Source organism: Pezoporus flaviventris, unplaced genomic scaffold (genome assembly GCF_033815535.1).
Source record: "Pezoporus flaviventris isolate CSIRO_AGI_PZ_B2104156 unplaced genomic scaffold, CSIRO_AGI_Pfla_v1 ptg000079l, whole genome shotgun sequence".
Classification (NCBI taxonomy): Eukaryota; Metazoa; Chordata; class Aves; order Psittaciformes; family Psittacidae; genus Pezoporus; species Pezoporus flaviventris.
Genome location: NW_026892627.1, coordinates 1 through 60,776, shown reverse-complemented (window position 1 = coordinate 60,776; position 60,776 = coordinate 1). Strand labels below are relative to the sequence as shown.

Sequence of the window (60,776 nt, the reverse complement as noted above, 5' to 3'; positions counted from 1 at the left end):
CCAAAGCGCTGGTGGCCCTGAAGGACTTCACCTGGAGCCCACAGCAGCAGGAAGGAACACCAGCCCCAGTGCTGGTCCTGGACCTCGGCCACAAGGTGATTCTGGCAGAGGAAGGACCCTGGAGCAGCCAGGATGCTACTGATAAGGGTCCCCAGACCCCAAACCAAGCCACAAAGCACCAGATTTGCCACCAGCCCCATGTTTTCCCTGTTAGGATCTGTTTTTTGGGATGCTGAAGTCCAGAGTGCTTTGGCAAGCAGCTCGGCCAGCAGCCATAAACTAAACTGCTGCAAGACGAGAGGACCAATCAGCCGTGGGGTCAAAGAACTGGGGCCAGCCCATGATGGAGCGCAGGCTGCACGCCAGCCCAGGGCAGAGCAGCCCCAGTGCTTCGCAGGACAGAGGAGGCAGGAGCGTGCTGTGAGAAAGCTTTTATTTTAAATAACCTCAAAAAATAGAATTGCAAGGACCTGAAACGCAGCTGGAGCAGAGCGAGAGGGAACAGGGGTGGCGAGGCTCTGGTTGTGACCTGTGTCCTGGTGTCCCCTTGGCCCTGGTGGGTGGCAAAGCTGCGCGCTGCATCCCTTTGGATGCACCCCAAAGACGTGCACGGTGCTGCACCGAGCTGGGCACTGGTGACACCCCACCCCGTGTTTTCAAGGAAGGTCTTTGTCCAGTGGCTGGAGCCGTGCACAGGGAGACACCGGTCTCCCTCCGGCAGCAGGCAAAGCCCTTTTCCCCTTTTGGATCAGGACATCTTTTGAGCATTTGGTTCCTGTTTCTGCCCTGACCACGCAGCTCCATGGCTCTGCCACACTGAGGGGGAAGCGGAGATGCCCGATGAGCCCCGGTGAGGAAACCTGTACTCCTGCATCCCCCCAACTGCTAGCAGGGAAAGGGGCAGACACCGCCACCAGTGCCAACAGCTACAACAGCTCCAGCAAGACCACAGCCGCTGCAGCTCCACTGGTGTGTCAATGTTACCTGTTCAGGAGTGAAGTGAGTACCAGAAAGAGGCGCAAGGCAGAACGATTACCCACAGAGCAAGCAGAGAAGCATAAGCACCCACCACCCCCCTTTCCCACCCCCCGTCTTCCCCCATGCCCCTCCGACCTCAGAGGAGAAGCTTCTCCAGGTCCCTTTCAGAAACAGAGGTGAGCTGAGATGCTTCAAGGCCATTTTCCCAGCTTTTCCCATTTTCCTGGCTCCTCCTGCCACCCCTGGGGTAGCCCCAGGCTCGACTGTGCTGCCTATCAACAGGAAGTCCCAGTTGAGTCCCAGTCCTGCTCTGGCCAGGCCAGTGGGTCACAGCTCTCCATCCCAAATGCATCCTTGTGGAGTGACATCCACTCTGGAAGAGAAGGACAGGGGGTTCTGGGTAAAGCTCTTGACCCATGGAGGCCCCTACCTGCCCCACAGCGTCTCTGGGTCCATGCATCACCCAGCATGATGGAGATGGAGGCAGGAGCAGGCAGATGTGCCACTGCCTGGCAGAAGCGGATTTTTAAGCCGACGGATCCCAGATCCCGAGCTCTTCCCATTCACAACGGTCTGCACAGCCACAGCAGGAGCCGGTGTCGCAGACCCAAGGTCTGTCTCTGCTCCTCAGCTCTGTCCCCTCTACAGATTTGGTACGTTCAAAAGACAGAAGCTCCTGTGGCACATCCAAGTCCTGCTTCCCAAGTCCTGCACAGGGGCCGTGGAGCCTCCTGAGCCGCCATCACCTCTGTGTCCTGGCAGGCACCATGAGTCCCGGCCAGCGGCTCTCCCTCGGCACTGTCCTCATTTGGTGAGCACGAGCTGCCGCCTCTTCAGCTTCGGTGTCTTTTAGTGCAGGAGCAAGGTGATGCAGGCTCTCGCCAGAGGCGGGTCTGGGCAGCCCGCACCGGCGTTACAAGCAGCTGGGGCACGGTGAGGGCTTCTCTTCGCCGTGCGCTCTCTCAGGCACTCTCAGGACTCGTTTCTCCTCAAAGCTCCTGGCACAGCCGCCGTACTTGCACCAGAGCTCAGCTCGGCACTCGGGCTGCGGCTTGAGGAGCAGCTGCCGCTGGCTGAGGCAGTCAGCGCAGCAGCACTGCGGCAGCAGGCTTGGCGGCTTTGGGCTCAAGCCCTCCCCGCTCTCGGTGCACTTACAGGACCCCGGAGGTCCCTCCTGCGGGGGGTGGGAGCCAGGCACGAGGTGCTGCTGCTCTTCCTGCATCAGCTGCAGGAGGATGTCGGCTGCGCCCGAGGGGCTCTCCGGTCTGTTGGGGGGCTGCGCTCCTGGCCGGAGCTCATCCCGAGGCAGCGATCCATGAGCGGCTCCACGGGAGCAGGGGGGCAGCAGCAGGCCGGGGGGCTCTGAGCCTTTTCCCAGGGGAGCGCCGCTGCCGTCTGGCTCGTCCTGGTGTGCCGGGCAGGTGCCCTCGCAGCAGGAAGGTGGGATGGCACCGGCATGCGTCCTGCGGTGCCGGAGCAGGTGAGCCTTCTGGCTGAAGCCCTTGCCGCACTCGGCACAGCGGAATGGTCTCTCCCCGGTGTGGGTTCTCTGGTGAACAGCCAAGTTCACCTTCTGGCGGAAGCGCTTCCCGCACTCAGCACAGGCGTGGGGCCGCTCCCCAGCGTGGCCCTGCCGGTGCAGCTGCAGCTCCCCGTGCTCCTCAAAGCTCTCCCCACACAGTGAGCAGGGGTAGGGGCTGCTGGCATGGCTCTGCGGTGCGGGGGGTTGGCCTGGCTCGCCCTGGGGCCGCTCAGCCACGTGCACCCGCTGGTGTACCCGCAGGGACAGCTTGCTCTTGAAGCGCTTGGGACACTCGAGGCAGGTGAAAGGCTGCCGGCCCGTGTGGGTCTTCTGGTGGGCAATGAGGTTAGGCTTCTGGGCAAAACGCTTGCCACACTGGGTGCAGGCGAAGGGGCGCTCCCCGGTGTGGGTGCGGTAGTGGGTCACCAGGTTACCTTTCTGGTTGAAGCGGCGTCCGCAGACACCACAGGTGAAAGGCCGCTCACCAGTGTGGATGCGCTGGTGAGTCACCAGGTTGGTCTTGAGGCTGAACCTCTTGCCGCAGACATCGCAGCGGTAGGGCCCTCTCCCACGGTGGTTCTGCCGGTGCTTCACCAACCGCTCGTACTGGGGGAAGCTTCTGCCGCATTCAGGGCACAGCCAGGCCCTCCCCTCCACCTGCTTGTCCTGGAGAGCTTTGGGGGAGAGCTCATCGCCAGAGCTCTTCTCGTGCTCAGGGCATGGGTAGCACTTCTGCCCGGTGTGGCTCTTCTGGTGGGCCACGAGGGACAGCCAGAGACCGAAGCTGTTGCCGCACTGGTTACATATGAAGGGCTTCTCTGCCCCAGGGGCTGTGGGGGCCGTGGCGGTCGCCTCCCCAAGGACCGGCTGCACGCCCAGTGGCCCCAGGAGGTGCGGGCCATGGGTGAAGGCTGCTGTGCCAGCACCAGGAGCCTCAGTGGTGGGACAGTGTTGTGGCCTGAGGAGAGCCACCTTCTGGCAGAAGCCCTCCCCACACTGGACACAGGGGAAGGTCTGCTCACCCAGGGCAGCGTGCTGTGGTGGCAGGAGTGGCTCCTTTGGGGGAAAGCTCTTCTCTGTGCAGGAGTACAGCTCCTGGCCCTCAGGGATCTTCTGAATGGGCAGTGGCGGCACAGAACTGAAGGGGGGCTCTTGCTCAGGCCCCCCAGGCTGCAGCAGGGTGGGTGCAGCCCCATAGGGCAGCCCAGCAGCAGGACTGCGGCCTGGGCAGCGCCGCTGGCGTGGGGCATGTGTCTTCTGGTGGGCTTTGAGGGAGACCTTGTCCTTGAAGCACTTCTGGCACTGCCCGCAGGGGAAGGGGCGGAGGTCCGTGTGGGTGCTCTGGTGCGTCACCAGGTTGGTTTTCTGGGTGAAGCGCTTGCCGCACTGGGTGCAGGCGAAGGGGCGCTCTCCAGTGTGGACACGGTAGTGGGTCACCAGGTTGGTCTTCTGGTTGAAGCTCCTGCCGCAGAGGAAGCAGGTGAAGGGCCTCTCACCAGTGTGGATGCGTCGGTGGGTGATGAGGTTGGGCTTCTGCCGAAAGCTCTTCCCACACTCAGGGCACACGAAGGGGGTGTCCTCCTGGTAACTCCTCCCTTGGGATCGCAGCTTTGGCTTGCCGGAACCACCATCCTCCTGCTCGCCGCCCGCTAGTGCCTTGTCCCCAGCGGCATGGATGCGCTGGTGTGCTAGGAGGTTGGCCTTCTGGCTGAAGCTCTTGCCACACTGCGTGCAGGGGAATGGGCGCTCCCCGGTGTGTACACGGCGGTGGGTCAGGAGGTTGGGGCGCTGGCTGAAGCTCTTTCCGCAGTCCCCGCACCGGTAAGGCTTCTCCCCGGTGTGTATCCTCTCGTGTGTGATGAGGCTTTGCTTCTGGCGGAACCCTTTCCCGCACTGGGCGCAGCGGAAGGGGCCAGCGCCGAGCTGCGGTACCCAGCAGGCCACCCGGGTGGACAGCGGGCTGAGGCTGGTGGCGCTGTCTCGCTCCGTGCCGGCGCGCTCTGGTGCGCGCTGCCCAGCGTGGAACCAGCGGCTGGAGCTGCTGGTGGTGGCTGGGTACAGCTCCAGGGCCCCAGCAGCTACCCCAGGCTTCTCCTCGGGCTGCTCGACTTTGTTCACTCGGCCGGGCTCAACTGGATGGGTTGCAAAGAGATTTGGGATGTTAATTTTAGGCTTTCGTGGGATCAGAGAACATCTCAGGCTGGAACTCACAAGGATCATCAAGTGTGATTCCTGGCTCCTCACAGCACTGCCTGACCTGAACCACTGTGGGCTGTACCACTCTGAAGGATCACAGCCATTCCCAGAGCCTGCTCCACCCCCACCTTGCTTACAGCAGTGCTGGCAGCAGTAGCACAGCAAGGACGTGCTGTTAAGTGGCCAGAGATAGCTGCAAACTGGTCTCAAAAGGCCATAAATGGCCTGGAACGGCCACATGATGGCCCAAGTTATTTGGAAACTGGTCAAAAATGGCTGCAAACTGGCCCCACACTGGTCCACATGGCCTACATACTGGCCCCAAGTGGCCACAAACTGGTAAAATATGGCTGCAAACTAGCCCAAAATGGCTGCACACTGGCCCCAAATGGCTGCAACTGGCTGCAAACTGCCCCAAAATGCCAGCAAACGGCCCCAAAATGCCAGCAAAACTGGCCCCAAATGGCCCCAAACTGCCCCAAATGCAGGCAAACTGGCCTCTAATGGCCAGAGACTGGCCCAAAATGGTTGCAAACTGGCCCTAAATGGCTGAAAGCTAGCCTAAAATGACTGTGCACCAGCCCCAAATAGCCAGATACCGGCCCCCAAAATGGCCCCAAATTGGTAAAAAACGGCTGCATACTGGCGCCAAAGGGCTGCAAACTGGGCCAAAAAGGCCCAAAACGGTTGCAAACTAGCCCTGAAGAGCCTCTGCCCACAAGAGGACATTCCCGCACCCACCCAGGGCCGTTTCCCTGTGGTGCCGCAGCCGGCACCGTGTCGCAGGGTGCACTCACCCGCACAGGGGCTCACGAGGATCTTGCTGTCCTCCTGCATCTGCTGCCCTTCGGGGTACGGTTCCTCCGACTGCTTGATGCCAAACAACCCGCCAGGCTTGAAGAACCTGTAGCCTGTTTGGAGGGATAAGAGCCGGTCACCGGGAACCGGCACACTGCAGAACGTTCGCACTGGGCACAGACGTGGTCATGAAGAAGCTAAAATTAACGAGGCTGGGGGGCATCGCTTTCATCTATTTTAAGCTGTTGCTGCCTGGAGTGTAATTAAAAGATAAAAGGAAATACCAGCACCTGGCTCCCTCCTCCTGGCAAGGCAGAAGGCGGGAAGGAGTGCCATTCCTTGGAAGACAGCACTCACCGGGTAACTGCAGATCCGGCGTAACGCTTTTCCGATCGGATTTCAAAGGCTACCGCAAAAATGCGCTTAATTCCAGGCTGGGCCTCCCAAGAAGAGGCTCCATCTTGAGCAGTGCAGCTCGGGGTGGGGGCAGAGTGGGTGAAGGAGCTGCCTCGGGGTGTGGATTCCTCCCAGGGGAGCCACATCTGCACACGTTTACATACACCACTCCTAAATCCCCCCCCACCCGGTCAAGAGGAGCAGTCAGTTGGAAGTGGGGTTCCCGCAGGATAGACTGGAGAACACCCAAGGGCACCCACAACCCTGTATCACCTGTGCAGGGGTCGGACGGGATCTCAGTGCCGACAGCATCCAGCTCGTGTCCGGCTCTTGGCACCTCACTCAGCCGGGGGTATGGCAGCAGGTTCAGGGCGTGGGAAGGCTGGTGATGGAGAGAGGAGAAGGGGTTTCAGCAGGTCCCCATTGTGGGTTTGGGGCTGTTTCTTTGGGGTTTTTGGCTGGTGGGATGAGGGGAGGGACCATCCCCCTGTGCTCGACACTGGTGAGGCCACACCTCAAATCCTGCGTTCAGTTCTGGGGCCCTCAGGACAAGACAGACACTGAGGTGCTCAAGCCAGTCCAGAAAAGGGCAACAAAGCTGGCAAAGGGTCTGGAGCACAAGGCCTGTGAGGAGCTGCTGAGGACACTGGGGTTGTTTAGAAGAGAAGGCTCAGGGGAGACCTTATCGCTCTCTAGAACTTCATGAAAGGAGGTTGTACTGGGGTGGGGGTCGGTCTCTTCTCCCAACTAACAAGCAATAGGACAAAAGGGAAACAGCCTCAAGCTGCACCAGGGGAGGGTTAGATTAGATATTGGGAAAAATTTCTTCACCAAAAGTGTTGTCAAGCACTGGCACAGGCTGCCCAGGGCAGTGGTGGAGTCACCACCCCTCGAGGGATTTAGATGTGTAGATGTGGCACTTGGGGACATGGCCTTGGCAGTGCCAGTTTAATGGTTGAACCCAATCTTAAAAGTCTTTTCCCACTTGAAGAATTCCCTGATCGAAAGGATGGGCTTTGGGATCAGTACCCACAAACCACCACCAGCCCCACAGTGAGGTGATGGGCACACCACACCACTTTCAACAAAAGCCCTTGCACCCCTTGAACCTGAACTTGAGAGCTAATGGAGGAGGGGGGGATCCTGACTCGCAGGATCACCCCTGAAGTGTTCTCCTGGCACTCTGGATTCACAAACCCCATCCCACCCCATCCAACAGGATCCCTTCATGGGATCAGCCAGCCCACCTGGGGTCTATGCCTGGGGAGGGAACCCCTGCACAGATCCAGACTGGCTCTTCCTGGGAAGCTCTAAACCCAATCCACCCATCTTCACACCCCACACTCCCCCCCCAGGATTCCTCCCCTCTTCCCTCGGAACTCCTCCACAGCTTGGCAGGAGCGAGGGGAGCAGATGGCAGGAGACGCGGCACCCGCCGCGCTCTGACGCCTGCCGTGACTTTCAGAAGCGCCAATTTAGAAGAAAATAAAACTCTTGTGGGGGGTTTGCTCAGCAACTCGGGGAGAAAAGCACCGGGAGAGCTTCCACCCACCTGGAAAACCCCCAAATCCCCCCCCCTTCCCCCCCCAAATGGAAAAGGAGCCGGGATCCCTCTGGCCACCCTGACTGCTCTGCCACGGCTGGAAGGGGCCACGCTCCAGCAGCCATTCCACTGGGATGGCAAGGAACCCGTTACCCCCCTTCTCCACGTACCTGGGGCGCTCCCCCTGCAGACATGGCTCCCCTCGGGGCCGCCCGGCGAGGGGAGAGGACATGAGCGCCGGGGAGGGCGCCGGGCGGCGGCCGTGCTTCCCCTCCGCCTTCCGCCACGGTCGCGGGCTCCGCTCGTCCCCGACTTCCTCCAAATGGCTGCTCCTGGGCCCTGGCAGAGCAAGAGAGAAGAGCCGGTGAGCAGGGAAGCGCCGAGAGGCGAAGCTCGGCCGCACAGGGAGAGGCCCCGCTGTGTCTGTATCCCCCCTCCTCCTCCTCCTCCTCCTTCTCCTCCTCCTCCTCCTCCCCCGAGTTATTTTAGGGGAGAGGAAGGCGCTGACCCCGGCTCTGGCCCGGATTCGTTCTGTTTACGGCAAAGCTTCCACGCCGCTGCACGCGCAGCGCTAGTGGGATTTGTAGTCCATGCCAAGAGGCCCCAGCACTGCATGCTAGGGGACCGGGAAGTGCCGCTGCCGGGAAGTGCCCCAGTGTGGCCTCACCCTGTGTCACAGGGAGCGAGGGTCTAGCTCCCGGCTCCTGAACACCCACCAGGAGAGAGCCCAGACAAACGCCTCCCGTCCCAGTCTCACGCCTCACCCGTCTTCCCTAGAGGTGCCCAGCCCACTCAAGCACCCTGGCACAGCACACAGAGGATGTGGCTACTGGGAGAGCCCCTGTATCCCACATCACCCCTCCAACACTGCCAGCCTCCTTGTTCGTAGAACACGGGTTGGAATCTGGCTGGGGAGAGGGGCCGGGCCATGTGGGAGCTAGCAGGATCCCAACCCTTCCTCCCTCCCTGGTAGCACAGGGATTCTCTGGGGCAGGCACCCGTTGTGGCAACATGGTTCCAGGCATCGTTACCTTCATCATTAGGTGCCACCATGGTGAGTGCAATGGAGCTGCATCACTCCCCACAGCCATCACCAGCCCTGGCACAGCCAAAGGGCATTGGGAATGCTGTGTGGGGTGGGGATTCCTGAGGCTCTCTGAGGGCAGGCAGGGCCTCGAGCCCATGCCTGCCCATGGCACCATCCCACTGCCGTAGTCACTGCTCCAGAGGAGAGAACCAGCTCTCAGGAGCATGGGTGGAGGACTTGAACCCAAAACAGAGGGAGAGGTGCCGATGCCCCATCCCATGACACCTGGAGAAGGGGTGGGAGCAGCAGGTGGTGCTGCCACTTGATGTGACAGGTCTCCAGCGGTGGCAGAAACTGGCCATGGAGCCAGACCCAGTGTGACACCCGCAGCCCCGGCCCCCACCCCACCGGTGTTCCCACCCCAATCCCGTCTTTCACGCCCCAGGAAGCAGCGGTGCTTTCCCGCCTCTCCTCCCTGGCACGCGAGGGTACGGACACGGCAGTGGCGGGGGCACCCCGGGGGGTACCAGCACCCTCCGGTTCACCGGGATCGAAAGGCCCCGGTGCCCCGCGGCCCACACCTCCGGTACCCAACACCGCGTCCCGGGCCCCCTCCGGCCCCGGCCCCGCTCCGTGCCAGGCCGAGCGTTGCCATGGCGACACCCCCCACCCACCCCCACCCCCCGCCAGGTCCCGGAGCCGCCTCCCCGGGGAAACTCACGGGCGGGCGATGTCCCGCGACACGATGACGTCGTCGCGGCGGTGACGTCACCGCGCGCGGCGGCGGAGCGGGGGGAAAGAAGGGAGGAAAAGGAGGAGGAAAAAGAGGGGGGAAAGGGGCGCGCGCCCGCCGCCGAGCGAGAGCACTTCCGGGTCGGCTTCTCTAGCGCTGCCGGCAGCGCCCTCTGTCGGCACCAGCAGGAAGCGCTCCTCCTTCTCCCCCGCCACCCCGCTCCGGTACCGGCACCGCCTGCACCCCCGGGGGCCTTACAGCCGCGGGAGGCTCTGCCCGGGTCGGTGCGGGGTCCCGGCCACCGCCAGCACCCAGCCCTGCTCCTGTATAAAGCGCTACGTTACTGTTTTAGCTGTCGGCCATTAAACGAGCGTAACTGTCGGAGCACGGTAACAAGATGGCGGTTAAGGCGGGAAACTCTGCCAGGAGCTGGGTCAGTGGTTACACCTCGTACCAAGTCCAGCAACGTGCAGACACCACAGCATAAAGGGGTTGGCACATACGGGGAGCGGGGTCTCGAGTTGGAAGAGTGGGAGATGCGGACAAGGGCGGGACTTCACCGTGGAATGTGCAGGTGCCCCGGATAGGCTTGAGCCTCCGAGTGCCCAACCAGTGGGAAACAAGGGAGGGACTTGGCGGAATAAAGGGAAGAAGTTTGTAGCCGTTGGGTGTGTTTAGTCAGCAGGACACCCGGTTTTGCTAATAGGTTTGATAAATCACTGCAAGCAGTGTGTCTGACCTCAGTGTTCCAAAAGTGGTTTGGGTTCCAACAGACGGGGCTTGTCCGTGGTGAAGGCGTCGTCGAGGGCACCTCCGCTGCCAAAGGACGGGGAGGCGCATCCCGTTGATGCCAGTGGCCTCGCGCAGCGCCAACACCAGTTCCGCAGCCGCTGACGTGAGACCATTTGTATAAGGTGGACCCATTGAACCAGACGGGGAAAAGAGAGAAGGAAAAAGTAGTTTTTCCTTCTGTCAGCGACCAGGCAACTCCGTGTGCAGGCCAAGGTAAGAAAATGGGGTGTTAAAGTGTTACCTTGGTGGTTTGGGCACTCTGAGAGACTTGAGTGATTGTGTTTGAGAGATACAAATAAGTATGAAGCAAGTGTGGAGTCCGGATCCACATTTCTGTTAGTCCACAAGGGATACAGGCGGAGAAGGACAGAGCATAAGGACTTGTTGAAAGGACGTCTTGGGAAATAGAATGGAGAAAAAGAGTAGTAGGACTAAGGAAAAGAGGGAATGAGAAGAATCATCCCGGGAATAACTTTCCTCCAGATAGTCCCTTAGGGAGAATGTTAAAATACTGGAAAGATAAGTCCTCTACAAGAGGGAAGGGTAAGAAAAAGATGATACAGTATTGTTGTTTTGTTTGGACAAGAGAGAGTATTGAACCACTGCCCATTTTCTGGCCAGAATATGGAACGGATGAAGCTTGGGTACATCAAACTTTAAATCTGCCCATAAATAGTAAGAAAACCTTTTTGCAGGAATTATTATGCTGCATGCTGAATAGGAAACCCTGCAACTCAGTTACTTACTTTGAAAAGAATCAGTGAAAAACATGAAGAAGACGCTGGGAAGTCTGAAGCCTGGGATCCATTGAAATGTTTGCCCCTTTCCCCAATTATCGCTGGTCCACCTCCAGAAAACCCTGATGAAACTGGCTTTATTCAATCCTCTCTCCCATAAGGATGATCAGTTAACTCATCAGGGAGCTACAGCCAGTGCCCTGCCTCAGGCTGAATATTCTAACTTAACTAAAGAACCGGACCAATGTAAGGAATATCTCCTAGACTTTCCTATGCCCACGGGAAAAGAACAGCCCAAGAAAGGGGGGATTACCGAGAGCTTCTGTCTCCCATGGGAGGTTCCGCTGAGTGCAGGACAAGTAGGGTGTGTGACTGCCCCACTCACCAGCGCTGAAGTTAGAAATGTTTAAAAAAAAAAATGAAACCTTTAATCGAAGACCCTATAGGGTTAGCAGAGCAATTAGATCAGGTTTGGGGACCCAACTTTTATTCTTGGGAAGAAATAGTGTCTATAATGAATATCTTATTTACGGGAGAGGAAAGGGGAATGGTTAGAAGGGCAGCCATGACAGAGTGGAAAAGAAGGCACCCGCCTGGTCAAGGAGTTCTACCAGCAGAACACAAGTTTCCCAATGTGCAGCCAAATTGGGATAATAATAACCCAGCCCACCAGGCTAATATGAGAGATTTAAGAGACTTAATAATCCAGAGAATAAAAGAATAAAAAAAAGTTGGTCCCAAAATCTCAGAATTTTGCAAAGGCTTTTGAAACAGAACAAGAAAAAGATGACACACACACCCCCCCCCCCCCCAGTGTTCTTGCAGTGATTGAGGGATCAAATGAGGAAGTATTCAGGAATGAATCCTGAAGATGCTGTAGCCCAGGGTCTACTGAAAGTCCATTTTGTAATTAAGACTTGGCCAAACATTAGGAAAATAGATGGGTGAAGTGAAAGACCCTTAGAGGAATTACTAAGGGAAGCCCAAAAAGTTTTTGTAAAGCAAGAGGAGGAGAAACAAAGGCAAAAAAGCAAAAATGATGATGTGATGATGTCCACAGTGAATCCAGTAGTGGAAAAACAAATTAGAACCAATGGTTCAAAGGGATCGAGGAATGTGGACAAGGGGAAGAGGTATGAGGGTTGTAATGCTTCCTCCTCTTAGTAGGGGACAGGGAAGACCTTAGCAGTCACCACAGGTTGTCCAGCCATCAGCATGTTGCTTCCTGTGTGGGAAAAGTGGACATTTTAAATGTGAATGTCCCAGTCTTGAGAAGGAGGAGCAGGTAATCCTGTTGATGACCTTTGAAGATACTGAATGGGGGAGTCAGGGGTTTCTTAACTTCAAGTCCCACCAAGAACCCTTGGTAAATTTGAAAGTGGGACTTTCCTCAGGATGAGGAAGTGGGGTTTTCTTAGTTGATATGGGAGCTGCTCAAACCTCATTAAACTTTATACCCCAAGGATTGAAACTATCTGATCAAAACCTGATAGTCTCAGGAGTAAAAGGAGAAGGATTCCCAGTCCCCGTGTTTGAAAACACCATGTTAAAATTAGGAAATAAAACAACTAAAGGGAATTTTTTATATATTCCTGAGGCATGGAATGCATTAGGAAGAGATTAGATTGTACAATTAGGATTATGTTTATGGTCCTATTAACAGAAAAAGATGAAAAGGAAATAGATCCAGTAGTTTGGGTGAAAGAAAGAAATAGGGGAAGACTGGACATACCCTTTAAAAATCAAGTTGAAAAGGGAAGGTGACGTGGTAAACCAAAAGCAATATCCTATCCTACTGGAAGGACACAAAGGGCTTCAGGCGGTCATAGAAGCTTTGATCAAAGATGGGCTGTTGAAACCCTGTGTGTCCCCTTTTTACCTGTAAGAAAATCCGACAGGTCACATCGTTTGGTCCAGGATTTGAGAAAACTGAACCAAATAGTCCAAGTCTGGCATCCAGTGGTCCTCAATCCTTATACCTTAATGAGCAAAATATCACATGAACATGAATGGTTCAGTGCTGTGGATCTGAAGGATGCCTTTTTGGCATGCCTGTTGGATCCACAAAGCCGAGACGTGTTTGCATTGGAATGGGAGGACCCCTACATGGGGCATAAACAGCAGTTTAGATGGATGGTGTTGCCGCAGGGATTTACAGAGTCACCAAATTTATTTGTGCAGGTGTTAGAACAAGTATTAGAAAAATTCAGACCACCCCCATGCGTCACCCTGTGGCAATATGTGGATGATTTGTCAATTTCAGGGAAAAAGAAAGAGGCAGTAGCAGAACAAACACATTACTAAACTTTCTGGGAGAACAAGACCTAAGAGTATCGAAGAACAGATTGCAGTATGTAGAAAAAGAGGTCAAATACTGTCCTGGTTTCAGCTGTAACAGTTATTATTCTTCTTAGTAGCTGGTGCAGTGCTGTGTTCTGGCTTTAGTCTGAGAACAATGCTGATAACACACCGATGTTTTAGTTATTGCTGAGTAACGCTCACTCCAGTCAAGGACTTTTCAGTCTCTCACACTCTGCCAGTGAGGAGGGGCACAAGAAGACGGGAGGAAGCAGAGACAGGACACCTGACCCAAACTAACCAAAGAGGTATTCCATACCACAGCACGTCATGCCCAGGATATAAACTGGGGAGAGTTACCTGGAAGGAACAGTCACTGCTCAGGTCAGGCTGGGTATTGGTCAGCAGGAGATGAGCAATTGCATTGTGCATCTCTGCTGTTTATTGGTTTCTTTTCCTTCTCCCCTTTTAGTTTTATATTCTCTTCCCTTGTTATTTCCCTTATCATTATTATTATTGGTGGCGTCAGTAGTGGTTTGTGTTATACCTTAGTTAATGGACTGTTCTTATCTCAACCCATGGGATTCATATTCTTTCAGTTCTCCTCCCCATCCTGCCGGGAGTCAGTGGGGGGAAGAAGGGCGGGAGTGAGAGAGTGGTTGCATGGTTCTGAGTTATCGGCTGGGCTTAAACCGTGACGAAGACCTGGAACACTTAATCAGTGAAGGAAAGGGAAATATGAACCTAGAGGGAATAAAAAAAATAGTTGAATTACCTCTCCCAAGGACTAAAAAGGAGCTGAGAAAGTTCCTAGGGCTGACAGGCTCCTGTCACCTGTGGATTGAGTCATACGCACTAAAGACAAAGGGGTTGTACTTAGAATTATTAGAAGAACCACCTGTTTTTTTAGAAGAAGAACTAGTGCAAAAGCTAAAACAAAGTTTGATAACTGTTCCCGTGTTAGCTTTACCGTCCCTAGACAAACCCTTTCATTTATTTGCCCCACGGGAACGGCTCTGGGAGCCATGGGCTTGGAACTGGGAGATGAATGACAGCCCGTGGCCTGCCTTTCGAAATTATTTGATCCAGTCTCCTGAGGATGGCAGAGTGTGCACAAGCAGTTGCAGCTACTGACTTTTTGGTAGAGAAAAGTAAAAAACTAACGTTTGGAGGAGCACTTGTGGTAAGCACTCCACATCAAGTAAAAATCTTAACTGAGAAGCAGGGAGATGGCTTACTGATTCCAGGATTCTGAAATACAAAGCTGTATTAATGGAAAAAGATGATCTGGTCTTAACTCCTGGTTTGTGTCTCAATCCAGCCACCTTTTTGTGGAAAGGGGAAGCAAATGGTCAGAATCTTGAACCCAATTGCCTTGACATAGTAGAGTACCAAGCAAAGGTACATCCTGATCTAAGAGATATACCATTAAATGCTGGCCTCCACCTAGTCATTGGTGGCTCCTCCAGTGTCATACAGGGGAAAAGGCACAATAGTTATGCAGCTGCTGATGGGAGCAATCACGGTATAAGGGAAGCAGGGCGACTACCAAATACTTGGTCAGCCTGAACATGTGAATTAAATGCCGTGAACCAGGCTTTACAAATATTAGAAGGAAGTGAAGGAACTATCTATACAGACTCCAAATACGCCTTTGGAGCCATATAAAATGTTATTTGGTCTACCATATGTGGGTAAAGTAGGTGAGATCCTGCAGTTTGAAACCAAAAATATCTTCCTAAAGAATTATATACTGGAGCTATATTCTTCCTTGTCTTTTCTCAGAAACAAAGGACTCCACGCTCAAACGCCACCCTTGGAATTCACAGTTCATACCATTCAACCAGGGGACCAGATACTGATCAAGTCATTGAAGGACTTTAAATTACAGCCTATGTTGGACAGCCCATTTCATGTACTGTTGACCACTGAAACTGCTGTGAGGACTGCCGGAAAAGGTTGGACACACTATACAAGGATAAAAGGACCAGTGGAACTCCCATCTGAAGACTGAGTACAATCAACTGGGAACCCCCTCTATATTAAGATAAAGAGACAATAAGCATACACTCCTGCTTCCAAACATTTGTAAGAACCTTTATAAGATTATCTTGTATTTGCTGTGCTGAAAACATAGGTTTTGGGGATAAAAGAGAAAGGCAGGAGACTGATTAGCAGAAAAAGAAAAAATGTGGAAGATCATAGTGATAATGACCTTTTGTTTATTAGGAGTTCAAGGAAAAAGTTTGGAACAAGAAGCCTATGTTGAGCAAATGAGAGAATTGCTGGGATACCCAGTCAAATTGCAGATAAATATTACTAAGGCACAGAATCCACAAACTATCCAATTTGACGCCTGTCAAGTGCTCAAGTGTGGAGATCTAAAAGAGCAAAGGAAATTAAGCAGTCACGATAAATACTTATGCCCAGAGTATTATCTCCAGCCATACTGGGGACCACCTTGTCCCGGGTGGAGTGATGTTTGGTTTACCACTGCCTTTAATGGCTGGGTCTCACCCAACGCTTGGGGAAAGTCTCTAAAAAGTAAAATTGCAATGTTTAAAGGTCACGTAGACCCTGACTGTAAGGACTTAGAATGCAATCCCGTAATACTTACCATTACAAATGCTGATGGGGAAGTAAGCCAAACTTACGGCCTTGGGGCAGATGTGCCAGGAAAAGATCCACTTGCTAGACTTCAAATTGTAGTTTGGGAACCAAAGAGAAATGAACATACCCAAACTACAGACACTACCATTCCTCCACCAAATAATCCTAAGGTAGAAAAGGGGAAAGATTTGAAGCGGACGTCTGAAACAGAAACAGGATATGGAGATACAAATACCAGGGTAGAATTGGTCAAATACAGAGTGAAAAGCTTAAACAGAAGCAATTGCGATGCATGTGCTTCAGGGCGACCTACAGCACAGGTAGTCCCTTTTCCTTTAGGATGGAGTAAAGATGCACAAGGAATGAGGTGTATGATCGCATTGTACCAGGAAAGGACTGCATGGGGAAACGAAGCCTGTAAGTCTCTTTCATTGCTGTTCCCTGCACTACGAAAGAAGGATATCAAGGTACCCCCAACCTTCTCCTCGGCAGCTGGTAACCATACAGCTTGTCTCTCACGGAAGGGTGCGAGTGCTACGAAAGATCTTGGACAGCTGGAGATGTGCACGGAATTGCTAAATGTGGCTGAGGAGGAAACAGGTAATTACTCAGCTCTGAGTATCCCCAGAGCGGACCTGTGGTGGTATTGTGGAGGGAGAGTCTTGAGACCTACGCTTCCTCCAAATTGGAAAGGCACGTGTGCAATTGTCCAGTTGGCCATTCCGTTTACCCTGGCATTTGAAAAGGGAACAGCACCTTAGAATTCATGCAAAAAGCAAATATTCAAACAAAAAGGAGGAATTGTGAAAAGTATTAAGATACTGGTTTTGCAGTCAGCCATTAACTGAACGTAACTGTCGGAACACAATGGCAAGGCAGGAAGCTCTGTCAGGATCTGGGTTAATGGTTACAGCTCATAACAAGTTCAGCAATGTGCAGAAACCGTAACATGACAGGGGGTTAGCAAATAAGGGGAGTGGGCTCTCAGACCGGAGTAGTGGGAGATGCAGAGAGGGGCGGGACTTCATATGGGATGTTGGATAGGCTGTGCACCTTGGAGTACCCAACCAGTGGGAAACAAGGGAGGGACTTTGCGGTCGGGGATAGGGAATAAAGGGAAGAACTCTGTAGTCACTGGGTGTGTTTACTCACTAGGACACCCATTTTCACAAAAACATTCAATAAATCACTGTTTCACTGCTGTGGCTGACCTGAGTGTTCACAAGAAAAGTGTTTAAGATTCTAACACTCCAGGATGGAGACCTCAGCCCCACTGTGGTGCCCCAGCTGGAAGCAGGGTGTTGGTCTCAGCCAGCCTGCCCCCCCCCCCCCCCTTGAGGCTGATGTGCTGGGCCCCCCTCTCCCTCCAGGCCTGTTGTGTGGCCCTGGAGTTCCCCCATGGAGAAGGGGGTTACCCATGGTCAGTACCCCGAGGCTCTAATCCGACACCCCCAGTCACACTGTCGCACAGTGGGGGAGAGCCTTTGGGGGTCCCTTCCTGCCACAGCGACGTCTGGCTGCCAGGCCTGAGCAGCTTTCCTGCCCCAGGCTAAAGATCTGCTTCCCTGCTCCAGCTCCTTGGCAGCGCTTCCCACGGGACATGAAGCTGGGGTGACCTGGTGTCCCCCCGGTGTGCTGCGGTAGCCGTGGCCAACCCCTCCTACTGTGGCTGTGCCAGAGGGGCCGTGCCGAGGGTGGGTTTGGGGAGGGGGGGGGGGGCACACACGCTGCGCAAGCGGGGCCGGCCCTGGGGCGGAAAAGAGGGCAGATCCCAGGAAATCGGTTAATGAAAGACCAACACCGGCAGCGGGTCGATCGCTGCGGTTCCCCGGGGTCAGGCAGGCCCCTGCCACAGGGATGAGGCTCCTGTTAGCCCTCTGCCTGGGCCTGGTGGCCCTGGCTGCTGCCAGCCAGTCCCCGCTGCAGCGGCGGGTGGTGAAGGAGGTGCTGGACTATTTCCACGGGCGCAGCAGCGTGCATTTCCTCTTCAAGGAGCAGGCGGTGGAAGGGGCCGTCGAGCGGGTGAGCGCTGGGGCTGCGGAGGCAGCCGAGCCTCCTGCCCCATGTCATCGGGGATGGTGGGGAGGGGGTTGGGGTGACGGAGTGTCCTGGAGGAGGGCCAGGGGGCAGCCCCATGGGCACGGATGGTCGTGGGGAGTCAGAGCTCAGCTACTCATTAACCACTGGTGCCTGGCTACACCAGGAGCACTGACATTGGGCCTTGATTGTTAATCAGGAAGGGCTGTGGGCTCTGGGACCCCGAGTTTGGGCCACCTCATGAGGTGCCAGCAAGCTGGATGTCCCCTTGGGGTTGGGGTCCCCCCGATGTTCTAAGCAGCCCCTGGCACAGGGTTGGCATGGCACTGAGGGTATGGCACTGACAGTCCCATGTCGGCCACTCCGTCCCCCTGCTGTGGCTGACCTGCAGTCCCATATCCCTGCAGGAAGACTCCTCAGGAACCTTTGTCCAGCTGCGGGTCAACCTGGTGCAGACGGCCTGCAGCAAGCGGGCACTGCGCCGGCAGAACTGCAGGGTCCTGGAGAACCGGGTGAGTTAGAGCTGGCAGCGGGCACATCCCGCAGGGACACAGCACCTCTATCTGCCCCTGCCCCCAGGGAGGGCTGGGGGGGACAGCAGCTCCAGCCATGGCATGGCAAGTGGCACCCATGGTGGCCAGATCCCAGGCACAGCTACAGGTTGGGGGAGACTGGATTCAGAGCAGCCCTGCGGAGAAGGACTTGGGGGTGTTGGTCCATGAGAAACTGAACATGAGCCGGCTTCAGTGTACGCTCACAGCCCAGAAAGCCAAGCGTATCCTGGGCTGCATCAAAAGGAGCGTGACCAGCAGGTCGAAGGAGGTGATCCTGCCCCTTTACTCTGCTCTCGTGAGACCTCACCTGGAGTATTGTGTGCAGTTCTGGTGTCCTCAACATAAAAAGGACATGGAACTGCTGGAACAAGTCCAGAGGAGGGCCACGAGGATGATCAGGGGACTGGAGCACCTCCTGTATGAAGACAGGCTGAGAAAGTTGGGGCTGTTCAGCCTGGAGAAGAGAAGGCTGCGTGGAGACCTCATAGCAGCCTTCCAGTATCTGAAGGGGGGCTATAGGGATGCTGGGGAGGTACTCTTCATTAGGGACTGTAGTGACAGGACAAGGGGTAACAGGTTCAGACTTAAACAGGGGAAGTTTAGATTGGATATAAAGAAGAAATTCTTTACTGTGAGGGTGGAGAGGCACTGGAACAGGCTGCCCAAAGACGTGGCAAATGCTCCATCCCTGGCGTTGTTCAAGGCCACGTTGAACGAGGCATTGAGCCACCTGCTCTGGTGGAACTGGATGATTTTAAGGACCTTTCTAACCCAAACCATTCTAAGATGCTGTGTTGCTATGACATGAACATGCCACGCTCTCCCTGCAGAGGAAGCCAACCTGCCTGGCTTGCTACAAGTTTGACAGCAGTGATGTCTCCAAGGTGCTGGACAAGTACCACAACTGCGGCCCCAGCCATCACCTGGCAGTGAAGGTGAGCTGACCCCCAGCACCAGCACCAGCACCAGCACCGGGCAGTGCTGCGGTGGGTGCCAGCATTGTTCTCTGCTCCACAGGAGATCAAGCACCGGGACGAGGCTGAGTGCCGGGCAGTGGAGGAGGCCGGCAGGGGCGGGGATGCGCTGTACCTGCCTGGGATGTATGCCTTCTCCAAGGGCCTGCCGGCCTAGGCCCCAACCCCTCACGGTAGGTGCCACCCGCAGCACCCCAGCATCCCCGGTGGGATGGGGGGGGCTCCACTGCCAAGATCGGAGCCAGATTGGGACCCCCAGCCAGGGGGCATCTGCCAGGGCTGCACCTCCAGGGTGAGCTGGCCCTGGGGACATGACGTGGGTGACAGGGTGATGGGGAGTGAGGGGTCCCACTCACAACCAGCCCTGCCTCCATGTCCCCCTCCAGGTCGCCGCCACCCTGAGGACACGGACGCCACCCTGGGGTCCCCCCGCTTGCCGCCCTCCAGCACTGCGTGACCGCAGGACACCCCTTGCCCACCACAACTCAGCAGTAAACCCGGCTCTGGCTCCTGGTGTTGCTGCTGTTATTCCCATTGGGGGACTGGGGGGGGCTCAGGTGGGGGGCTCCAGGTGCATCACCCCCCACCCGCTGTCCCCAGTGGGGAGGAGGGATGAGGAGCAAGCTCCCCCTGGCTGCTCGGTGCCCAGGATGACACAGCACAGAGGGACCTGGGAGGACACATGTGAGGACAGCACGGCTTTACTGCATGGCCCCATGATGGCCCCCAGGCCTCATGATGTTTATGTGACATCCCCATGGCCCTGTGATGTCCCCCAGTCCCACGATGTCCTCTGGTCCCTGTGACATCCCCACAATGTGCCATGGACACCACAACACCCCCCAGTCCCCACAATGTCCCCATGACATCCTCTGGTCCCCACGATGGCCCCACAATGTCCCTATGACACTCCCGGGTCCCCACAATGTCCTCATGACATTCCCAGACCATCTCCTGGTCCCTGTGTGTCACCTCCCAGCCCCGCAGCCTCTCCTCCAGGCTGGATAGCTCAAGACTGGCCCCAGGTCTCCAAGGACATCACTGCTCCCCTCACTGCTCCACCAGGCACAGGGAGCCCTGGTCAGCCCCCAGCCCGGAGCCCCAGTGATGGAGTAAAGCCAAGCAGTCCCATGGCTGCCTCTGGTGCTGCCCCAGCTGCCCATTCCCTGAGCTCCTCTCTCGGGTCCGGGCACAGCACAGCTCAGAAGACAAAGGAGCTGGGGTCATGGCGGGTGCTGAGCGCCCGCTCTGCCTGGGCAATGGTGTCGTCGGCGCGGCGGCCCAGCTCCCGGCACTCCTGCAGCACCTCCCTGAACTGTCTGTACGCCTCCTCCATGATGGAGCTGCGCCGCGGCGGCCGCGGCTCCCAGAAACCAGCCTCTACCCAGGGCTGAGCTGCACGGGGTGGGTCAGCACCGGCACCGCCGCCGGCACCACCACCGGCACTGTGTCCCAGCGAGCTGTCGAGATCCCGGCAGAGCTGGTAGAGCTCACTGCCGCAGCCGGCCACCCGCTCGCCGTCAATGGCCTTGAGGCCGGGCAGCATGTCGGCCAGCGCGTCGCGGTAGGCAGCCACGGCACAGAGCGGGTTGTCAAGACGGGCAAGGGGGTCACGCAGTCGCAGGCTCTCGAGGTGCCGCAGCCCCGCCAGGCACCGCAGTGCCCGCAGGCTGCTCACCAGGTTGCCGGCCAGGTTGAGGCTCTGCAGGCTGCGGCAGGAGGCAAGCGGCTCCAGGCTGGACACGCGGTTGCGGGACAGGTTGAGGACAGCAAGGGAGCGGAGGGCAGCCAGCGGCCCCAGCTGGGCGATGGCGTTGCCAGACAGGTCCAGCCACTCCAGGTTGGTGCAGTCGCCCAGGCAGCCCAAGTGCGCGATGCCGCGGCCCCGCAGGCGCAGCAGCAGGATGGACTCCAGAGCAAACTCGCCAGTGGCGGCCTTCAGCAGCTGCGGGGTGATCCGCACCCCTTCCTCCTCCTCCTCTTCCTCCTCCTCCTCCTTGGCAGCTGCCTCACTGTGACCCTCCATCCCAGCCGGGGACCCTGGATCTGTCAGCTTGACAGGGGGGAAGAAGGAGGCGATGGGTTATGGGGGAGGCAGCCCTGCACTCTGAGACCTCCAGCTGTGGGTCTGGAGCCTGGAGGGAAAAATGGGGTCGGTGGCTGGCACCCATTGGGTTGCTCTGGGGTGCATGGACATGTGTGGGGCACCTGTGGGTACAAGTGGGGCATGCTATGGGGTATCTCATGGGTGCAGGGAGATGCGGACCCATGGGGTATCCCAGCGGTGCAAGAACATGGGGACATGTGGGATGCCCTGAGGGGTATGGGGACATGTGCGGTACATGGTGGAGTATACCGGGGTGCAAGGGCAGAAGGAGGCATGGGGTTCCCTTAGCGCATGAGGCCACGTACAGGGGGCACCACAGGGGGCACCACGGGGTGCCCTGGGACATGGGGCAAATCACAAGGTGCCCTGGTGGCATGCACTGGGCAAACCGTGGGGTGCTGGGGCACATGTGGGGCATCCTGGGGGTGCAGGGACAAGTGTGGGGCACACCGTGGGATGGGTATTTTGGAGATGCAGGGACACGCGTGGGGTCCAGAGCCCATGTGGGGCGAGGGGGCCGTGTACACGAGTGGGGCAGATCCATGGGGGGCTTCGGGGGATGGAGGACACGCGTGGGGGACCCCTAGACCCACCCCCCCCACCCCAGGTGTCCCCTGCTCCCCTCCGGCCCCGTTCCCCCGCTGCCCCCCGTTCCCCCCTCCCCAGCTCACCGCACGGCGGCTCCCGGCAGCCCCCGCGGCCCCGCCCCCCGTTGCCATGGAGACAAGCGGCCGCACCGCCCCCCCCGCAGTGACCGCGTCCGTCCCCCCCCCCCCCAGACCGAACACGGACCCCGCGCACAGGGACGGGACCCACCCGCGGCTCCCGCTGGCCCTAGCGCCCCCAACCCGGACCCCGGGTCGTTCGAGCAGATCCGGTTTATTGAATGGTCCCACCCCACCCGCCGGTTCAGAGCCACAGTGCCTCTGGCAGCCCCGGCGCCGCGCTCGGGGCCATGCGCTGCACTGCCGGTGGCAATAGGGAACTGCACTGGAGCCAACCGGCACCCGAGGATGCGGCCCGGCTGGCGCTGTGGGTAGCAGCTGGCAGTGAGCCCCACTGAGGGGTCACCGGCCTGGGGACGGTACTGAGGATGCATCACTGGGAGCTGCCAGGATCCCTGGAATGTCCCAGCATATTCTGGTGTTTGGCCTTCAGAATTCCCCAACACACCTCACATCTGCACACCACAGCGCTCAGTCCCCAGGGACCCCACACGTCCTGGCGTGTCCCAGCATGTCCTGGTGCCCAGGGACCCCAGCAAGTCCAGGCGCTCAGCTCCCGGCACGTCCTGGTGCTCAGCCTTTGGGAACCATGGCACACACCGGCATATCCCAGCATGCCCAGTGCTCAGCCCCCAGAGTCCCCGGCATGTCCTGGCACTTGGCCTTTTGCACATCTAGCACATCCTGGCACGGCACATCCTAGTGCTCAGCTCCCAGGGACCCCGGCACATCTCACGATGTCCCAGCATACAGTCCCCAGGGTCCCCAGCACATCCTGCTGCTCACGCCCCGGCATCCCCATCCCAGCACTGGTCCTCCAGTGCTCATGGGCAGATCGCGGTGGGTGCCGGCGCGGCGGGTGCCGTCCAGCTCTGCTGTGGCACACTGTCTGCAGCGGTGGTGTTGGCAGCAGCGTGCGTGCGCTCGTGGCGCAGGAGGTGCGTCTTGCGGCTGAAGCTCTTGCCGCAGTGGGTACAGATGTAGGGCCGGTGCCCAGTGTGCACCGCCTGGTGCCGCACTAGGTTGGTCTTGGAGCTGAAGCGCTTGCCACACTGTGCACAGGCGTGGGGCCGGGTGCCGGTGTGCACCGCCTGGTGCCGTGCCAAGTGCGACTTGCGCCCGAAGCCGCGACCACACAGCTCGCAGGCGAAGGGCCGGGTGCCGGCGTGCACCTTGGCGTGTGCCACGAGGTTGGTCCGGGAGCCAAAGCGCCGGCCGCACTGTGGGCAGGCGAAGGGCCGCTCACCCGTGTGCACCCGCAGGTGCCGCAGGAGGTGCTGGCGCAGGGTGAAGGCACGGGCGCACTGCGGGCAGGTGAAGGGCCGCTCGCCGGCATGCGCCAGCTGGTGCGTGGCCAGGTTGGGCTTGTGGCTGAAGGTCTTCTCGCAGTGTGGGCAGGCAAACGGCTTCAGCCCCATGTGCCCCCGCAGGTGCGCCGTCAGGTGCCGCTTGTCGCCAAAGCCGCGGCCGCACTCGGCGCAAGTGAAGGGCCGGCCCTCGCGGTGCAGCCGGCGGTGTGATGCCAGGTTCTTCTTCCAGCTGAAGCTCTTCCCACACTCGGGGCAGGGGAAAGGCTTCTGCTCAGCTGCGACCCCCTCACCGTCTGCTGTCTCCGCTGGCTCGTCGTGCAGGCGCTGGTGCCGCAGGAGGTGCTGCTTGTGTGCAAAGCAGCGGCCGCAGCGGGTGCAGGGGAAGGGCCGCTCGCCCGTGTGCGTGCGGTGGTGCCGCACCAGGTGCGTCTTCTTGCGGAAGCGGCGGCCGCATTCAGGGCAGGGGAAGGGCCGCTCACCTGTGTGTGTCTTCTGGTGTGAGCGCAGGTGGATCTTCTGCCGGAACCGGCGCCCGCACTGCCCGCAGGGGTAGGGCCGCTCGCCCGTGTGCACCCGCAGGTGCCGCGTCAGGTGAGCCTTCTTCCCAAAGCCCTTCCCGCACTGCGCACAGGCAAAGGGCCGCTCTGGGGCCGGCGTCCTGCAGCACCCGTGGGGCTGGGGCTCACCGTCGTTGCCGTCACCGTCGCCCACCGGCATCCCTGGGCTGAGCCGTGCCTGGCAGCAGCGCTCACAGCTGCCAGCGCCAGCCAGGCTCTGGCTCAGCAGTGGCCATGGTGGCAGGGTGAAGGCGGGCAGTGTGCCGTAGCCCAGCTCCTCCGGGAGCAGCGGCTCTGGTTTGCAGGCACAGGCACCGGTGCAGTCCGGTATGCCTGCTGTGTGGGGGAAGGCACCATCCGGAGCCTGCCCCGCCAGCAGGGCCTCAGTGCCGGGGCCAGCTGACCACTCTTCATCCTCCTCTTCCACCTTCACCTTCCTCACCAGCCAGTCCTCTGCAGGGCACACACAGCCAGGTGGTGGGACACAGTGCTGAGGATGGGCGGCTCCAGCACATGGGGACCAAGCCAGCATCCCTGTGCTGCCACTGTGTGCCCAGCAGTGCCGGGGCTGTGCCGGGCCACCTGGTAGGTTTGCTGTGTGCTGGTGCCGCCAGCCTGTGCCCTCACCTGAGCAGCTGAGCTCCAGGCCCCCCAGCTCCCCGGCAGCCCCCAGCTCTGCGCTGTCACCCCCAGCCATCTCCTCGGCCTTGGGGACCACCAGCTGCACTGTGGAGACAATGGGCGCGAAGCCACAGGGTCCCCCACTGGCTCTGTCATGGCCCCTTGGGGACCCCAGAGCCCTGTGGAGTGAGGCGATGGGCAGGGAAGGGGCAGGACCCACCTGAACCGGCACAAGCCGGCACCTCCATCTTCTCCGCCTGCTCCAGCACTGGCTCCGGCTCCGGCTTAGCCATGAGGGACCCTGTGGGATGGGCTGGGGTGAGCCCCTCCCTGAGCTTCTCCCAAAACGGCAGCGGGGAACAGGCACCCGCTGCCTCCATCCCACCCACGGGGTCTCATTTGGTGTCAGTGATGGATGTTGGGGCACGGGGTCCCCCTAGCCCTGAGTCCCCCGCAGAGGGTTGGCAGCCGGGGACACATTCCGGGGTGTCACCCACCAGTGGGATGTCCCCACCCCAGCCCCATGCTCAGCTCACAGTCCCCCCCCATCCCATTTCCCCTGTGTTCCCCTGTGCCCAAGCCCCCTCTATGCCCACTACAGCCCCCCAAACCCTTCTATTCGCCCCTCTCCCACCATACCCCGCGCTTCCCCCCAAACCCCCCCTCCGCCATCCTGTCCCGCCCCCCCGATTTCCCCGCTCCCTTCCTGCCCCCCCCGCCCCTCCTCACCTTCCTCCTCCCTCCGCCCTTCCTCACACACACACACACACACACACACACACACACACACACACACACACACACACGCTCCCTTCTTGCCCCCCTCCCTCCGGGGGCCGCGCGTGCCTTCACCGCCGGTCCCGATCCTGATCCCGGTCCCGGTCCCGGTGCTCGCTCTCCCAAAACGCACCCGTCACCGCAGCCTCGGGGCGGGGACCCCTGCTCCCACCGCTCCTACCTGCCCCACCGCCACTGCCGTCGCGGGGCCCCGCCTCGCCCGCGGTGGCCGCCGGTCCCCCCGCCCCTGCCGGGTCCGCCCCCCCCATCCCGGGCACCGGGAGAACCGCTCCCGCCCCTCCCCGCGCTGCGCCGTCCGTGTCCCATACCCCCCTCAGTTATCCCACATAGTGTCCCCCCCCTCCTGTCCCCCCACCACCGGAGGGGCAAGAGTTTGAGGTGTGGGTGGGGGGGACACGGGGGGATGTGGCAGGACCCTGACATGGGGCTGGAGGTGGTGTGGGACACGGGGAGAGACTTGGGGGGACTCACTCATGGGGCTGGTGGCAGCGGGGACACACGGGGGACACAACCGTGGGGCTGGCTGTGATGTGAGGACACAGGAAGACAACGGGGACCCGGCTGTGGGGCTGGCAGTGGATGGGGGCAGTGGATGTGGGACAGCCAAGGGGCAGCAGGAGCCAGGAGCTGTGTCCCTGTCCCTGTGGGGAAGGTTTGGGGGTCCATGGCCCAGGGCACCAAGAGGCATTGCTGGGGTAGGGGGCTAGGTTATGGGTACCACAGCACATCTATGCTCCTAATGCTTAATCCCAGATGTGCCGGATCCAGGATGTGGCCCCACTGGGTTGAGCCGCCGGGGGGGGCTCCAGATCCACTGTCCCAGCACAATCCTGGGGGCTTCACCCTGGAGACGGAGCAATGGGGGTTCCCATGGCCTCACCCCCCATCCCACCCAGCAGTTGGGCCCAATCGCCAGCCCCACAGCTGGCCCCGTCGGGCGGCCCCACACCATAAAAGGGGGCAGCAGTGCTGGGGCTGAGGGAGTGGCACTGCCAGAGCCAGCCAGGACAGAGCGGGGAGCCCCTAGGTAAGAGGGGCCGTTTTGGGGAGTCCCCATCTTGGGGAGCTGCTGGTGAGATCTATGGGGGTCCTCCACTCGTGACACAGATCCCCCTTTGCCAAGGTAGCCGTGGCAGCACGACCATGTCACGCCAGTCCTGGGTGCCTGGTGAGGTCCTGGCCTCCCTGCTGCTGTGCGTGGCTGTGGTGGAAGCAGCCACTGGGTGAGTCTTCAGTGCCACAGCCCCATACCAGAAACTGGGATGAGGCGTGGTGTGGGGATACCGTCCCCAGCTCGGTTTGTGGGTACGATGGGTGCCATGGTGCCACACAGGCGATGGTGCGAGAGGACGGTTCAGGATACGGCGGAGGAGGAGGTAACACCGCGGCGCGAGGACACAGTGCCCTGCACCAGCCTCTACCACTACAGCCTGGCAGGATGGCGGATCGACAGGGACCGAATGCGCCGGGTCTATGGTGGGGACCATGGTGAGCCCCAGCCTGACTCTGGCACCCCCCTCTGCTACATCTACCGGTGAGTGCCAGTGCGGACGTGCAGTGCATGGCACAGAGGGGGCACCAGGGCACCCATCCCCGTGCTGTGTATCCCATGCCTGATGCCGCAGGCCCCCAGAGACTCGGCCAGTGGTGTGGAACCGCACGGTGCTTGCCTGCTGCCAGGGCTGGAGCGGGCCCCACTGCACCGAAGGTAGGGATGGGTGTTGAGGTGCAGTGGCACCACTATGCCAGTGTCCCCGGTGATCACCTGTGGAGACAAGGTGCTTCCCTGTGCCGCAGGCGAAGGCTTGCTGGGGCACTGCTATGGCACATGGCAGTGCCAGGACACCGCCGGCAGCCACAACCTCTCTGCTATGAGCCTGTCCGAGTGCTGCCGGCACCCCTGGGGGCACAGCTGGAGGAATGGCTCCAGTTCCAGTGCACCGTGCCTCTCCTGCACCCGCCTGCCCCTCACTGGTGGGTCTGGGGGTACCAGGGGGCTGGTGGGTCCCATGGGGAGTTTGCAGAGTGGCCTCACCTCCCCACTGCAGGAGAGGTGTCCCCACGGCCATCGCCTCCTGTGTCCCTTCATGGAGCTGCCACCCATCACCGGGGCCTCTGGGCTGGCTGCATGACCTGGGCAGGGTCCCACTACCGCACCTTTGACGGGACACACTTCCACTTCTCTGGCGAGTGCACCTACACCCTGGCCGCTGCTGCTGACGGCACTTGGGCCATCGCCATCACTGCCGGCGATCCCCGGGTACTGACGGTGGGGGTGGGAGAGGGGTCCCTGCCTCATCACAGACATTCTCTGGGGGCTGTGCCATTTGCCTGTCCCCATGGCATGCTGTGGCCCTGTGGTGTGGCTGTGGTATCCCTGGCCATCCACTGCTGCCAGCCCTGGCCCTGGCTGATGCCGCACCACCGCAGGGACTGCACATGACCTTCGGGGTGGGCACGGTGGTGACCCAGGGACGGAACATCTCTGTGGACAGTGTGGCAGTGCCCGAGGGACAACCGTATCTGCACAATGGTGAGGGGAGGGGGGTGGCCAGCTACTGGTGGCACTGGGCTGGGATCTTGGTGGGGCTAAGACCCCTGATGGCACAGGTGATGGTGGTGACAAAGCTGCAGCTGGGGGGATCCAGCCACTGCCTTGTTCCCATCCCAAATCCCTGTGGTGCCACAGGGATCAGCGTGATGTGGCTAGGTGACTGGGTGGCCGTGGCAAGTGCGCTGGGTGTGCGGGTGACCTCGGACAGGAGCCAGGCAGTCACAGTGACAGTTGACACCGAGCTGTGGGGCGGCACACGGGGGCTGTGTGGTCCCTACAACGATGACCCTGCAGGTAAGTGTCACCTCATAGGTGGCAATGCCCATGCGGGAGGAGGTGCAGCGCCAGGGCCATGTGCTGGGGCCATGTGCCATGACCCTTGCCTACCGCAGCCTCCCTGTGTCCCCAGATGACTTCCAGCAGCCCGGAGGGGATGTGGCCACCTTTGCTGCCAGCTTTGGCAACTCCTGGAAGATTTCAGACGTCAGCCCCAAGGTACCCCAAGGTACCCCAAGGTGTGCCAGGACCCCATGTCTGCTCGGGGGTCCCTGTGCGGTCACCCCAGCTCTGAGGGTCTCCCCGGGCTCAGCCCCGCTGCAGGGACGCGGTGGAGCTCAGCCCTGGCTGTGCAGCGGGCGATGCGGCACGGCAGGCAGCCGAGGTCACTTGTGGGAAGCTCCTGGCTGAGCCCTTCCGTGAGTGCCATGACAAGGTGAGGAGCAGTTCTGGTGCTGGGGCACTGGAGGGTGCCAGTCCCGCCATCCTCACCCACTATCCCCACACCAGGTTGACCCTGGTGGCTTCCACAATGCGTGCCTGGAGCTGCTGTGCCGGGAAGGCAATGCCGGGCAGTTGCCGAGCCCCAGCATCTGCGACACCTTCGCTGCCTATGCACGGGAGTGTGCCCGGCACCAAACCAGCATCGACTGGCGCCAGCCTGGCTTCTGCGGTAGGGACCCGGGAATGTGCTCTGGCACCAAGGTCTGACCCCCCAGGGCTGGTGCCGGTGCTGAGTGCGGTGCTTGTCCTGGCAGAGCGGCACTGCGGCGCGGGACAGAGGTTCTCGGACTGCGTCTCCTCATGCCCTGCCAGCTGTGCGGCTGTTGGCAGTGCCGAGGAAGGGCCATGCCACCAGGACTGTGCCGGTGGCTGCGAATGCACGCCAGGGCTCTACTGGGATGGGGCGCTCTGCGTGCCACCAAGCGCCTGCCCCTGCCAGCACCACCGCCAGCGCTATGCCCCGGGACAGAGCATCCGCCAGCGCTGCAACCAGTGGTGAGCAATGCCATGGCTGGATTCAGCATCACCAGGTTGGAATGAACCCCATGGATGGGCACGATGCTGGTTTGGGGGGGGGTGGCAAGCACACATCCATCCATGCCAAGTGCGGTCACGGTGTGTCCTGTCCCCTCCTGGTGATCCCGGTGTCGCCTCCTGTGCCCTCAGCATGTGCCAGGGCGGGCGCTGGCTCTGCAGCCAGGACCGGTGCCCCGGGGAGTGCACGGTGCTGGGCGGCCACCATTACATCACCTTCGACCGCCGGCACTTCTCCTTCCCAGGCGCCTGTGCCTACACCCTGGTGCAGGTGAGGGCAGCCGCCACGGTGGCTGCGGTAGTGCCAGGGCTGTAGGGACCTGCCCTGGGGTGGGAATTGCCCCGGGGGTCCCCTCAGCAGGGTCTCTGTCCCCCAGGACTTCGTGGAGGGGCAGCTGCTGATCACGTCTGAGCACAAGGCTTGCAATGGCCACCAGCGCCTCCACTGCCGCCAGTCCCTCACCATCAGTGCCCGCCGGATCTCTGCTCGTCTCCAAGGCACAGGTGATGTGCGGGGACCCTCCTCGTGCTGCGGTGGGATGGGGGGTGCCAGCCCATGGCTGTTCCCTGAGGTGGCTGCGCTCTGCCGGCACAGGTGAGGTGATGGTGGATGGGCAGGAGGTGACGCTGCCCTTTGCCAGTTCCGAGCTGAGCATCCGCCGCGTGTCCTCGGCATTCCTGCTGCTCCAGACCTTTGGGGCCCACGTCCTGTGGGGGGTGGAGGCCCCCACTGTCTACATCACCCTCCAGCCCGCCTTTGCCCACAAGGTCAGCCCCAGCTCCTGGTGGTGGCCGGTGGCAGAGCTGGGCTGGGATTTAGCTGTGGGATCCTATCCTGAGCCAGTGCTGGTGTGGTAGGTGCGGGGTCTCTGCGGCACCTACAACTGGAACCAGGGGGACGAGTTCACCACACCAGCAGGTGATGTGGAGATCAGTGTTGCCGCCTTCACCAACAAGTACCGGGTGTCCAGCAAGTGCCCTGCACTCGGACCCGTCCTACTGGAGCCCTGCAGTGACTTTGCTGGGCAGCAGGACCTTGCCGAGGCTGCCTGTGCCGTCCTGCAGGGCCCGGCCTTCCAGGTGCCACGGGTCCCCATCCTGGCCAAGAGCCGGTCCCCAGTGCCCAGTGCCAGTGCCGTGGCGTGACTGTGCACTGCCACCCCCAGCCATGTCACCAGGTCGTGGACCCGGAGCCGTTCCTGCAGCTCTGCCTGCGGGATGCCTGCACCTGCCAGGATGGGCAGCACTGCCTGTGCCTGGTGTTGGCTGCCTATGCCCGGGAGTGTGGCCAGGAAGGAGTGGAGCTGGTGTGGAGGAACCAGAGCTTCTGCGGTGGGGATGGGCGGGAATGGGATAGGATAGAGTGGGGATGGGGATGGGATTGTGATGGGGTGGGATGAGAACGGGATAGGATGGGGATGTGAATAGGATGGGGATGAGGGTTGGAATGGGATGGGGATGAGGGTGAGGATGGGGATGAGGATGAGATGGTGACGGGGTGGGATGACAATGGGATGGGATGTGGATGGAGATGGGGGTGAAGATGAGGATGGGGTAGGATACCGTGGGGATGAAATGGGGCTGGGAATGGCATGGGATGAGATGAAAAAGGGATGGGATGAGAAGAGGATAGGAATGGGATGGGGATGATGTGGAATGAGATGAAAAAGGGATGGGATGGAGATGGGATTGGTGATGGGGATGGGCATGGGATGGGATGGGTGGAGAAAGGGGTGGGATGTGGGTGGGATGTTGATAGGATATGGATGGGATGTGATGGGGATGTGTTGGGGATGGGGTGGGACAAGATGAGGATGGTGGTGGGATGGGAATAGGATGTGGATGCAGCCATCACACGCCAGGGGACAGTGGGGGCTGGTGCCAAGGGTGCATGGAGCGTGGCAGGGCAGAGATGTCCCTGTCAGTGACATCTCCATGTCCCTCCCTCAGATGTGCCGTGCAGCGGGGGGCAGCAGTACCTGGACTGTGGCCGGCCCTGTGGCCAGACCTGCGCCGACCTGCGCGGTGACAGCAACGGGACCAGCTCCTGCCACAACCTGGATGGACTCTGTGTCCCTGGCTGCCAGTGCCCGGCCGGGCTGGTGCTGGCCGAGGGTGGGATGTGCGTCCCACCTGGAGCCTGCCCCTGCCAGCACGGCACCACGCTCCTCCCGCCCGGCAGCCACATCCGCCGGAGCTGCAGCACCTGGTGCGTGGCACAGCTGGAGCCCAGGCCATGGCTGGGGTGGGTGGGATGGGGGATACTGAGCCGGTGCTGCGGGATGAGGCAGCGGCAGGAGGCGTGTGATGAAATCCCCTATGCCCCGTTTGGGATCGCACCGCGGGATAGGCGGCTTTCATTGCCCGTCCCTGCTGCAGCACACCGGGGCCACCGAGGAAGAGCCTATCCCTGGCCCCTGGCATGGCTGGAGGTGGACCCAGTGCTGGGGTGGTGGGGATGGGATGGGGACAGGATGGGATGGGCATTGGATGGGGATGGGGATGGGATGGGGACAGGATGGGATGGGCATTGGATGGGGATGGGGATGGGATGGGGACAGGATGGGATGGGCATTGGATGGGGATGGGGATGGGGATGGGGATGGGGATGGGGATGGGGATGGGGATGGGGAGGGGATGGGGACAGGATGGGATGGGCATTGGATGGGGATGGGGATGGGATGGGGACAGGATGGGATGGGCATGGGATGGGGATGGGGATGGGATGGGGACAGGATGGGATGGGCATTGAATGGGGATGGGGATGGGGATGGGGATGGGAATGGGAATGGGGATGGGGATGGGGATGGGGATGGGGATGGGATGGAATGGGATGGGATGGGGATGGGATGGGAACTGGATGGAGACGGGATGGGGATGGGGATGGGATGGGAACAGGATGGAGACGGGATGGGGAAGGGACAGGATGGGGTGGGGACAGGATAAGACATAATGGAGCTGGATGAGACAGATGGCATAGAATAGGACAGGATGTGGTGGGATAGATAAAGTGGGACAGGATGGGAGAAGGCAACACTCATCAGGACACAACAGGATGGAAGGAAACAGGATGGGATAGGACGGCATGGGATGGGATAAGATGCAATAGAATGGGATGAGATAGAATGGCAATGGGCAATATGGAAACCCTGGCAGGGTCTGGCTGGGTGGGGGCTCTCCAGGTTGGTGGGTGCTGGGTGCTGCCCTCACCGTACCCTGTCTCTGCAGTGTTTGTGCTGGTGGGTCTTGGCGCTGCACTGCAGCCGCCTGCCCCATGGCAGCCCTGTGCCCTGGGGGGCTGATCCATGCGCCAGGCTCCTGCCTGCGCCGCTGTGACAGTGCCGAGCCCAACGGCACCTGTGCCGGCATTGCCGATGGCTGCGTCCCCTGTCCCCCTGGCACCATCTTCCTGGTGAGTGACCCCCTCTCCATGGGGATGTGCCAGAGAGCATCCACATCCAGCTCACTGGGGCTGTGTGCTGGCAGGACGGGCGCTGTGTGTCTCCGGCAGAGTGCCCGTGCCAGCACGGCGGCCGGCTGTACCGGCCCAATGACACCATCATCCGGGACTGCAACACATGGTGAGACCCCCCCAGCCCCACCGGGGACACCAGGCACACTGTGCCGGAGCTGAGCCCTGTCCCCTGCAGCGTGTGCCGGCAGCAGCACTGGCACTGTGGCCAGGAGGAGTGCGCCGGCACCTGCGTGGCCACGGGGGACCCCCACTACATCACCTTTGACGGACGAGCCTTCTCCTTCCCCGGCGACTGCGAGTACCTGCTGGCACGCGAGGCCGATGGGCTCTTTGCTGTCACTGCCGAGAACGTGCCCTGCGGCACTGGCGGCGTCACCTGCACCAAATCAGTGGTGGTGGTGATGGGCAACACTGTGGTGCACATGCTGCGGGGTGAGGATGAGGATGGTGGCACGGGGACAGAGACATGCTGGGGGGTCACTGTCTCTGACAGCCTGCGCTGCCCTGGCAGGGAGGGACGTGACAGTGAACGGGGTCCCGGTGCGACCCCCAAAAGCCTACACCGGCACTGGACTGACGCTGGAGCGCGCCGGTCTCTTCCTCCTCCTCCTCACCCGCATGGGGCTGGCGGTGCTCTGGGATGGAGGTGAGACCCACAGGGGAGGGGGTGCTCAGCACTGTGCTGCAGCGTGCTGCCGGTGCTGAGCGCTGTGCCGTCTAGGCACACGGGTGTACATCCGGCTGGAGCCGCAGCACCGGGGACGTGTGGTTGGGCTCTGTGGCAACTTCGACGGTGACACCGAGAACGATCTCTCCAGCCGGCAAGGGGTGCTGGAGCCCAGCGCCGAGCTCTTCGGCAACTCCTGGCGCCTCAGCCTGCTCTGCCCCGAGGTGGACAGCGCCAGCGCACGGCACCCCTTGCACGTATGTACCGGAATGGGCAGCCAGGGCGGTGGTGGCCAGGGGCTGGGTGAGGGATGGAGGCTGATGGCGGCACTGGCTCCCCCCAGGAGAACCCACACCGGGCAGCGTGGGCCCGCCGGCGCTGCAGCATCCTCCGGCAGCGGCTCTTTGAGCCATGCCACGATGTGGTGCCGTGCCAGCGCTTCTACGACTGGTGCATCTTTGATGCCTGCGGGTAAGTGGGGTAAGCCAGTAAGCACTGCGGTGGGGCGGGGGATTGGGGGTCCCACTGTTCCCATCCCACCAAACCCACTGTGCCGGCAGGTGTGACTCCGGTGGAGACTGTGAGTGCCTGTGCACGGCCATTGCCACATACGCTGAGGAGTGCGGCCGGCGCGGCGTCCATGTGCGATGGAGGAGCCAGGAGCTGTGCCGTGAGTCACCAGCCACTGGACAAGGCTGCGAGGGGTCCCATGGCTGAGCCAGACAAGTGATGGGGATGGGGAGGGGGTCAGGAGCCCCCCATGGGGCTGTGGGGAGGAAAGGGGGTGGGTGCTGTGGGGCAGGGGGCTCCCGGCCTTGTCCAACCCTGACCCCTGTCTGCAGCCCTGCAGTGTGAGCGGGGGCTGGTGTACAGCCCCTGCGGACCCCCCTGCCCTCCAACCTGCCACAACCTTGCCCGCGAGCCCCCCGAGCGCTGCCAGGATCTGTCCTGCCTGGAGGGGTGTTTCTGCCCTGCAGGAGGGTCCTGCATGGTGAGGCTGGGAGCTGGTGGGGCTGGTGTGGGGTCGTGGGGGAGTCATGGGCAGTATGGGGTGGTGTGGAGCTGGTGTGGGGATGGTATGGAGCTGCATGGTGGGATGCGGGGCCAGCACGGGCTGGTGTGGGGCTGGCATGGGTCAGAGTAGGGCGGCGTGGGGCTGGCATGGGATGTCACGGACAGTGTGGGGAGGCATGGAGCTGGTGTGAGGCTGCATGGGGTGTTGTGGGGCTGATGTGGAGCTATTGTGGACTGGTAAGGGGATCATGGGTATGGCATGGAGCTAGCGTGCAGATGTGTTGGACCATCATGGGGTTGGCATGGGCTGATGTGGGGCCTGCCATGCTGTCCTTGCACCCAGTTCCCTTGTCCTGGCCATGGTACTCAGTACTTTGACCCCTTCTCAGCCTGTGGCTCCACTCCATGTTGGAGGGTCTAACCCAGCCTTGTGCACCAGATGTGGTGCTGTCTGCTCAGCCTGACTGGGCAATGTGCTGGGGCTGGGTCACCGAGGTCCAATGCCTCCTTTCCCCCTCCCCACTGGCAGACGGAGGCTGCATCGAGCCTGGCGAATGCCCGTGCTTCTGGGACGGCTTCTCCTTCCCAGCCGGTGCCACGGTGCAGCAGGGCTGCAAGAACTGGTGAGTCCGTGCTTGGCTCTGGCCCGGCGCAGCCATGGGGACCACGGGGAGCACCCTGGGACCGAGCCGCCGCTATCCCCGCAGCACGTGCGCGGCAGGTGCGTGGCACTGCCCATCCTCACCGGAGCTGTGCCCGCCCGCGCCGTGCGCCTCGTGGGAGTTCTCGTGCCGTGCCGACGGGCGCTGCGTGCCGGGGGCCTGGGTGTGCGACAACGAGGAGGACTGCGGGGACGGCTCAGATGAGGTGTGCGCCCCGCGCTGCGCCCCTCACCAGCACCGCTGCGCTGGAGGGCAGTGCCTGGCCTGGGGCTCCCGCTGCGACGGCATCCGCGACTGCAGTGACGGCTCTGACGAGAGCGGCTGCCCCACGGCCTCCTGCGCGCCCCCCGAGTTCTCCTGCGCCAGCGGCCGCTGCATCCCCCCCGAGCGTGTCTGCGATGGGGAGCTGGACTGCGGCTTCGCCGACGACTCGGATGAAGCAGGTGAGAGCGGCCCCATGGCTGCCCCATGGCTGTTCCTGGGGGTCCTGGGTTGGGCGGTGTTGTGGGGACCCTGGGGATGAAAGCAGTGGCGTGGAGGAGCACACTGACAATGGGCTGTGCCCCACAGCAAGGTATTCTGAGCCCCAGTTCTTTGTCGGTCTGTGCCCCATGGCAAAGGGGTCTGAATGCCATAGTGAGGTGTCCTGAGCCCTGTTACCCTGAGGGTCTGTGCCCCATGGACAGGGTTCTGAGCCTCATGGTGAGGAGGCCTGAGCCGCCCATCCCTGAGTGACTATGCACCATGGTGAGGGGTCCTGCACCATGTGTCCCTGGCTGTGCCCCATGGAAAGAAAGTCTGAGTTTCTCATCCCTGGGGGTCTGTGCCCCATGAGCAAAGGGGTCTGAACACCATAGTGAGGAGTCTTGACCCCCATGACCCTGCAGGTCTGAGCCCCACAGTGAAGTATCCTGAGCTCCCCATCCCTGGGGTCTGTGCCCCACAGTGAGGGGGTCTGAGCACCCTGTTGTGGGAATTGAGCCTCATGGCAAACGGGTCCCTGAGCCCCCATTCCTGGCTGACCATTTTGCACAGTGAGGGGTCCTGAGCCCCCGGCCCCTGGGGGTCTGAGCCCCATGGTGCGGGGTCTCTGACAGCTGCCATTATGGCAGGCTGCAGCCCGAGCTGCAGTGCAGGTGAGTTCCGCTGTGCATTGGGCCGGTGTGTGCCGTACCCGCACCGCTGCGATGGCCACGATGACTGTGGTGACTTCAGTGACGAGCGCGGCTGCGTCTGCCCCCCTGGGCACCTCCAGTGCCCCGACACCCAGTGCCTGCCCCCAATCACTGTCTGTGATGGCCACCGGGACTGTGCCAACGGCACCGATGAGGAGTTCTGCCCAGGTGAGGCTCAGCCCCACACCGGGACCCCCAACCACGGCGGCATCGCCCCATGGGAACGTGTGTTTCCCCCTAGACCGGGTGACTTGCGCCCCCGGGGAGCTCCCGTGCCCTGATGGCTCCTGCATCAGTGAGGCTGCGGTTTGTGATGGTGTCAGTGACTGTCGCGACGGCTGGGACGAGAGCCCGGCGGGGTGCGCGGCAGCACTGCCTGCTGCTGTGCCCACCACCACCACCTCGGCAGGTGAGGGCTGATGGTGCTGTGTGGCAGCCGGACCCTCCCACGGCACCCCGTGGACCCCGCACCAGGATGGCACATGGTGGGGACTACAGGGATGGGCACCCCATGGTGACCCACTGCCCACAGCACCGGCATGCGGCCCCTCGGCCTTCACATGCGGCAGTGGAGAGTGCGCACCACGGGGCTGGCTCTGCGACGGTGAGGCCGACTGCCGTGACGGCAGCGATGAGCTGGGCTGTGCTGGCGGCTGCGAGCCCAGACACTTCCCCTGCGCCCATGGCACCGACTGTGTCCCCTATGGACACCTCTGTGATGGCGTCCCGCAGTGCCGCGACAGCTCTGATGAGAGCGAGGACCACTGCGGTGAGCCAATGCGGCCGGGACCCTCGGTGTCCCCTCCGCAGTGACACCCAGTGTAGGGGGACACTCCATGGTGCTGGTGTCCATGGTGGGGTCTCAGCTGACGGTGCCCTGGCACAGGCTCCACTGCCATCCCGCCGTGCCTGGGGCACTTTGCCTGCGATGGTGGCCTGTGCCTCAACGTGTCGAGGGTCTGCGATGGGGCCACCGACTGTCCCCAGGGCGAGGATGAGCTGCTCTGCGGTGAGGGCAGAAGGCTGGGGGCTGTGGGGCAGGGATGGGGATGGACACCCTGCCATGACCACCCCACTATGGACTGTCACCTCTGCAGGGAGCCGCAGCCTCGCCAGTGGGAGCAACAGGACAGGGGGCCCCTGTGCCGAATACACCTGCAGTGGGGGCGAGTGTGTAGCCTTCCAGCAGGTATCTGGGTACAGGGACCCCCAACCCCGCTCTGGTGCCACCATTACCCCCCTCCCCGGCTCAGTGCTGCCCTGGTGTTACAGGTGTGTGATGGCGTTCCTGACTGCGGTGCCGGTGGGGAGGACGAGCGGGATTGTGGTGAGTGGGGGCCATGGGGGCCATGGGGCACCTGCACCCACTCCTGTGGCCCCGGCCTGCAGCGCCGCACACGGGGCTGCCGCCAGCACCGTCCTGGAGTGCTGCACCGGTGCCACGGGCAGGCTGCGGAGCAGCAGCAGTGCTTCAGCATTGCCTGCCCTGGTGAGCATGGGGCTGTCAGCAATGGGGGGCTGGAACTGGGGGGGGGGGGGGGGGGGGGGTGGTGGCAGCAGTCCAGGGGGAATCTGGGGTGCCTTGTGGGGTTTGGGGTCTTTGTGGTTGGAGTACCAAGGGGGATTCAGGGGTTTCCATCGCTGAGGTTGCTCAGCAGTGTATGGGGTTTCCTGTGGGGTTCCTCATGGCCAGAACTGCCCAGGGGATTTAGGGGTTCCTGGGGAATTTGGTGGTTCCCATGGCGGTTTCAGGATTCCCATGGGGGTTCCCATAGCCAGGTGGTGGGGAATTGGGAGTTCCTATGGCTGAGGCTACACAGGGGGATTTGGGGGGTTCCCAATACCCCCCAGGGATCCTCTAATACTCCCCGGGAGCATTCCAATACTTCCCAGATGTTCCAAATCCCCTTTGGGACACTGCATTACACCTTTAGAACCCAAATATCTCTTCTGAACCGTCCGAAACTCCCCCAAATCCCCCAGTGTCCTGTCTGTGGGTACAGAAGCCCCATGGGGGTGTCCCAGGAGGCGTCCCATGGGGGTGTCCCACCCTCCCGCCTCCCTCCCACCACAGTTGACGGTGCCTGGGCCGAGTGGGGTCCCTGGTCCTCGTGCCCTGCGGGCTGTGGGGGGCTGCGGCAGCGGCAGCGGCAATGCCAACCCCCCCAGAATGGAGGCCGCCCCTGCAGTGACCTGCCTGGAGAGACACCCGGTGCTCTTGAAACAGGTGGGTGCCCGTGGGGTTGGGGGTCTATAGGGATGGGGGTGTTCAAGGAGTGGATGGGCTCTGTGGGGCAAGTGGGCTCCAGGGAATGGGTGAGTTCTGTGGGTGAGTGGGCTCTGCAGGGTAGCGGGCTCTGTGGGGCAGGTGAGTCTCAAAGGGATGGGTGGGCTCCATGAGGTCGGCTCCATGGGTGAGTGGGGTCCAAGCAGTAGGTGGGTTCTGTGGGGTAAGAGGGTCTTGGTGGGATGGGTGGGCTCCATGGATCAAGTGGCTGCTGCAAGTTGGTGGGTTCCATGGGGTGGATGGTTGGGCTCTGTTGGTGGGTCCCTGTGTGCTCCGTGGGGCCGGTGGATCGCCACGGGTGAGTGGTACCAAACCCGCAAACCCGCCCCCCCCCCCCCAGCCCCCTGCACTCCGGGGGGCTGCCCCAACACCTCCTCCTGCCCGGAGGGGTTGCGGCCATGGCCCTGCGCTCCCTGCCCCGCATCCTGCGCCGACGTCTCCACCGGTGCCGCGTGCCGGCAGGACCGGCCCTGCAGCCCAGGTGAGGGGCGCGGGGGCTGCGGCTCCCGGAGGTCCCCACACACCGCGGTGGGGCGGGCCACGGGTCAGTCACCGCGGAGCACCCACTGAGCCCCGCCCCGCGGCAGGGTGCTGGTGCGCGGCGGGGCTGGTGCTGGACGAGGGCCGGTGCGTGCTGCCTCGGGAGTGCCCGTGCCACGCCGCGGGGCTGCGGCACCCCCCGGGGCAGCTGGTGAAGGTGGACTGCCAGCTCTGCGCCTGCCTGCGCGGCCAGCTGCGGCGCTGCCGGCAGAACCCCGACTGCGCCGGTGAGTCCCGGCAGCGGCGGCACCGCGGCGTGGGTTGGAGGTGCCGGTGCCCCGCACTGAGCCGGTGCCGTCCACAGTGCACTGCGGCTGGTCGGCGTGGTCGGCGTGGGGCGACTGCCCCGGGCCCTGCGGCACGCAGAGCGTGCAGTGGTCGTTCCGCAGCCCCACCAACCCCAGCCAGCGCGGCGGCGGCCGGCACTGCCGCGGCATCTACCGCAAGGCGCGCAGGTGCGGCGGGTGCGCGCCGGGGTGGTGATGGACGAGCGGCGGGCTCCCGGTGACCTCCCCGCTCCCGCAGGTGCCAGACGGCGCCGTGCCGGCAGTGCCAGTCCCGGGGCCGCCGGCACGCACCGGGAGAGCGGTGGCGTGAGGAGCCCTGCCACGTTTGCCAGTGCCTGCCCAGCCTGGCCGTGCGGTGCTCGCCCTACTGCCCGCACCGCGCCGCCGGCTGCCCGCAGGTGAGGGCGTGGGGTTGACCGCGACACCGGCGCCGGTCCTGGCGCTGTTGGTGCTGATGGTGACAGTGACCTCCGTAGGGCCGGGTACTGGTTGATGGCCGCGGGGACTCCTGCTGCTACTGTGCCCCCGCGGGTGAGTCGGGGCAGCCAATGCTATGATGGGGGTCCCATCCTAGAGGGGCCGCCTGACGTGGTCTCCACTGCAGGCGACAACGTGACGGCTACCCCCCCGGCGCTGCCGACAGCGGAGGCCCCCTCGTCCACGCCAACAGAGCCCCCCGGCTCCTCCCTGCTCACCTTCCCGCTGCCTCCCCTTGGCGGTGAGCACCACCACCATGAGACTTGCCAGTGCGGGCAGGGGGCAGGCAGCCGGGACAAGGGTTATGTCCCGCGACCCTGAGCTGCTCCCACACCCCGCCAGATCCCTGTTACCTCCCGCTGGGCACCGCGGCTCTGCCGGTCAGCGGTTTCAGTGCCTCATCGGCGCGGTCTGAGAGCCCAGCACACGCTGCCGGGCTGCATGGTGGTGACCCCGGGGAGCCGCTGCAGGGCTGGGCCCCCCCGGATGATGCCTACGAGGCACCGCCCGACGAACCCTCCTTCCTGGAGCTGGACCTGCTGCAGCCCACCAACATCACCGGTGGGTGCCGGGCTGCCCGCCGCGGCGCTGATGGTGCCACTGGTGCCACCATGTGCTGCGCTGTCCCCACAGGGCTGGTGGTGCAGGGAGCCGGCTCCTCTGATGCCTTCGTCACCGCATTCCTGCTGCAGTTCAGCGCCGATGGCACCCGCTGGCACCGCTACCGCGACCTCACCAACGGCACCACCAATGCCCAGGTGCCACCGGCTGCACATGCAGCCATGAGTGCACGTGCGATGGTGCACATGTATGTGCGTACATGCATGTACACCCCTGTTTTCGTCTATGTCCCCCCACCAGCTCTTCCAGGGCAACCAGGACGCCAGCACACCAGCGGTGCGGCTGCTAGGACGCATGGTGCAGGCGCAGCACGTCCGCATCCTGCCCCAGGACTTCCACAACCGCATTGTGCTCCGTGCTGAGCTGCTGGGCTGCCCCCCAGGTACTGGAGGCAATGCGGGGGAGTGGGAGAGCCCCCCACGCCACCCGTGGGTGCCATTCAACTGCCCATTTCTGCCCTCTCCCTAAGTGCCCCCAGCCCGGCATGAGGCTATGACAGTGCCAGTGACACCGGTGATGCTGCCAGTGATACCTATGACGCCGGTGACACTGACGGTGCCGGTGACACAGACCCAGCGCCCCTGTACCATGGGGGAGTTCCGGTGTGGGAGCGGGGAATGTGTTCTCGGGGGTCCCCGGGGTCCCCTCTGTGATGGTGTCACTGACTGCCCCGATGGCACTGATGAGGCCAGCTGTGGGCCCCCCAGCACCACCAGGTACCATAGCAGGATTGGGGCTTCCCATGGGAGCTGGGGGTCACAGTGGGTAACCCCTATCTTGGCTATACATCCCCAGCCCCGTGGCCCCCGTGGCAGCCGGTGTTCTGGTGCTGAGCACGACCACACAGACACCACCAATGCCCCCAGCCATGGTGAGCCCAGGGGGAATGGGGGCCACAAGGGATGGAGGGCAGCAGGTGACACCCCTCTGTCTCCATGCAGGTGTCCCCTGGGATGGGAACCCAGTTGCCACCCAAAGGTGCTGACCCCACTCCACCAGGTACCTCCTGTGGGGGAAGGAGGGGGGGGGGTTGGGGATTAGATGTGGGGCTGAGGGGGGTCTCTGCTGGGGTTCCCCCATCCTCGCATGCAGTTGGGGTGCTGGGGTCATGTCCTGACCCCCTAGCTGTGTCCTACATACCCCAGGGCATCCAGGGGCTGAACCCCTTCCCCAACCCCCACATGATGGCTGTGGGTCCCCCCACAACCAGAGCCAGCAGCCCCACGGAGTCGGGAGTCATGGAGCCAGCACCAGGGCCCCCTGACACCCCAACAACCCCCAGCACCCCGGGGATAGGCACCAGCATCCCCACAGGGCCACCCTGTACCAGATCCCCCCCAGCACTGACAGGGGTCTCCAGCCCTAGCCCCCAAGGTGAGGGGACCCTGGGGCATGGGGCAGGGCCAGGCACGGCCGCCCCAGATGTGGGGGGCTCCCCCAGAGCAGGATGGGAGGTGGGGGTCCCTGGGGCAAGGGGGACAGCACTCAGCTCACACCATGGGGCTGGGTACCAAAGGGTTGTGGATGTTGTGGACTGGGTGCCGTAGGTTTTGGGTTGCCGTGGGGTTAGGAGTGCTGTGGGATTTAGGGTGCTGTGGTTTTGGGGTGCTGTGGACTGGGTACTAAGGGGTTTGGGGTGCTGTGGGCTCAGAGCTACCACAGGGTTTGGGGTGATGTGGATTTAGTGGTGCTGTGATTTTTGGGGTGCTGTGGGTTTTGGTCTTCTGTGGGTTTAGTGGTGCTGGTGCTGGGGAGCACCATGGATGGGGAGGACCAGGATGAGGGTCCAGGTTTTGGGGCACCATATCTGCAGGAATCTAATGTTGAGGGGACTGGGGACCACCCCAACAATCCCTGCCTCCCCGCCAGGCACCTGTGATCCGGCTCCTTGGGGGAACTGGGGTCCCTGCAGCCGCTCCTGTGGGCTGGGGGTCACCCTGCGGCTGGCCCTGCCAGGGGGGGGCTGCACATGGACCCCTCCTGACACCCGTGTCTGCTTCCTGCGTGCCTGCCCAGGTACCCCCAGCACCTCTGGGGACCCCCATCACCCACAGGGAACCCCAGGGTCAGCCCAGGGACTGTTTCCCACCCTGAGGATGGCCCAGAGATCTCCCGGGTACCCCCATCCCCGGGTACACTCTGCCACCCCTGGGACCCCCAAGGGACCCCCTCCCACACTAGAGACCCCCATGTACCCCCCGTCCCACCTTGGGACCCCCCAGCTACCCCACGGATGTTACCCGGGATCCCCCAGGGACCTTCCAGGGACCACAGGGTACCACCCCTCACCCCAAGGACCCCTGACACCCCCATTTGTTCTAGATGGCCCCAGGGCTCAGGGGACCGGACCCTCTCATGGAGGGAGCCGTGGCCGAGCCCTGGGGCAGGGGAAGGCTTTGGGGATGTCTGGGGTTCCTCACACGCTGCTGGCTCCCGCAGTGCCTGGCGGGTGGGCAGCCTGGGGGTCCTGGTCCCCCTGTGACGCCACCTGTGGCGGGGGCGTGCGGAGCCGAGAGCGGAGCTGCAGTGACCCCCCTCCAAAGAACGGGGGGGCTCCGTGCCCGGGGGAGCACCTCCAGACCCAGCCCTGCAGCTTCCAGCCCTGCGGGGACCCCCCAGGTACGGAGGGGGACGGGGACACAGGAAGGGGACCGGGAGATCGGGTGCCCCTTGCATCCCTGAGCACCCCCTGTGCCCCCGCCCCCAGCCTGCGGCCCCCGCATGGTGCTTGTGCGGGCCGAGGACTGCGAGGGGGGACGGGACCCCCCCTGCACCCAGAGTTGCGGTGACCTCGGTGGCAACGGCACCTGCGAGCGGCCCTGCCAGGCTGGTGAGTGATGGGTGCGGGGTCTGGGTGCTTGGGGTGGGGGGGTCTGGATGCCGAGTTCCGGTGCTGAGGGCGCCCCGGGACAGGGTGCTGGTGCCCGCCGGGGCTGTTCCTGCAGGACGGCGGCTGTGTCGATGCCGGTGAGTGCCGGTGCCATGTGGCCGATGAGCAGCGCCGGCCCGGCGAGGTGTTCCTGCAGGGCTGCCGGCGGTGGTGAGTGCGACCCCCGGTGTTGCACCCCAAGGGGTTTGGGGAGGTTTGGGGGTGCCCCTGGGTTGCCCGCGTGGCTCATCCCGGTGCCGGTCTGCAGCACGTGCCACAACGGGACTGTGACGTGCGAGGACGCGTCCTGCGCCGTGGACTGTGGCTGGTCCACGTGGTCACCGTGGACCCACTGCAGTAGCAGCTGCGGCGCGGGGACGCAGGAGAGGTTCAGGTGTGAGGCTGGGTCGGGGCTCTGCCCCATAGCCGTGGGGCGGCTGCACCCCACGGACGGGGTGGCCACGTGGCGGCTTCCCGCAGGTCACCCACCAACCCCGCGGCGGCTGCCGGCGGAGCGCCCTGCACCGGGGCGGCTCGGGAGCTGCGCGAGTGCCACGAGCCCTGCGGCACCGGTGGGTGACACCGAGCACATTGACCCCCCCCCCCCCCCCTTTGCCGCGGTGACCCCTCAAGCACCACACGTCCGTCTGTCCGTCCCGGCAGAGCTCGGCAGTGCCTGGAGCCCCTGGGCGCCCTGGTCCGAGTGCTCCGTGTCCTGCGGCGCCGGTGAGCAGCTGCGGCACCGGACCTGCGCCGCGCCCGCACAGGAGGAGTCCTGCACCGGCCCCCACCTCCAGACACGGGACTGTAACACCCAGCCCTGCCACGGTGCGCGCCCCCCAACCTGACCAGACCCCACCCGCTGCTGGGGGGCTTGGGGGGCTGTGGGGTAGGGTGATATGGGCTGGGTGCTGTGGGATTAGGGGAGCTGTTTGGTTTGGGGTGCCATGGGCTGGGCGATGGAGGCTTTGGGGTGCTGTGGGTTTGGGGGTGCTGTGGGTTTGGAGGTCTCATGGGTTTCAGGGTGGCTTGAGCTTTGGGGTGCTGTTGGCATTGGGGATCTGTGGGGTCAAGGGTGCTGTGGGCTGGGTGCTGCGTGTTTTGGGGTGTTAAGGACAGGGCGCTGTGGGTCTGGGGGCGTGAGGCTGCCTGGCTGCAGCAGGATGAGGAGACGCCCCGAGATTGGGGTCCCACCAGCTCCAGGCCCTCCATCCCTATGGCACCCACCCACTTGCCAGCCCTGGTCTGGGGAGCTGGAGGGGCACCAGAAATGAGAGGTGCTAAGACTGGGGAGCACTGGGAATGGGATTCCAGGTTTGGGAGGCACAAGAGATGGGGGGGAACAGGGACTGAGGTCCAGGGCCGCGGGCTCCCTGGGGACGGGACCCCCTCCACCGATGCTGTCGCTGGTGCCCGCAGCGCGGTGCCCCGGGCACGCTCTGTACCGCACGGCTGCCCAGTGCCGCGCCACGGGGGAGCCCTGCCCGCGCCTCTGCCTGGACCTCGGCGCGGGTGTGGAGTGCGCTGCGCGCTGCCGCGACGGCTGCGCCTGCCCCGCGGGGCTCCTGCTGCACAACGGGAGCTGCGTGCGGCCCGCACGCTGCCCCTGCTACCACCGCGGCCGCCTGTACCTGCCCGGGGACACCGCTGCGGGGGACGCCTGCAATAACTGGTGCGGGAGCGGCCCGGGGGGGGCGGCCCTGGGGCTGACGCCTCCAGCGCTGACCCCCATCTCCTGCAGCACCTGCACCGCCGGGGCGATGGTGTGCGGCACCGAGCCCTGCGCAGGTACCGCGGTGGCTTGGGGGTCACGGGGTGATGGGGGGACGCGCGAACCGCACCGGGCTCCAACTGCGCCGCGTGGTGCCGTGTATGGCCTCAGTTATATGGGGTGCTGTGGGGCTGAGCACCCCACGCCCCTTCTGCAAGGGCTGTGGGTGTCGGGGGTCACCGTCCAAGCCAGTGGCCCCGTCCCGTGTCCCACAGAGGAGCCGTGGGGAGCGTGGTCGCCGTGGGGTCCCTGCAGCGTCTCCTGTGGAGGTGGCGAGCGGCTGCGCCGGCGGCAGTGCCACCAGCCCGAGTGTGTGGGGCTGGGCCTGCAGAGCCAGATGTGCAACACCCATGTGTGCCGCGGTGAGTGCCGGCCTGACCCACGGCCTGACCCAAGGCACGACCCACGGCCTGACCCATAGCCCTGATCTATAGCCCTGACCCATACCCCTGCCTCGCAGCTCTGCCTCATAGTCCTGTCCCTTAGGCCTGCCACCATGACCCTTCTCCTTTGCCCTGATCTACTGTCCTGCCCCACAGCCCTGCCCCATGGACCCGATCCACTGCCCTGACCCATAGGCCTGACCCATACACCTGCCCATGCCCGTGCCCCACAGCACAATCCCTTAGGCCTGCCGCATAGTCCTGCCCCCCACACCCTTGCTCTATAGCTGTATCCCTTAAGCCTGTCCCATGGCCCTGCTCCATAGCCCTGCGCTACTGCCCTCACACAGCGGCCCATACCCACGCCCTGCAGCTCTGCCCCACAGCCCAATCCTTTAGACCCGTTCCATGCCCCTACCCCACAGCCCGGTCCCGTTCCCCTGCCCCACGGCTCTGCCCCACGGCGCCGCCCCACAGACTCGGGCTGCCCTCGGGGGCGGGTATTCCGCGAGTGCGTGGGCGGGGCCTGCCCGTTCAGCTGTGCGCACGTGTCCGGGCGCGTGGGCTGCGGGGGCGGGGCCTGCGCCCAGGGCTGCGGCTGCCCCGTGGGGACCTTCCTGCACCGCGGAGAGTGCGAGGGGGTGAGCGCCGGGACGGGAACCGGGATGGGGATAAATGGGGATGGGGATGGAGATGGGAATGGGGTGGGAATGGGGGGGGGGAATGGGATGGGGTGGGAATGGGGATGAATGGGGATGGGAATGGGGATGGGGGGAATGGGGGGGAATGGGGGAGGAATGGGAATGAATGGGAATGAATGGGAATGGAGATGGGAATGGAGATGGGGGGGATGGGGTGGGAATGGGGGGAATGGGATGGGGTGGGAAGGGGGATGAATGGGGATGGGAATGAATGGGAATGGAGATGGGAATGGGAAGGGGGATGAATGGGGATGGGAATGAATGGGAATGGAGATGGGAATGGGAATGGGGATGGGGTGGGAATGGGGGGGGGGAATAGGATGGGGTGGGAATGGGGATGAATGGGGATGGGGATGGGAATGAATGGGGATGGGAATGGGGATGGGGTGGGGATAATGGGGATCGAAATGGGACGGAATAAGAATGGGATGGGAATAGGGGTGGGAATGAATAGGGATGGGGATGGGAATGGGGTGGGATGGATCACACCTGGGGTCATGGAGGAGCCCAGGACATGGGCTCACCCACGGGATGTTGAGGGATGCCCAGGTCCATGGATGCTTCTGGGGGTGGTGGATGCTCCCTGAGGCCATGGGTGCTTGCTGCACGCTGGGTGCTCCGTGGGGCGCTGGGCGCCCCCGGGTCCATGCTGTGTTCCCGGTGCTCCGGTGCCGGTGCGCAGGAGTGTCCGTGTGCGCTGCCGGCCCAGCTCCTGCGGGAGCTGCGCAACGGATCCACCGGCACTGCCGAGCCCCGGCTGCTGCCCGGGCAGGAGCTGCCCGCGGGGGGCACCGTGCGCACGGCCTGCGCCAACTGGTGAGCGACCGCGACCCACACTGCGACCCACAGCCAGCGCCTGCCCCACCGCCCCTGCACATGTGGTGCTTCCCTACCACCGCCTACCCCACGGCACTTCCCTGTCACCCCGCTGCCCTTCCCCACCCCTCTCTAACACCACCACTACCCCACATCCCTTCCCCACAGCCCATTGACCCTTCCCCACCACCACCTACCCCATGGTCCTTCCCCTCCCATCACCCAGCCCCTTTCCACCCTCACCCAGCACCCAGCTCCCCTTGCCCATCACCCCATTGCCCTCCCCGCCACCCTGCTGCCCCCCAGCCCCACAGCGACCCTGTCGCTGCCCCCCAGCACGTGCCGTCACGGCCACCTGAACTGCACGGAGCTGGAGGGCTGCCGGCGGGATGGGGCTTGGGGGTCCTGGAGCCCCTGGAGCCCCTGTGCGCCCACATGCGGGGGGCTGGGGCTCAGCACCCGCCAGAGGGGCTGCACCAGCCCCACACCAGCCCATGGCGGCCGGGACTGCACCGGAGCCCGCACTGACACCATGTACTGCCGGACCCCCGACTGCCCTGGTGCGTCACAGCCCCGTCCCAGCCCCTCTAATGGGTCGCAGCCCCATCCTGTCCCCTCTGCTATGGGTCACAGCCTTTCTGCAATGTGTTATGGCCCATCCCTCCCTGTCCCCTCTGCCATGGTCACAGCCCCTTGTGTCCCCTCTGCCGTGGGTCACAGGCCATCTCCATTCCTTCTCCTACGGGTCACAGCCCAGCCCCAGCCCTTCTGCTGTGGGCCGTGGCTCATCCCAGACCTTCTGCCGTGGGTCACAGCCTCATCCTGTCCCCCTGCTGTGGGTCACAGCACATCCCCATTCCCTCTGCTGTTGGTTCCATCATGCCAGGCCATAGGTCTCAGCCGTATCCCCTCTGCCCTGCAATGAGTCCCATCCCCATTCCCATGTCACGATCCACATGAGTCGCAGCCCCGTTGCCTCTGCCCTGCCGTGGCTCCCATTCCCATCCCCATCCCCATCCCCTCTGTCCCACGGGGCCATGGGTCCCACGGGGGTTTGGAGGTGTCACCGTGTTCTCTACCCCCAGCCATGCCCACCCCCACACCGAGGCCCAGCCCCACATCCCCGAGCGCTGAGGCTGAGGGAGGCTTTGGGCCCTGGTCCCCCTGGAGCCCCTGCTCCAGGAGCTGCACCCGCCCCGAGGCACCAGCCACCAAGAGCCGCAACCGCTCCTGCAGCGGCGCTGGGGACTGCAGCGGGGAGAGCGAGCAGCAGCGGACCTGCAACCTGCCCCACTGCGACGGTGCGGCGTGGGGGCCTGACCCACAGCGTGTGGGGCTGTGGGGGGAACCTGCCCCACGGCATGCGTGGGCCACGGGGGGGAGCCTGCCCCGTTGTGTGAGTGGGCTATGGCAAGGCGGGATGGACACCCAGCCCCACTGCACAGAGAAGCTACTGGGGGGGTCCTGCCCCATCTACAAGGGTGGGCTATGGGAGTGAATGAACACCCTGCCCCACTGCAGCAGTGTGCTATCTGGGGAACCTGCTCCAGTGTGCGGGTCAGTTATGGGAGGGAGACACCGTGCCCCACTGCATTATGGGGGGGGACATGCCCCACTGAAAGGGTGAGCTATAGTAGGGGGAGACACTTCCTGCCCCACTGCACTGGGGAGCTATGGGGGGCCCTGCCCCACTGAATGTGTGGTTTATGGGGGGGGGGGGACATCCTGCCACGCTGCACTGGGGGGGCCATAGATGGGGAGCTGTGTCCCTTGGCTCATGGGGGCGGGGGTCCCACAGCACCCCCCTGCCCCGGTGGGGCCTGCGACTGCGAGTGGATGCCGTGGGGCCAGTGGGGCGGCTGCTCCCGCAGCTGTGGGGGGGGGCTGCAGCTGCGCCTGCGGGCGTACACCCCCCCCGGCCCGGGGGGGCGCTGGTGCCCCGACATCGGCAACGCCAGCACCGAGCATCGCGCCTGTGGCCTGCGCCCCTGCACCGGTGTGGGGCTGGGGGGGCTGTTGGGGGGCTCGGGGCGGGGGGGTGGGGGGGCTGGTAGGGGATTGAGGGGCTTCTTGGGGTGTTTGTTGGGGTGCTTGGGGTGGGCTTGGGGAGCTCGGGGGGATTGTGGGAAGTTGGGGGGTCTCAGTGGGATTGGGGTGTTTGTTGAAGGGTTTGGAGAGGGACTGGGGGCTCAGGATGGGTTTGGGGGGCCTCTTGAGTGGCTCAGGAGGCAATTGGGGGGGTCTTGGAGGAGTTTGGGGGTCTTGGAGGACTTTGGGGGCTTGTTGGGGTGGGCTTGGGTGGCTTGGGGGGATGTTGAAAGGGATTGGAGGGCTTGGGGTCTTTGGGGAGGTTGTGGGGGGTCAGAGGGGGCTGATGAGGGGACATTGCAGGGGATCTGGGGATCCCGGTCATCGCCCCACACCTGACACCCCCCCCCCCCCCGCCCCATGATGCAGTGGACGGCGCCTGGTCCCCCTGGAGCCCCTGGTCACGGTGTGACCGGACGTGCGGGGGGGGCCGCTCCCTGCGCAGCCGCTCCTGCACCCGGCCCCCTCCCAAGAACGGGGGTGAGCCCTGCCCCGGCGAGCGGCACCAGCTGCGGCTCTGCAACCCCCAGCCCTGCGGTACGGACACGGCACCGGGGCACCGGGAGTCACCGGGAGTCAGTCGCTGGGATCACCGGGGTCACCGGTGTGTGTCGGTGCCGCCCCCAGGGCAGAGCTGTCCCCCAGGCACGGTGCTGGTGCCCTGCGCCAACCGGTGCCCGCGGCACTGCGGGGACCTGCGTGCGGGGCTGTCCTGCGGGCCCGAGGAGCGCTGCCGGCCCGGCTGCCGCTGCCCCAACGGTGAGTGCGGCCCCGTTCGGCTCGGGGCCCCGCAGCCCCACGCCGGTGCCGTGTCCCCACGCGTACCCGTGCCCCGCAGGGTCGCTGGAGCAGGACGGCGGCTGCGTGCCCCTCGCCCGCTGCGAGTGCACGGATGCGGCCGGGCGCGGGTGGGAGCCCGGGAGCCGCCACCGCGACGGGTGCGAGAGCTGCGAGTGTGACAGCGGCCGCCTGCGCTGCGTCCGCGACGGGTGCCCCCAGCCCCAGTGCAGCTGGAGCCCCTGGGGCCGGTGGGGGCCCTGCACCGTCACCTGCGGGCACGGGCGGCAGCACAGGCACAGGTGGCACCGGCCGCGGGGACACATGGCGCGCACAGGGGAAATGGTACCCTGGGGGACACACAGCACCCGGGGGGGAAGCGTGACACTTGTGGCAGGGGGAAACGGGACCTGGAGAGGACACGAGAGATACGGCTCCCAGGGGATACAGAACCCATAGATATGGCACCCGGGGGATGTATGGCACCTGGGAGGGGACACGGCGCATGGGGGACACATATTGTATGGGTGGGACACAGCATGAGAGAGGTACGTATGGCACTCATGGGACATGGAAGGAAATGGCACGTGGGGGAACATAGCACCCGGGTGGGACACATGGCACCTGGAAGACATATGGCACTTGGGAAGGGATGGCAGCACCCCAGGGATACACAGGGTACCTAGGGGACCTTGGCACGAGGCGGGGGACACAGCACATGGGGGACACATGGAACTGAGGCAGGACACACGGCACGTGGGAGGCACTTACAGCACCCAGAGGACACTTGGTGGGGGACATGGCGCCTGGGGAGGACTCGGGAGACACAGCGCCCAGTGGAGACACATGGCACCTGAGGAGGACATATGGGATCATATGGCACCTGGGGGAAGGGGACATGGCACATGGGGGACACTTATGGTACTGAAGGGGGACACAGCACCTGGAGGGCACACGTGGCACTTGCAGGGGAGGAAATGGCACCTGAGGGGGACATGGCACTCAGGGGAGACGCCTGGCACACCTGTACCCAGGAGATACAGCACCCAGGGACATGGCATGAAGGGGACATGTGGCACCCGTGGGGGGACACGGAGCACCCAGTGGACACCCGGGACAGGTGCTGCCGTGCCGCTCCATGCAGTGGGTGACCCCGGTGTCCCCCCAGGACCCCCATCGCAGTGGCGGGTGCTGTGCCATGCGAGGGCCCGCAGGAGCAGAGCCGGGAATGTGCCGAGGGGCCCTGTCCGGCCCTGTGCCCGCGGGAGGGCGGCAACGGGAGCCTGGGGGAGAGCTGGATGCAGGGACCCTGCCGGCAATGGTCGGTGAAGGGACTGGGGTGGGGGGGGGACGGGGAGATAGAGACAGAGATGGTGATCAGGATGGGGGCCACCGCGGTCCCCACCCACCCGTGTCCCCACAGCACCTGCACCCCCGAGGGCATCCAGTGCCAGGACATCCCCTGTGATGGTGAGTGCTCCCGCTGCACACTGGACCCAGTGAGGGGACGAGGGTCAGGCCGGGTCCCCGCGGTGCCAGTGACCTCCGTGTTGTACAGACCTCTGCCTCTGGGGGTCGTGGGGGCCCTGGGGACCCTGCCAGGACCCCTGCAGCGGTGGCTACCGCCTGCGTCATCGCCGGCCCCTGCACCCGGCGGGTGACCGACAGTGCCACGGTGCCCGTGCCCAGACCCAGAGCTGCAACATCGCTGTCTGCACAGGTAATGCCCGCATGCGGTGGGTGCTGGTGGCGATGCCGGTGCTGGCGCCAGTGCCTCACCCTAACACTCGCCAATGTGCCCAGGCGAGGGGTGTGATGAGCGTGGACGGGTCTTCACCGTGTCCTGCGCCAACCGGTGCCCCCGTGCCTGCGCTGACCTCTGGCCCCATGTCGAGTGTCTGCAGGGACCCTGTGAACTGGGTACGTGCACGGAGCTGCAGCAGACCCTGACCCATAGGGTGGTGTCCCGCCCCATAGCACAGTCCCCTGCCCTATATCACGGCCTCCTGCACCATAGCACACCCTCTACCCCACAGCACATGCCTGTGCTCCGTGACACAGCTCCCCACCTCATTGCACAGCATCCTGCCCCATAGTATGGCCCCTTGACCAATAACACATCCCCAGCCCTCTAGCACATCCCCCACTCCATAACATGCTCCCCTGCCTCATAGTAGACCTCACTTCTCATAGAATGGCCTCCTGCCTCACAGCACAGCTCCTGCCCTATAGCACAGCCTCTACCCCATAGTACACACCTGTGCTCCATAGCACAGCTCCCACCCCACAGCATGGCCCCAGCCCCGTAGCAAACCCCACCCCATAGCATGCTCCCCCTGACCCTAGCACAGGCCCTCCCCCATCAACCCTGCCCCACAGCACCGGCTGCCCCCCAGTGCACCCATGTACATCCCCATGGTGAAGCCCCCCTGGCCCACCATGTCCTTGGGAGCACCCACAGCACCCATCGTTGCAGCCCTGCCCCTCTGTGCCCGTAGGGTGCCGGTGCCCCCTGGGACAGCTGCTGCAGGACGGGCTGTGTGTGCCAGTGGACCAGTGTCGCTGCGGGCTGCCCACTGCCAATGGCACCCGGGAGCTGTGGCCAGGGCAGGCAGTCGAGCACGGCTGCCACAACTGGTGGGTGCCACCATGGTGCGATGGGAGCCTTGTGCTATGTGGCACAGCCCGTGGGCCAAGACTGATGCTGGTGTCACTCCTGGCACAGCACCTGCAGGAACGGGACCTTCACCTGCCCGGCACTGTCATGTCCTGTCTATGGGCCCTGGTCCCCGTGGAGCCCCTGCTCCCGCAGCTGCGGTGGCGGCAACACTTCCCGGCACCGTGAGTGCCAGGAGAGCACTGGGGGGGAGCCCTGCAGTGCCACTGACACTGAGGAGATGGCTGAGTGCAACCTGCAGCCCTGCCCCAGTGAGTGCCAGCGTGGTGGGATGATGGTGGAGTAATGGTGGGACCGCAAAAATGTTGGAACAGCAGGATTGTAACAGGCTGATGGGGCAATGCTGGGATGATAGTGGGACAGTGGGACAGCAAGGGATGATGTGTTGATGGTGGAGTGGCGGTGGGATGGTGGCTGACAAGGGACAGTGGGATGGTAGCATGATGGCAGGACAATGGTGGGGCAGTCACGATGGTGGGACAATGATGGGATGTTGAGATGGTGGTGGGAAGGTGGATGGTGACGGGATGATGGTGGGATGATGGTTGGATGGTGGCGGAACAATGGTGGAACAGTGGGACGATGTTGGGATGGCCAGCCAGGGGCTGTGGGACAATGGTGTGGTGACGGTGGGATGACAGTAGGATGGTGGTGAGACAGCAGTGGGATGATGGCGGGACAATGGCAGGACAGTAGGGCAGCAGGAGAATCGTGAGACAGTGGGATTGCAAGTGATGGTGGGATGACGGCAAGATGGTGGGACAATGGTGGAATGGTAGTGGGACAGTGGGATAACGGCAGGATGATTGACACCAAGGGACAGCAGGTTGGTGGGACGATGGTGGGACAATGGAGGGATGATGGTGGGACAGCCAGGGGTGGTAGCACAGTGGGACGATGCAGGGATGATGGAGGGATGCCAGGGGGATGGTGGCCATCGAGGCCCGTCGCTGACCCCGCACCCCGCAGGCGGCTGCCGGCTGAGCCCCTGGTCCCCGTGGAGCCGCTGCAGCACCACCTGCGGTGGAGGCACCTCCGAGCGCCGCCGGGAGCTGCTGCCCGGGCCGGGGGAGCCGTGTCCCCTCCTGCCGCCGCCGCTGCTGCTGCTGCACCGCGTCTGCAGCGCCCACAACTGCTCCCCGGGTAAGGGGTGGGCGCCGGGCGGGGGCGCGGGGCCTGGGGGGGCCGGTCCTTGTGCCGCAGCCGCCGCTCGCCCCGCAGAGTGCCCCGGCGGGCAGCGGCTCGGTCCCTGCGCCAACGCCTGCCCCCGGCACTGCGCGCACCTCGGCCCCGGGGCGCGCTGCGTGACACAGAGCTGCCAGCGCGGCTGCGCCTGCCCGCACGGACAGGTACCGACAGCGGGACCGGCACGGGCACCGGGACCGCAGCAGCACCCGGGGGCCCTGCTGCACCCTGGGACCCCTCAATGTCCTGGGAACCACCAGCACCCAGGGACCTCACTGCCACCCAAGGGGCACCACTGTACCGTGGGGAATCCCCACCACCCAGGGACCCACCCTCATCACCCCAGGGACACCACTGCACCCCAAGGACCCCACTGCACCCCAGGGACCCAGCTGCCACCCAGGGACTCTTCTCCACCACTGGGGACCCCTGCCACCCTGAGGGCCCCAATGTCACCCCAGGAATGTCACTGTAGGGTTCCCACACCACCCTGGGGCTCCCACTGCAGCCCAGGAACCCACCACCACCCCAAGTACCCCAATTTCACCCCAGAGATCCCCCCCAACCCTGGGTACCCCGATGTCACCCCATGGACCCCAGTGTCACCCTGGGGAGTCCACTGTCACCCTGGTGACCCCACACCATGCTGAGGAGCCCTGCCACCCTAGGGACCCATCTCCGTCCCAGGGACTTCACCCCAGGGAACCTTCTCCACCCCAGGCAGTACCCCTATGCTAGGGAACCCCCATTACCGTGGGGACCCCATTTCCACACCACTTCCTCCTGGGTGGGGGTCTTGTGTTTTGGGGTCCGGTCAAGGGGGGCTTCCTGCGTCCCGTTCCTACTGGTGTTCACAGGTGCTGCAGGACGGGGCCTGTGTCCTCCCTGCACTGTGCCGCTGCCACCTGCCCCCCGCCCTGGCCGCAGCACATAACCTCTCCCTGGCACTGGAACTGCCACCAGGCACCAGCCTGCAGCACGGCTGCACCCGATGGTGAGTGCTGGGGATGGGGGTTACCGTGGGATGGGGGCTGGCAGGGGAGTGCTGATCCGTCACCTGTGTCTGCAGTGTCTGCATCCACGGCACCTTCAACTGCTCCCAGGAGGAATGTAATGGTGAGAGACCCAAAATCCCAGCCCTGTGCCCGCACCATGGTCCCCATGCCATGGTTCTTGCATCCCTGTGCTATGGTCCACATACTCATACCATGGTTCCTGCAACGTGGTGCCTGTGACATGGTCCTTGTGTTGTAGTTCCTGTACCGTGGTCCCCATGCCTGTGCCATGGTCCCCACAATGCCCTCTGTGTTCTGGTTCCCATGCCATGGTCCCTGTGCCATGTCACTTTTCCACAGTCCCCACACCAGGGTCCCCGTGTTGTGGTCCCCATGCCTGTGCCATGGCCCCTGTGTGGTGCTCCCTGTGCCATGGTTCCCATATCCATGCCATGGTTTCCACACTGTGGTCCCCATTACTGTGATGCACTCTCCATGCCACTGTTCCTGTGCCATGCTCCCTGCACTATATTCACTGCACTGTGGTGCCCATGCCATAGTCCCTGTGCCGTATTCCCTGTGCCATGCCCCCATGCTACAGCCCCACATCTCCTGCCTGTGGTCCCCATGGTCACCCTGGTCCTCCTGCTTGGTGACATGTGGGACGGGTGAGCAGCATTCCCAGCATCACCCGCTCTGGCAGTACCAGTGTGCAGGGGCAGAGTGCCAGGGGCCTACCATGTGCCACAGCCCCTCCAACCTCCCCCCTGCCATGAGTGCCCCCGGCTCCACTCCCTGCCCTGGGCACGTTGAGGCCACACGGTGCCGGTGCCATGTCCCTGTGCCACACGCAGCCTGTCCTGCCGGTGAGCGCTGGCAGGGCCCTGAAATGCCGGACAGCTGTGACCAGAGCTGCGGGGACATTGAGGAGCCTCGGCATAACTGCAGCATCCCCCTGGCCCCTGGCTGTGCCTGCCAGCCCGGGTACTACCGCAACAGCACCCGACATTGTGTCCCGGCCGCTCACTGTGAGTGCCGGCATCGTGGACAGCTGCACCAGGTCAGCAGCGACAGGGGCTGCGGGTGGGGGTCCTGCGTGTCTGGGTGCCCCTTGTGTCCCCCCATGGCCGGGCTGAGCCCTCTGTTGTCCCCCCCAGGCCGGTAGCACGTGGCAGGATGGGTGTGAGAAATGCCGCTGCCAGGATGGGAGAGTGACCTGTGCTGCTGCTGGCTGTGCCCCACTGGCCTGCCCTGAGGTGTGGGGGGTCAGATATAGGAGGGACACATTGAGGGGGAGATACACGAGAAGAGGGGACGTGTGGGGAAAAAGAGCATGTGTGGAGCAGGTGCATGTGGGTGCAACACGCATACGGCGGGGGCGTGCATGGGCAGGAGGCATGTGTGGGGAGGGGACGTATTTGAGGCAGGAGAACACTTGGGCAGGGGTCACACATAGGGAAGGGGCACATGGGGATGGGGTGTACGTGGGGAGGGGACATGCGTAGGGAAAAGGGCACTTGTGGGCAGTAGTGTTCACGGGGAGGATGCATGTCTAGGGAGGGCACATGTGTGTGGAGAAGGCCCTGGTGGGGAGGGGACAAGGGTGGGAAGTCTTACAAGAAGGGGACACGTATGGGGAGGAGGTCCCTTTCTTGGGGGTCCCACACGGGGAGGAGGTCCCATGGGTGCAGGTCACACGTGGTTCGGGGGTCTCCCATGGTGGGATCTGACCCCGCCATCCCATCAGGGCACAGTGAAGGTTCGGGAGCCAGGGGGCTGCTGCCCTGTGTGCCGGGAGAAGTGGCCGGGTAAGGTCCCCACATCCCACGGTGGGTCCAACACCCGCCAGCACCCCGCGGCACTGAGGCATCGTGGTGTCCCCCACACTGTGCCACGTCCCGCAGAGGAGCCGCCCGCCGCGTGCCGGCGCCTCACGGAGCTGCGCACCATCTCCAAGGGCCCCTGCGCCCTGCGCCATGTCGAGGTCTCCTTCTGCGCCGGGCACTGCCCGTCCCGCACCACCGTCACCGCCGAGGTCAGCGGGGCCTGGGGGAGGGGGGGGGGGTGTCGGGGTCCGCGGTTGGACCCGGTGCAAGCCGCAGCGCGTCCCGGCAGGAGCCGTACCTGCAGAGCGTGTGCGAGTGCTGCAGCTACCGCCTGGACCCCGCCGGCCCCGTGCGCGTCCTGCGGCTGCCCTGCCCCGGCGGGCAGAGCGAGCCCGTGGTGCTGCCCGTCATCCGCAGCTGCCAGTGCAGCCCCTGCGAGGGTGAGCACCCCTGAACCACCCCCCCCCCCGCTGCGGGGCAGCACCCAACGCCTTGCACCCCCACCCGGCTGTGAGTGCAGCACCCTGAGAGCCCAGACCCCTCTCCCACAGGTGGGGATTTCTCCCGCCGCTGAGAGCCCTCCAGGGTGCTCCAGACCCTGCTCCCCTCTGCAATAAACCTGCGGGAACAGCCCCCACATCCAGCAACAGGGACTGGGGGGGCACTGGGGGGGCACTGAGGGTATTTTGGGGGACTGGGATGGGTCCGGGGGATACGGGGGGACTGGGGGGAGGACGCGGGGGGGCTTGAGGGGACTGAGAAGGGATTGGGGAGGATCAGGGGTGGGAATGGGAGGGACTGGAGAAACGGAGGGACGGGAAAGGTTCAGGGGGCAGTAGGGAGGGCTGGGGAGAAACGTGGGAGGGTTCAGGGGGTAATAGGGAGGCATGGCAAGGGACTGGGGTGACTGGGGAGGGCTTGAGGAGGACCAGAGAGGGTTCAGGGAGACCATGAGGATCCAGGGGGGACTGGGAAAGGACCAGGAAGGGACTGGGGAGAGCAGGGCAAGACCAGGAGGGGTTGGAGGGAGACAGAGAGGGACACTGGGAATGACTATGAAGGGCTCAGGGTGGGCCAGGAGGGACTGCAAGGGGACATGGGAGGGGACCAGGAAGGGCTACGGGGGGGGGGGCAGCAGGGTCTTGGGAGGAACTGGGTGGGGTAAAGGTTTGGGGTGATAGGGGGGCCTGTCCCCAGTGCCGGTGTGCAGGGGGTGTCATTTCCCCATTGTCCTGCTGCCAGCCACTGCTGCCAGCCAAAGCCTCACCAGGCCTGTCCCACAGGTGTGAGGGTTCTCCAGGGGCACCAACACAGCACAATGCTGCGGTTCAATTAAAACTGCCAATCGCTTAATTGTGGTCTGTTCATTAGAGCGGTGCGGGATGGGGGGGGGGGGGGGGGGGGGGGGGCTGGAGGGAAAGGGGGGTTGCTGACTCTGGGAACCAGCATCGCTTTTGCCAACCATGGCACGGCCACGTGCTGCCACAGCGGGAGCGAGGGGCTTGGGGAGCTCCATCAGGCAGGGCCATGGGGGTGGGATGGGATTGGGATGAGATGGGATGGGGACAAGGTGGGACACAGCTGGTTCTGGTGAGCTCTGGCACCCCAACATGGGCAGCGCCTCTCACCAAGACAAGCCCACATCCCTCCAGCTCCCTCGGAAGCCCACAGGCAGATCCCAACCTCTCACCATGCCCCACCAGAGACAGGGATCTAGGGATGAGCGAGGGGACGCCAGCCCCCTGAGCCAGGCGCATGCACTGCTGCAGCGCTTGCTGCGTCATCACCACCCATCAGCTTTTTACTCACTGTCGGGGTGGGAAAGTAAAGCAGCCACTTCCCCCGGCCCCAAGCACCATCCTGACTGCACCATGACTGCTTACTGCATCCCCCCACCCCAGCAGATGGTTGGGTCCCCATGACCTCCCCACCAACTGCGGTTGTCCAGCGTTCCCAGGAGGATCCAGTGTGGATGCTTCAGGGCAGTCCATGATGGAAGAGCTGCCATTCACTCCCCATTCACACATGGGTGCTCTGGTGAAGCTGACATGGGCTGCTCAGCAGCAGTTCTGGGGGGCGCCAGGTCATGGGCCAGGGGTGCTGTGGGTGCTGTGGGTGCAGCATCTGGTCCCCACATCCCAAAACCGCTTCTCACAGCCACTACATGGAAGGGCTTCAGAGATGGACCCGCACGTGCCATCAGCCGGTCCTGGTGCACCCACTGGTGCTGCCCCTGGATGCAGTCCTTGCCGCATCCACCACACTGCGGGACCCTCTTGACGGTGTGGCCATGGTGGGGGACGGTGCTGGTGTTTCTGCTGTGGAAGCCCTTGCGGCAGAGAAGGGCCGCTTCCCACTGCGGATGCGCTGGCGGGTGACTGGGAGGCGCTTCTGGCTGAAGGGATGGCCGCGGTGCATGTTCTGGTGCTGCATCAGATCCCGGCTCTTGCCGAAGCTCTTCCCACACTCAGCGCAGGCACTGGGGCTCTGGGGGCCAGTGTCAAGGTCCACCTGGGTGACGTGGCTCTTCTGGTGCTGCTCAAGGTCACCGGAGCAGGGGAAGCTCTGGGTGCATCGGGTGCAGGTGAAGGGCCGCTCTCCTGAGTGGCTCCGTGCATGGACGTCCAGCGCCGCGCGGCTCCGGAAGCTCTGGTTGCACTCGGGGCACGTGGGGAGCGGCTTCACCCTGGACAGACCCCGCTGACGCCTCCCACTGTGCTTGGGCACTGCTGGGAGCCGGGTGGTGGGCACTGGCAGCACTCCAGGGACCTCCGGTTGCATGTGGGTGACTCCAGCAGCTGGGGAGGAGATGTGGGGTCACCACTGGGATGGGGAATCCCAGCCCATCCTGGTGACCAGAGCTGCTGGGTCTGAGGGCAGGGGGTGCTGCTCCTGGTACCTGGTGCAGGAGCTCGGCGCCTGCGCCGTGGCAGGGACAGGGATGTCGCACATGGAGTCAACTCTCGCTCCAGCTTGGCAATGATCTCTGGCTTGACGGTGAGATAGCCTGTGCCGGCAGAGAGAGCATGCGCTCCCATGGTGCCCCCTGGCTCCTCCCGAATCTGCTCCCTCACCCTCTCCTGGCTGCAGCTGTGTCTGCCCTCCCACAGTCATTCCATTCCATCCCCATCCTGTCCCATCTCCATCACATCCTTATCTCTAACCCATCCCTATCTCATCCTTACCCCAATCCCATACCCATTCTGTTCTACCCCATCTCATTCCATCCCATCCCCATCCCCATTCTGTCCCATCTCCATCACGTCCTTATCTCTATCCCATCCCTACCTTACCCTTATCCCTATCCCATCCCCATAGCCATTCTGTTCTACCCCATCTCATTCCATCCCATCCCCATCCCCATTCTGTCCCAACCTTATCCCCATCCCATCCCAACCCCATTCCATCCTATCCCCAACCCCATTCTGTCCCATCTCCATCTCTATCCCATTCCATCCCATCCCCATCTTCATGGCATTCCATTACATCTCCATTTTGTTCCATTTTCATCTCCATCCTATCCCACCCCCATCTGCATCTGATTCCCATCCCATCTTCACCCCATTCCCATCTCTATCCCATCCCACCAGAACCACTCTCCGCAGGAAGCACCACCAAGGCGAACCCTCCCTATGTCCACCACAGCTCTGCCAGCACTCAAGCCACAACAGCCATGGCTGGATTTCCCTCCAAAGGCCTCCTTTGGCCAGAAGGGTGCACACCCAAGGGGATGAATTCCGCCCCAGCAGCACCAGGAGACTCCTCACCCAGCGAGGCAACTGCCTGGTAGTTCTCCAGCATCACCTCCCGGTAGAGCTGCCGCTGCCACCCAGACAGCAAAGCCCATTCCTCAGGGGAGAAGTGCATGGCCACGTCCTCAAATGTCACCAGCATCTGCAGTGGGAACCACACTGGGTCAACATGGCTGGGCCTGACACCTCTGCTGAGATCCTGCGGCCAGCACTGAGGGCTCCTGCATCCCGGGCAGCACCGGCAGAGCTAGGAGCACCCCATGCCACAGAGGGGCAGGGCACAGGGCTGCAACATTAGGCTTGAGGCCAGGAGCCGCCACACTCTTGCCTGTGCCACGGCTCCATGGGCCACTGGCATTTTGTGACAACCACACCAATGGCACCAACCATGGGAATCCCAGCCCTGGAGCTGGCTCATCACCAGCGCCTGACCCCCACCTTGCCGGAGCAGCCTGGCCCTGGCATGTCACAAGCAGATGGATTCACAGGTGATGCTTATCCAGGCAGACGGTGGTGGGATGCTCCAGATCCTACCAGTGATGCCAGTCCA

The 60,776-nt window shown here is 62.9% G+C and overlaps 5 protein-coding genes and 1 long non-coding RNA gene across 6 annotated transcripts; 3 read left to right on the top strand and 3 right to left on the bottom strand.

Moving 5' to 3' along the window:
• Positions 1–416: 416 nt before the first annotated feature.
• Positions 417–24,863, bottom strand: LOC133280009 (uncharacterized). The gene is made up of 8 exons (XM_061474292.1): positions 24,736–24,863; positions 24,522–24,620; positions 22,855–24,347; positions 20,406–21,248; positions 7,604–7,918; positions 6,164–6,272; positions 5,494–5,607; positions 417–4,632 (listed from the first exon to the last, which is right to left on the bottom strand). Exons 1-8 carry the CDS (start codon positions 24,806–24,808, stop codon positions 1,892–1,894), a joined length of 5,787 nt encoding a protein of 1,928 aa, XP_061330276.1. The 5' UTR covers positions 24,809–24,863; the 3' UTR covers positions 417–1,891.
• Positions 9,916–15,087, top strand: LOC133280097 (uncharacterized). The gene is made up of 2 exons (XR_009747065.1): positions 9,916–10,198; positions 14,806–15,087. It is a non-coding gene; the product is annotated as an uncharacterized LOC133280097 (long non-coding RNA).
• RARRES2 (retinoic acid receptor responder 2) lies at positions 17,356–19,706 on the top strand. Its single transcript, XM_061474483.1, has 5 exons — positions 17,356–17,652; positions 18,075–18,179; positions 19,052–19,156; positions 19,239–19,368; positions 19,582–19,706. Exons 1-4 carry the CDS (start codon positions 17,488–17,490, stop codon positions 19,350–19,352), a joined length of 489 nt encoding a protein of 162 aa, XP_061330467.1. The 5' UTR covers positions 17,356–17,487; the 3' UTR covers positions 19,353–19,368; positions 19,582–19,706.
• Positions 20,383–22,027, bottom strand: LRRC61 (leucine rich repeat containing 61). The gene is made up of 2 exons (XM_061474473.1): positions 21,974–22,027; positions 20,383–21,248 (listed from the first exon to the last, which is right to left on the bottom strand). The coding sequence occupies exons 1-2, from the start codon at positions 22,019–22,021 to the stop codon at positions 20,397–20,399; spliced, it is 900 nt and encodes a 299-aa protein (XP_061330457.1). The 5' UTR covers positions 22,022–22,027; the 3' UTR covers positions 20,383–20,396.
• A 1,526-nt stretch (positions 24,864–26,389) lies between the features above and the next one.
• LOC133280008 (SCO-spondin-like) lies at positions 26,390–57,147 on the top strand. Its single transcript, XM_061474291.1, is given in 82 exon segments — positions 26,390–26,536; positions 26,647–26,847; positions 26,939–27,021; positions 27,111–27,287; positions 27,362–27,573; positions 27,744–27,846; positions 28,003–28,161; positions 28,277–28,362; positions 28,457–28,579; positions 28,654–28,816; positions 28,902–29,142; positions 29,314–29,452; positions 29,559–29,685; positions 29,777–29,949; positions 30,040–30,261; positions 30,348–30,513; positions 31,132–31,390; positions 32,410–32,593; positions 32,668–32,762; positions 32,832–33,088; positions 33,168–33,302; positions 33,378–33,580; positions 33,667–33,794; positions 33,884–33,993; positions 34,166–34,300; positions 34,303–34,314; positions 34,867–34,960; positions 35,045–35,442; positions 36,112–36,342; positions 36,416–36,583; positions 36,707–36,943; positions 37,061–37,183; positions 37,272–37,363; positions 37,447–37,663; positions 38,249–38,401; positions 38,802–38,942; positions 39,049–39,228; positions 39,306–39,456; positions 39,527–39,686; positions 39,765–39,819; positions 39,893–40,006; positions 40,108–40,326; positions 40,399–40,523; positions 40,627–40,768; positions 40,856–41,102; positions 41,182–41,302; positions 41,352–41,760; positions 42,256–42,402; positions 42,826–43,005; positions 43,094–43,216; positions 43,300–43,426; positions 43,524–43,649; positions 43,736–43,827; positions 43,919–44,083; positions 44,675–44,927; positions 44,997–45,043; positions 45,242–45,422; positions 45,566–45,641; positions 45,736–46,050; positions 46,793–46,926; positions 47,263–47,486; positions 48,012–48,227; positions 48,725–48,922; positions 49,384–49,551; positions 49,642–49,773; positions 49,853–50,093; positions 50,960–51,112; positions 51,215–51,261; positions 51,350–51,511; positions 51,595–51,711; positions 52,290–52,428; positions 52,517–52,719; positions 53,438–53,611; positions 53,690–53,817; positions 54,511–54,647; positions 54,723–54,769; positions 55,503–55,708; positions 55,806–55,904; positions 56,396–56,456; positions 56,553–56,683; positions 56,764–56,914; positions 57,026–57,147. Coding segments are annotated over 82 exon segments (12,873 nt in total). The 5' UTR covers positions 26,390–26,456; the 3' UTR covers positions 57,049–57,147.
• Positions 57,148–58,431: 1,284 nt separating this feature from the next.
• On the bottom strand, positions 58,432–60,775 carry LOC133280092 (zinc finger protein 316-like). The gene is made up of 4 exons (XM_061474478.1): positions 60,665–60,775; positions 60,242–60,368; positions 59,374–59,481; positions 58,432–59,272 (listed from the first exon to the last, which is right to left on the bottom strand). The coding sequence occupies exons 1-4, from the start codon at positions 60,689–60,691 to the stop codon at positions 58,674–58,676; spliced, it is 861 nt and encodes a 286-aa protein (XP_061330462.1). The 5' UTR covers positions 60,692–60,775; the 3' UTR covers positions 58,432–58,673.
• Position 60,776: the final 1 nt, after the last annotated feature.

What these genes read in the sequence shown, in the direction of transcription:
- RARRES2 (XM_061474483.1), top strand. Translation starts at nt 17,488, where the DNA reads ATGAGGCTCCTGTTAGCCCTCTGCCTGGGCCTGGTGGCCCTGGCTGCT. An exon ending in TGGAAGGGGCCGTCGAGCGG is followed by an intron (nt 17,653 to 18,074) that starts GTGAGCGCTGGG and finishes ATATCCCTGCAG; the next exon opens with GAAGACTCCTCAGGAACCTT. An exon ending in GCAGGGTCCTGGAGAACCGG is followed by an intron (nt 18,180 to 19,051) that starts GTGAGTTAGAGC and finishes CTCTCCCTGCAG; the next exon opens with AGGAAGCCAACCTGCCTGGC.
- LRRC61 (XM_061474473.1), bottom strand. Translation starts at nt 22,021, where the DNA reads ATGGCAACGGGGGGCGGGGCCGCGGGGGCTGCCGGGAGCCGCCGTGCG. An exon ending in CTGCCGGGAGCCGCCGTGCG is followed by an intron (nt 21,249 to 21,973) that starts GTGAGCTGGGGA and finishes CCCCCTGTCAAG; the next exon opens with CTGACAGATCCAGGGTCCCC.
- LOC133280009 (XM_061474292.1), bottom strand. Translation starts at nt 24,808, where the DNA reads ATGGCTAAGCCGGAGCCGGAGCCAGTGCTGGAGCAGGCGGAGAAGATG. An exon ending in CCTGGAGCTCAGCTGCTCAG is followed by an intron (nt 24,348 to 24,521) that starts GTGAGGGCACAG and finishes TGTGCCCTGCAG; the next exon opens with AGGACTGGCTGGTGAGGAAG. An exon ending in CCTCGTGAGCCCCTGTGCGG is followed by an intron (nt 4,633 to 5,493) that starts GTGAGTGCACCC and finishes CAACCCATCCAG; the next exon opens with TTGAGCCCGGCCGAGTGAAC.
- LOC133280092 (XM_061474478.1), bottom strand. Translation starts at nt 60,691, where the DNA reads ATGCCAGGGCCAGGCTGCTCCGGCAAG. An exon ending in GGCCAGGCTGCTCCGGCAAG is followed by an intron (nt 60,369 to 60,664) that starts GTGGGGGTCAGG and finishes TTCCCACTGCAG; the next exon opens with ATGCTGGTGACATTTGAGGA. An exon ending in CCAGGCAGTTGCCTCGCTGG is followed by an intron (nt 59,482 to 60,241) that starts GTGAGGAGTCTC and finishes CTGCCGGCACAG; the next exon opens with GCTATCTCACCGTCAAGCCA.